Source organism: Rana temporaria, chromosome 10 (assembly GCF_905171775.1).
Source record: "Rana temporaria chromosome 10, aRanTem1.1, whole genome shotgun sequence".
NCBI classification, from domain to species: domain Eukaryota; kingdom Metazoa; phylum Chordata; class Amphibia; order Anura; family Ranidae; genus Rana; species Rana temporaria.
In genome coordinates, this window is record NC_053498.1 from 118338077 (window position 1) to 118410165 (window position 72089).

Genomic DNA, 72089 nt, shown 5'->3' on the forward strand with positions numbered 1-72089 from the left:
AGTAGGGCAGCGCCACTACCCCATCCCACTTTCCATTTTTCTTCCACTTTTTATAATCTTCCACTTTTTATAATTGTATATATTTATAATTTAATGGCCCTGACTGAATTAATCATTTGTCCAAAAAAGATACGACTTAGAACGGCCTTTTTTAACCAGGGTGCCCAGGTTTCTTTGTGGGTGCCTTGGCGAAATGCCTAAAAATTGCCCCAAAATTTTATACAAGCTGGTGGGTAGGTGAAACCAGCCTTTTAGTTACACAAAACCACAGGTTTTCATTGTACACCATTACAACCTTCTAGCTGCCAAACACCTAGCGACCAATGGCATCATCAGTTAATATGGAGGATGTCAGATGCCTACATATCATCCTTGTTTGACCCTCTCTTCATCAGCTTTGGGGTCTCATTAGTTAAGAGATGGAGAAACGATGGAACATTGGAATATTAGTCAGTACTTGCATTTGCTTTGGAAGAATAAATCACCTCTAATGTTGGGTGTATTGATGTTGCTGCATTATGTAAAAGTATTAGGCCCCGTACACACGGCCGAGGAACTCGACGTGCCAAACACATCGAGTTCCTCGGCCAGTTCAGTCCTGGAGCCGCCGAGGACCTCGGCGGGCCGAGTTCTCCCATAGAACAACGAGGAAATAGAGAACATGTTCTCTATTTCCTCGCCGAGGTCCTCGTCGGCTTCCTCGGCCGAAAGTGTACACACGGCCGGGTTTCTCGGCAGAATTCAGCCAGAAACTCGGTCGGAAGCTGAATTCTGCCGAGGAAACTGGTCGTGTGTACGGGGCCTCAGAATAGTTTTTACATTTTACAATGGGGCACCTCTTAAAGCGGGGTCTGCGGGATATCATTTTTTTTTTTTTTTGCATTAATCTTCAGGGCTTACCTGTACTACCGCACTACCAGGGTGTCCCACTCCTTTAGCCGGCGTAATCGCTGTAATGCAGCAAAGGATATTTTATATTATCAGCCGATGGACGTTTCCATTTTACCTGTGGGCACTGTGAAGCCGACAGGGTCTTCTTCCGGGATACGGTGAATGCTGGCCTCCCAGCATTCACCGCTCGATTCCCGCGCATGTGCAGTGTTGACGGCGAGCGTCGCAGTCAACACTACACGGTTGCCATAACAACGGCCGGCGTAACAAGCTCACGCCCCGTTTGGGCAGACTCCTTTGCTATCAGCTATCTCGCGCGATTAGAGCACAGCGCGTCTCCTGGGGAGTGTCAGGACTGGATTGACAGGACGGGGGAGCATGTACTTACACGCCCATTCCCCGCGGGGGATTATGATTGACATCGTAAAAACGGCTGCTGAAAAGGGGTAAGGAGCAATAAATAAAATAAAAATGGTTTGGTTACTGTCTATGCCTTGCAGTTGCATTGACAGAAAGTGTAAAATTAGGGTGAACCACCGCTTTAAACAGAATACTTAGAAGCTATTCATGCAGGAACCTGTTTTTTTTTTTTTTTTTTTTTTTCCATGTTGTGTCTAATATGCATTTGGAAAGCTGGGAATGCAGTATGTCAGAGGATGAGGTTATAGAATTATTGTTCCTACGCCCACAAGAGGGTGGTGCAGCCCCAGTCTATCCTATATAAACCACTCAGCCTGTTTACTCCACAGTCGTAACTTCCACCTAAGGAGTTAAGGAATTATCGTATATTCTTATGTAATTCTTCTTTTCTAGCTCAGTCACTGAAATACATCATGTCGTGCAATTCTTGTGGGGAATCTGACATGTCTGGTGAGTTTTCGCGTTATTTAAATGTTACGTTTGTAGTGATACTGAATATAGACGAAGCTGCTCATAGTATTATGTTTCATTGTTGACGTTGTACGTCCCTTGCAAAGAAGATTACTTGTTCTTGCTTTACCGTGACCACATTGCACGCAAGGACGTGATTGGAGCCAACTGTAAGAAAACTATAGTTGTGTATCCTCTGATGGGTTCCAGAGCATTCAACCGTTTGTCTTCTTTTTTTTTTCTAACATTTTTCGATTTGGATTTTAACCACTTAACCCCTGGACCATATTGCTGGTCAAAGACCAGAGCACTTTTTGCGATTCGGCACTGCATTGCTTTAACTGACAATTACGCGGTCGTGGCTCCCAAACAAAATTGGTGTCCTTTTTCCCCCACAAATAGAGCTTTCATTTGGTGGTATTTGATCACCTCTGCGATTTTTAGTTTTTGCGCTATTAACTAAAATATAGCAACAATTTTGAAAAAAATTATTATTTTTTACTTTTTGCTATAATAAATATCCCCCAAAAATATAAAAAAAAAAATGTTTTTCCTCAGTTTAGGCCGATACGTATTCTTCTACCTATTTTTTGTAAAAAAAAATTGCAATAAGCGTTTATTGATTGGTTTGTGCAAAAGTTATAGCGTTTACAAAATAGGGGGTATTTTTATATATATATATTTTTACTAGTAATAGCGGCGATCAGCGATTTTTTTCGGTACTGCGACATTATGGTGGACACTTTTGACACATTTTTGGGAACATTGGCATTTTTATAGCGATCAGTGCTATAAAAATGCATTGGATTACTATAAAAATGCCACTGGCAGTGAAGGGGTTAACACTAGGGGGCAGGGAAGGGGTTAAGTATGTTCCCTGGGTGTGTTTTAACTGTAGGGGGGGTGACCTCACTAGGGGAAATGACTGATCTTCTGTTCATACATTGTATGAACCGAAGATCAGCATTTCCCCTGCTGACAGGACCGGGAGCTGTGTGTTTACACACACAGCTTCCGGTCCCCGCTCTGTAACAAGCGATCGCGTGTGCCCGGCGATCGTAACTGCCGGGCACGCGCACGGGAGTCGGGGGCGAGAGCGCACGCGCCCCTAGTGGCCTGCGCGAGAACAGACGTATAGCTACGGGCTCTCGCGCAGGGGAGCCGACCTGCCGCCGTAAAATTACGGTGGCTGGTCGGCAAGTAGTTAAAGCCGGACTGCACAAATTATTTATTTTTTGCATATTCCAGCTTGACTCGAAAAATAATGCGTATTGAGCGAGCCACTTGTGGGGTTGAAAAATCACTATAGTAGTCTGTGCTACATACAGTGAGAGCCATGATCTTGTGGGTTCTGTGCCAGCGGCTACCCCACTGCACACTGACCACTGGTGGTCACTTGATCGGTATCTTAGCTATTCATAGAATGTCTTATATTTTTAAAAATTGAATACAGGTTTTATTAGACGAGAAGGGGCGTGATATTATAATTTTTATCTCATTAAACCGGAGAATGCCCTGTATTCATTGGAAAAAAATCCAAGATGTTCTATGAATGGCAGAGAGACATAACCTCACGTGTTTGGTATGCAGAGGGGAAACCCCTGGCACAGAACCCAACTCAACGACTCTGTGACTTTCCACTTACCAATAATACTCCACTTAACCCTTTATTACACACCTCCTTACAGATTGCATTTGCACTGGGTGACAAAAAATTAGATTTGCCTTAACTCCATGCACGTGCACGTGTGTTAACACACTGCAAAAATATAAAGGCGCCCTAAAAAATTCCCAGTGATACTGCCATGAAAGTAGTTTGTTCAGCCACTTCCTGTTATAAGGTATACCTCCCAACTTTATGAGATGGGAACGAGGGACACCTATTAATAAAGGTATGTAGGCATAGGACACACTCCCTGCTACACCCCCTTAAAGTAAGGTGACCAGATTTTTTAAATAAAATCCGGGGACATATTTTTATTTCTTTACTAGTAATGAAGGCAATCAGTGACTCTTTGCCCATGGCCGCCACCACCCGCCTCACAGCCTGTCAAATGTCACTCTCCGGGCCCCAGAGAGTGACACCGTCGGTCGGATGAAGCCTATTTTCAGGCGTATCTCAGTTTATGGGCACGGCGCATAGATACGACGGCGCATACTTACACTTACACGGCGTATCTTGAGATACGTCGGCGTAAGTGCTTTGTGAATCCGGGCCATTACGGCCATTAAGCGTGCAGGCATAGGACACACCCCTTGCCACGCCCCCTTAAAGGAGAATTGTACACAAAAACAGGATTGGTTAAACCCACAAGTGCTTTTTTTTAACCACTATTCCTTCATATTGGATTTTTGAATTTACAAATGCAGACGTTTAGACATTACATGAAAGGTTTAGCGCTGGAAAACACTTTTTGATAAATAAAAAGTGCATTTTCTATACATCTATATGGATCAGACCAAAATGAGGGACAAATTGGAGGAATGAGGGACAGAGGGACATTGCTACAAAACGGGGACAGTCCCTCGAAATCAGGGACAGTTGGGAGCTATGGTTCAACTGTTGCCACTATCAGTATATTGGTCCATGAACCACATTTCATTTTACTATTATGGCCCATTGACGTTATATCTTACATTTAGCAACGAATGAAAAAGAAAAAATGCATCTGCTTCTTTTTTGCAATTCAGCGCACGATACGAGCCGTTGCTTCAGTGCACATGTGCCGATGACCTCACTGATACAGGGGATATCTCCTATGCAGGATTAGGAGATATCCTCGGTAGCTACAGGCAAGTGTTATTATAGGTTTACTTGTAGTAAAACCTAGATTGCAAGGGTTTACAACCACTTTAAAGCCTTATGCCACGTACACACGACCGTTTTTCATGTCATGGAAAAAAACAACGTTTTTATCGACGTGATTCCTCTCAAGCCTGCCTTGCTTGCATACACACGATCGTGATAAAAAATGCTCTAGCAAAGCGCGGTGACGTACAACACGTACGACAGCACTATAAAGGGGAAGTTCCATTTGAATGGCGCCACCCTTTGGGCTGAGCATGCGTGTTTTTATTACCCGTCGTTAAAGCCTACACACTACCGTTTTTCACGACGTGAAAAACGATGAAAAAAAATAGAGCAGGTTCTAAGTTTTTAATGCCCATTTTTCTCGTCGAGAATAATGCTCTGGAGCCCACACACGATCGTTTTTAACGACCAGTTAAAAAAATTGCATTTTTCTCGTCATGAAAAACTGTTGTGTGTACGCGGCATAACTCTAGGCTTATTGGGCCGGATTCAGAAAGCACCTACGCCGACGTATTTCCTGATACGCCGCGTAAGTGCACGGATGCGCGGTCGTATCTCTGCGCCTGATTCTTGAAATAAGATACGCCTGAATTTTGGCTACATCCGACCGACGTAAGTCTCCTACGCCGTCGTATCTTGGGCGCATATTTACGCTGGCCGCAAGGGGCGCTTTCATTGATTTACGCGTTAAATATGCAAATGACCGACGCTGTAATCTACGCCGTTTACGTAAGGCGTACGTCCGGCGTAAAGTTATTCCACCATATAGGAGGCGCACGCCATGCAAAGGTATGGCGGATGGAACAGCCGTCGTATTTTACGTCGTTTACATAAGTCGTACGTGAATGGGGCTGGGCGTAGGTTACGTTCACATCCTAGGCATTGAGCCGTCGTATCTTAGGGAGTATATGCAACGTGATTCTGAGCATGCGCCGTTTGTTCGGCCTTTCATTTGCATGGGGTCACGCTTCATTTTAATAGATCACGCCCACTTACTTCCTACTTTGAATTAGGCGGGCTTACGCCGGCCAATTTACGTTACGCCGGCGCAAAAAAATGGAGCAAGTGCTTTGTGAATACTGTTCTTGCCTCTCTATGTTACGTCGGCGTAGCGCATATGAGATGCGCTACTCTGCTCTAAATATGCACCGATCTAGGTGAATCTAGCCCTAAGGCCCCGTACACACGAGAGGATCCATCCGCTGAAAAATCTCAGCGGATCGGTTTCAGCGGATAGATCCCCTGGTGTGTACGTTCCAGCGGATATTTATCCGCGGATATTTCCGATTTCCAGCAGATAAAAATTTGTAAGCATGCTAACAAATCTATCCAGCGGATCGATCCGGTGGTCTGTACAGACTCACCGGATCGATCCGTCCGAACCCGTCCCTCGCATGCGTCGTAATGATTCGACGCATGCGTGGAATTGCTTATATGACAGCGTCGCGCACACGTCACCGCGATGTAAATTCGGCGCGGATTACGATCCGATGGTGAGTACACTCCATCGGATCAAAATCCTCCAGACCGTTTCCGCGGATAAATCCTATCGTGTGTACTAAGTCTAAGTCTCTTCAACTAGTTTGTTTGGACCAAGCTGGCCCAAACAAACTATTTGCTACACTAACAGGTGTGCCCGCTAGGTGCGCTGTAATAGCTGTATGTGTCATCGGCATGTCCTTTCACATGAGCGTTACGTTTTTTTCATCAGTTCAGTCACGTTTTTTTAAAGAAAAAACAGGGCAGTTTACATCAGTATTTCATCAGTTTTTTATCAGTTGTACACCAGTTTTTTTTACATCCACTACCAATGAAAAAACAAATGCAAAACCGACTGTTTGTCTGTTTACATACGTTTTTCTTCTGTTCCATTTTTTTAACTGAAGAAAAATAGGGCTTTGATCTGTTCCAAAAAACGGATGTAAGCGGATGGAAATAGACGGTCATCCGTTTACATCTGTTTTTACATAGAGAGGAAGATGTGTCTTTATTCATAGGATACAAAGCTCTCTATAAATGGCTGAGCAGCCCTCAGCCCAACTCAGTTTTGTTCTGGGAGTTGGATGGGAGGTTCTCATCCCCCTGCCGGAACACATCGGTAAATTCTGTATGTAACTGATGCTACATGCAGTTTGTACAGCGCACCCAGTAGGCATAATTGTAGTGTACTGTAGAAAATAGTTTGTTTGGGCCAAACAATCTTGGCAATAATATAGGGAAACACGATCAATGACGTCACACGTCCAGCCCCCCTACAGTTAGAAACACAGATGAGGTCACATTTCAGCGCCCCCTAGTGGTTAACTCCCAAACTGCAATTGTCATTTTAACAGTAAACAATGCATTTTTAATGCATTTTTTTGCTGTGAAAATGACAATGGTCCCAAAAATGTGTAAAAATTGTCCGATGTGTCCGCCATAATGTCGCAGTCACGAAAAAAATCACCGCCATTAGTATTTAAAACAAAAAAATTAATAAAAATGAAATAAAACTATCCCCTATTTTTTAAACGCTATAAATTTTGTGCAAACCAATCGATAAATGCTTATTGCAATCTTTTTTTTACCAAAAATAGGTAGAATAATACGTATCGGCCTAAACTGAGGAAAAAAAATTAAAATTTATATATTTTTGGGGGATATTTATTATAGCAAAATGTAAAAAATATTGAATTTTTTTCAAAATTGTCGCTCTATTTTTGTTTATAGCGCAAAAAATACGCAGAGGTGATCAAATACCACCAAAAACAAGCTCTATTTGTGGGAAAAAAAGGATGCCAATTTTGTTTGGGAGCCACGTCGCACGACCGCGCAAATGTCAGTTAAAGCGACGCAGTGCCGAATCGCAAAAACTGGCCGGGTCCTTTACCTGCCTAAAGGTCTGGGTCTTAAGTGGTTAATAACAGTTTTCTATTCTATTCCATCCCAGAGCAGGAGGTTGCGGGCCACATCAGAGGGCTCCGCGGGTCACTGGATGGGCACCCCTGTTGTAGGAATACCCCTGGTATGGGGAATCAGCCCAAGTACCCAGCAATTTACAGAGACCAATTGATGTGTCTTTTCACGCACTACAAATAAAACATTGTGAGGTGACATGATGCAATATCGAGATGTGAGTCAGAGATTATGCAATCCAGTCTGTCCTCATCACTTCTGCTATTTCCGGTATGTGGGTGAACGGGTATCTCATTGTACTTGGAATGTTTACACGCGAATACAATAGTTCCTTCCTTCCGTATCGCCTAACTACCGGTACATAGTATAAATACACACTTGAGCACTGCAAAGTTATAGTTCTTGACTAAGAAATGCTCCTATGTTATGGGACAGCTTCTTTTAATTACCTAGCAAAAAAAATAAAAAAGGGATTTGGAAGCTAATACTCTGCAGAAGTTTAGGAATGCAGCTTGGCCACAAAGAATAGAAGATGGTTTCTATTAACCACTTGCTTACTGGGCACCTAAACCCGCTTCGTTCCCAGGCGAAATTTCAGCTTCCGGCACTGCGTCGCTTTAACTGACATTTGCGCGGTCGTGCGACGTGGCTCCAAAACAAAATTGACGTCCTTTTTTCCCCACAAATAGAGCTTTATTTTGGTGGAATTTGATCACCTCTGCGGTTTTAATTTTTTGCGCTATAAACAAAAAAAGAGCGACAATTTAAAAAATATATATATATTTTTTACTTGTTGCTATAATAAATATCCCATTTAAAAAAAAAAAAAAATTCTCAGTTAAGGCCGATACGTATTTTTCTACGTATTTTTGTAAAAAAAAAAAAATCGCAATAAGCGACTGGTTTGCGCAAAAGTTATAGCGCCTACAAAATAGGGGACGGAATTATTATGTTTTTTTATTATTTTTTTTTTACTAGTAATGGCGGCGATCTGCGATTTTTATTTTGGACTGCGATATTGCGGCGGACATATCGGACACTTTTGACACAAATTTGGGACCATTCACATTTATACAGCGATCAGTGCTATGAAAATGCACTAATTACTGTATAAATGTGACAGGCAGGGAAGGGGTTAACACTAGGGGGTGAGGAAGGGGTTAAATGTGTAGCCTGGGTGTGTTCTAACTGTGTGGGGGGAGGGGGGTGACTGGGGTAGGTGACCGATGCTGTGTCCCTATGTACAAGGGACACAGATCGGTCTCCTCTCCTCTGACAGCACGTGGAGCTCTGTGTTTACACACAGATCTCCACGTCCCTGCTGTCACCTGCTGTGTCACCGCCGATCGCGTGTACCCGGCGGACTTCGCGGCCGCCAGGTACACGCATCGGCTCTTCAGCGATGCGCCGGGACAGTGTTTACCCGCTGCGCGCCACCCAGTGACGCGTGCGGGTAATGCTTTAAAAAAGACGTCCAAAGACGTCCACCCGGCACTTGAGAGCCGCGCTGTTGACGTCTTTTGTCAATAGCGCGGATCTGAAGTGGTTAATTACCTAGCAAAAAAAAATAAAAAAGGGATTTGGAAGCTAATACTCTGCAGAAGTTTAGGAATGCAGCCTGGCCACAAAGAATAGAAGAGGGTTTCTATTAAGAGTAGCAACCCACTGGGAGAACATTATCAACCTTGCTGCACAGCAAGACAGCTTGAGTCGTAAATTCCTCTACTGCAGCTCAAAAATAGCACTGCGCCAATATAGAACAAGCCGTGACTGCTTCTAACGCCGCGTACATGCGATCGGAATATCCGATGGAAAAAGTCCGACTGACTTTTTCCATTGGTCATTCCTATCGCATGTAGCCCCATCAGAGTTTTTTCATCGGAAATTCTGATGAATTCCATCGGAGTTTAGATATAGAACGTGTTTTATTTTTCTCCGATGTGATTTGGCTGAGCAAAAGCCTGATCGTGTGTACGCGGCATAAGTTGCTTGTGTATTTTAAAGTCCAACTTTATCTAGCCCCTCCATTCAAAGCACCCCCCCCCCCAATTTTTTTTCCCCAGCCTATAAAAGTGAGGGGTGAGGCATAAAGTGTCCCCACCCCAACCACTTATGGGATCGTAACAGACGATTAAAAATGAATAAAGATTACATAAAAAAATATATATATTAATACTTACCTCATTGGAGAAAGGAGCTGGCATACATCCAATAAACGGTCCTCAGGTACGAGCTGGCAAGTACCGTATTTATCGGCGTATACCGCGCACTTTTTTGCCCTAAAAATCTGGGAAAATCGTGGGTGCGAGATATACGCCGATACCCGCTTTCCTGCACCGAGTTTGAATACTGCGCCGGCATATACCGAGCGCAGTACACTCGTGTATAGTCGGGCAGGCTCGGCTCCTCTCGCGCTCACGTCCTGGACGTACAGAAGGACGCCGGACCCAACGAAGAGGACACCCGAAGCCGCAGACGGACGCCGGACGAGGCCGCCGATGGACGCCGAGCAAGACACCAAAACTGTAAGTACTAAAATCTTTTTTTACAGGAATGTCGGGTCCACTTTAGGGGTGCGCGCTATACGCCGGAGCGCGCAATACCCCGATAAATACGGTATATAAACAAAAGGATGCGTCGCCAGTCAGCCGGGCAGAAGAATACAGGGAAGAAAGCTCGTCGCTAAAAATAGCGCATAAATAACGCCTGAAATAATCCTGCCCCAGCATTCTCAATGTGAAAGCCAGAGGGCTTTCGCACTGAGGCGATGCGCTGGCGGAAGGAAAAAAAATCTCCTGCAAGCAGCATCTTTGGAGCGGTGAGAGGAGCGGTGTGTATACCGCTCCTTCATCGCTCCTTCCCATTGAAAACAATGGGACACCGGGGTAATACCGCCGGCAATGCGCCTCTGCGGAGGCGGAAGGCTCTCAGATACCCGGAAGTAACCTCCGGGAGAAATGTCTGCGGCCGGAGGGGGAGACGAGGGCGGCTTCGGGGGGCTTTGATCTAAGGTAAGTAATGCATAATGAGCTAGTATGCTAGTCATACTAGCTCATTATGCCTTTGTTTTGCAGGTTTTTATTTTAATTATAAATTTTGGGTTTACAACCGCTTTAAGTAGTCAGCATAGCTTACCTGTGTAACCTAATTTTTCTTTTCAGTATATATTATGATTGTGATATTTTTTTTTATTACAGAAATACTCTGTGGTCATTATAACCTAGAAGATGGCTTAATTTGTTTTAGATGTAAGTATTACCCCTGTCACACTGTGGATACTGTGCTTTAATGGGCTAGATTCAGAGATAATTTACGCTGGCGTATCTATAGATACGCCGCGTAAATTCAAATCTGCGCCGGCGTATCTTCTTTCTGTATTCAGAAAGAAAGATACGCCGACATTAGCCTAAGATACGACTGGCATAAGTCTCTTACGCCGTCGTATCTTAGGGTGCATTCTCACGCTGGCCGCTAGGTGGCGCTCCCATCGTTTTCAGTGTAGAGTATGCAAATTACCTAGTTACGCCGATCCTCAAACGTACGTGCGCCCGGCCCTAGTTTTTTTTTACGTCGTTTGCGTAAAGCTTTTTCAGGGTAACGTTGCTCCTGCTATTAGGAGGCGCAGCCAATGTTAAGTATGAACGTTGTTCACGCTTCGAAATTTGAATTTATTACATCGTTTGTGTAAGTCGTTCGCGAATAAGGCTGGACGTAATTTACATGGAAAAAAAGGGGAGTCGCGCTAAATAATGAAAAAAATGTGAATACCAATGTGGTGTGAACAACAATAAATTGATAAATGAAAACCTGTATGGCATGAACTGAGATCCTTATACCAGTTCAATACATCAAAATAGTTCACAAAGTGATTAATGAAAAAAGAAATGAGCTGAAAAAATGAACACAGTCCCAGGTAAAGTGATGAAGAAGCAGTGAGTCCCAAAGGTGCTGGGTAAATCCACAACGTAGTGATTGATAACGGACAGGAGACCTCCACCAACGGCTAACACTGACTCTTACCACAAATATACTTTAAAACAGCAAAATAGATATCCACTCTCCACTACGGGAACAGGTTCAATCATCCATCCAGTAGTAACACCACAACACCGAGTAATCCTCTCTATTGACAGCCCGATGCAATGCTCCAGTGTATATGAAAAGACCAAGGAGAACTCATAGCATAATACTGTATGGTGGTTTATTAGGTAAAAGAAGATAATGCACTTACATCAATCCAGATAAAATGAGCATAAAAAAACAGCCGGCCGGCCTGTTTAGGAGCGTGTGCCCGGGATTTCCGGGTCCTCTCACATGTAACGCGGTGACGTCGAAGCGCCGCCTCCCGACGTTTCGTCTCAACAGGGACTTGTTCACTGTTGAGACTGTTGAGACGAAACGTTGGGAGGCGGCGCTTAGACGTCACCGCGTTACTTGTGTGAGGACCCGGAAATCCCGGGCACACGCTCCTAAACAGGCCGGCCGGCTGTTTTTTTATGCTCATTTTATCTGGATTGATGTAAGTGCATTATCTTCTTTTACCTAATAAACCACCATACAGTATTATGCTATGAGTTCTCCTTGGTCTTTTCATATACACTGGAGCATTGCATCGGGCTGTCAATAGAGAGGATTACTCGGTGTTGTGGTGTTACTACTGGATGGATGATTGAACCTGTTCCCGTAGTGGAGAGTGGATATCTATTTTGCTGTTTTAAAGTATATTTGTGGTAAGAGTCAGTGTTAGCCGTTGGTGGAGGTCTCCTGTCCGTTATCAATCACTACGTTGTGGATTTACCCAGCACCTTTGGGACTCACTGCTTCTTCATCACTTTACCTGGGACTGTGTTCATTTTTTCAGCTCATTTCTTTTTTCATTAATCACTTTGTGGACTATTTTGGTGTATTGAACTGGTATAAGGATCTCAGTTCATGCCATACAGGTTTTCATTTATAAATTTATTGTTGTTCACACCACATTGGTATTCACATTTTTTTCATTATTTAGCGCGACTCCCCTTTTTTTCCATGTTTGTTTGATGTTGTATGACATTTTGAGACGCAGCTGCTACACATTTGTTTATTTTGGTATGCGCAATATTTTTTCTGTTTTTGGACGTAATTTACGTTCACGTCGAAACCAATACGTCGTTGCAGCGTTTTTTAGAGCAATGCACACTGGGATATGTACACGGACGGCGCATGCGCCGTTCGTAAAACACGTCAATCACGTCAGGTCATCACACATTAGCATAAAACACGCCCCCCTTCCACATTTGAATTACGCGGGCTTACGCCGGCCCCATTTACGCTACGCCGCCGCAACTTATGGAGCAAGTGCTTTGTGAATACTGCACTTGCTCCTGTAAGTTGCGTCGGCGTAGCGTAAAAAAAATACGCTGCGCCGCCGTAACTAGGCGCGCAGGTACCTGAATCTGCCCCAGTGTGTTTTAATTACTTATTTGAAGAAGACAGCTAGAGAATGAGATGATTTAAGAAAATATTTTATGTAACATTTACAAGGAAGATGAATTCTGCATTTATAATAATAATAATAATAAGAATAAAAAACATATAGGGAGGTGGTTCTTACTCGTATAACTCATTGGTTTTTCAAAAAGATTGTGTATCGTCCCCCTAACATATCTCCCCTGAATCAGGCAATCAAATCGCCCACCTGGGCACCAAACTCTCTAAAAGCTATATGGGACTCGGTAGTGCAGAAACTTGGCTTCTCCTCAGTACCAGGCCCACTAACACTGATCATGGACAACTCCGAACCTCCCGCCCGAGACTTTAATTCCCAGCTTCCTTCGATGGTCGTCTATAGCTCTCTCACCGATCCGGGAGGCTATTAATTACACAGGCTTTAAACCCCTGAGCTACTTGACTCCTTAAAGTGGATGTTTTTTTTTTATGTCACAATGTAGAGAATAAGATTTCCTATCATCTGTGCCCAGTCTTGCCACACAGAGTTAATCCGGCTCTGAGCAATCCTCTTTTTATTGTTCAGTGAAATAAAACAGACTTCCAGATAAAGACCAAAGTCCTTGCTTGAGTGACAGGTTATTTACATATCTCGTGCACTAGCTTGCAGACATGCACAGCTTCTGTAAAGTGCACAATTCACATCCCCCTCCCCTCTCCTCCTCTCCCGTCCAGCTCTCCCAGGATTGGCTGTCTTTCCTTTGTTTTGATTAAATGTTTTCAAAATATGGGGTGATCCACAGTTCAGTGTAAACAGCCATCAGAATATACATAGACAAGAAGCTGTGCATGTCTGCAAACTAGTGCACGAGATATGTAAATAACCTGTCACTCAAGCAAGGACTTTGGTCTTTATCTGGAAGTCTGTTTTATTTCACTGAACAATAAAAAGAGGATTGCTCAGCGCTGGATTAACTCTGTGTGGCAAGACTGGGCACAGATGATAGGAAATCTTATTCTCTACATTGTGACATCAAAAAAAAAAATCTACTTTACATCCACTTTAAGATTCCATACACCCAGGTAGGTGGCTTCACTACTTTCATTTCCAATAATTCTACACATAACTATCTGGGTGTCGACTGTTACATAGAGATCTTTGAATCTATTTGTCTTCACCAATCCGGCGGTCCCTACACAATTTTAAAAAGTGTTTGCATGCGTTCCCCAGTAATCCATACTTCATCATGGGATAAGAGAGAGTGTGCTAGACTGTGCATTCCCCATACCAGGACCAGGAAAAATCGACTGAACATTCAAATCAAGCCTCCCCATCCAAATGCAGTAGAGAAATTACAAAGTACTGTATTTATTGGCGTATAACACTCACTTTTTTACCCTGAAAATAGAGGGTAAACTGTGCCTGCGTGTTATATGCAGGGGGCTGTGGAAAGTTTTTTTCCCAAAACTTCCCTCTTAAAGTTAGGGTGCGTGTTATACGCCGATAAATACGGTAATATCTAGGTGGTGTAGATGCCATGCCGGGCTACACAGGATGCTGCCATCGCTCCCCGACCAAGGTTGGTGCTGTGGGTGTAACAAAGGACTTGTCCCAGACTTAAGCCATTTTGGGAAGCTATTTTTCAATTGCGCTCTCACATTACAAGTAGGACCTACCAGGAACTACCTAAGTGGCTTTTAGGATTGCCCCGATACCAATACTAGTATCGGTACCGATACCAAGCATTTCCCTGAGTACTTGTACTTGGGGGAAAATGCTCTGATGCTTCACCCGATACTTGGGCAGTCAGGGATGATCGGTGCGGCGGGGGGAATTACAAGCACCGATCTCCCTGTATAGATTTCAATACAGCCTGACAGCTTCTCCTTGGACCCCCCCATTTCAGCTGTTTTAGTGAAATCTATACAGCGGTGATCAGTGCTTGTAACTCCCCCCAAAGCAGCACCAATTACCGCTGACTGTCCCTGTATCCTCCTCCAGTTCCTCTATCTGTGTTGCTCTCCCCCTCCGCGCTCCGTGTCCCCCCTCCATGCTGCTGCTGTCCTCCGTTATTCTGCTCTCCCCCTACATGCTCCATGTCCCCCTCCTCGCTCAGTGTCACCCTCCATGTCCCACTCTGTGCTCCGTGTCATCCTCCATATCCTCATCTGCCCCCTCTTTCAGGATGGAGAGCGGAGGTAGGAGTCACTAAACCCGGCTCCTACCTTTTCCGAAAGAACCGAGTCAGTGATCACTGTGTTTATGATGCTTCAGTTAATGAATTAATTTTCAGTGCAGCTGAGAAAGGGACTGGGGAATCTGTGTCCTTAGTCCCTTTCTCTGTGTTAAAGTGGAGATGTTGGAGGTCTGTTACGACCACTGATATCTCACCGAAGCCCCCCAACAGGGCTAAAAAAAAAAAAATTTGCAATAAATAATGAAAAAAAATTATTATAAAAAATAATAAAAATTTAAATAAAAAAACACACTGACACCGTCCACTCCCCCAGTAAGAAAGCATTGTAAAAAAACATAACAAAAAATAGTAAAAAAAAAAAATACTGACACAATGCCTCCTATAGTAAAATGCTGGGCCTTGTAGTCCACCAATGCCTCCTATAGTAAAATGATGTAGTCCTTGTAGTCCACCAGGACTCCCTTTACCTTATATCGGTCCCCCCCCTTGATTAGATCAGGGAACCCACCCATCAGTGTCCCCTTCCCCACGAAAGACCCCCATTAGACTGCCTTACCGAGAGTCGCTTTGAGCCAGGAAGTGTGGGAGCTGGAATTTGGGGGGTGGAGAGCCTTGGGGAGAAGTGTGTCGGTAAGACACAGGATTCAGGACACATCCAAACTGGTACACTCACTCACAGGGCTGCTGTTAGCAATTATTGGGGCCCCATACAGCCATCCTCATGGGGCCCCCACCCCCTGAGGATGGAAAGAGGCGGGGGAAGGGAGGTGAGAAGGGGGAAAGAGAGAGAGAGAGAGAGATTAGAAAAAAAGTGGTGGGTGGGAGAGAGGAGGAGGTGAGGGGGGTGAGAGAGGGAGGGGAGAGAGAGAGAGAGAGAGGGGTGGGGTGAGTTGGTGTGGGTGGGGTGAGTTGGTGGGGGTGAGGATGAGCGAGAGAGGGGGGATTAAAGAGTGGTGGGTGGGAGAGAGGAGGAGGTAAGGGGGGGGTGAGAGAGAGGGGGAGAAAAAGGGGGTTGGGTGAGTTGGTGGGGGGTGTGGATGAGAGAGAGAGGGGGGATTAGAGAAAGAGTGGTGGGTGGGAGAGAGGAGGTGAGCGAGGGGCTAAGTGAGAGAATAAGGAAGGGGGGGTAAGCTGACACAGAGGAGGGGGGTAAGCTTACACAGAGGAGGGGGGTGAGACAGAGGAGGGTAGGTGACACAGAGGAGGGAGAGGTGACAGATGAGGGGGGGTGACGCAGAAGAGAGGGAGGTGACGCAGAAGAGAGGGGGGGTGATGCAGAAGAGAGGGGGGGTGATGCAGAGGAGAGGGGGGGGTGACGCAGAGGAGAGGGGGGGTGACGCAGAGGAGAGGGGGGTGACGCAGAGGAGAGGGGGGGTGACGCAGAGGAGAGGGGGGTGACACAGAAGAGAGGGGGGTGACACAGAAGAGAGGGGGGTGACACAGAAGAGAGGGGGGGTGACACAGAAGAGAGGGGGGTGACACAGAAGAGAGGGGGGTGACACAGAGGAGGAGGTGACACAGAGGAGAGGGGGTGACACAGAGGAGAGGGGGGTGACACAGAGGAGAGGGGGGTGACACAGAGGAGAGGGGGGTGACACAGAGGAGAGGGGGGTGACACAGAGGAGGGGGGGTGACACAGAGGAGAGGGGGGGTGACACAGAGGAGAGGGGGGTGACACAGAGGAGAGGGGGGTGACACAGAGGAGAGGGGGGTGACACAGAGGAGGGAGGTAAGCTGACAGAGCAGATGAGCCCTCAGGAGACACACAACGTGAGGCAGGACTCCGGGAGCAAACAGGCACAATGATCGTATCCACAGTGCAGCCCCGCCCACGCCTCCACACATGACCAGCACAGCCATTCACAGACCCCATATCTGCTTCCCGGCCTGCCCCGCCCCACACATCGCACATGGCCCATTTGGCCAATCACAGGGCACCCACTGGCTCAGAGCGCAGCACAGTGTACGGGATCATGCGCGCCGCCCGTCTAGATGTATCGGCCGGGGACAGAGATCCGGCTGCTACAAGGACGGTGGAATGTGTACCTGGGCACATGTGTCAAAACAGGTGGCAAGTGGCAACCCTATGCCCGGCGCCCCTGTTCCCATGTCGCCCTGTGCGGGCGCACAGCCCGCACACCCCAAATACCGGCCCTGCTTATACTCCTCTCCATAGGTGTGCGCAGCCTATGGCATTAGGGTGTGCACACCAAAGCTCAAACACACATGCATGTGTAATATACCGTATATGGCAGTGGGCAAGTCAGTGGGGCTTTGTCAGCAGGGCAGAGATTGGTGTCAGTGTCTTTATTTGTATTATCATTATTATTATTATTATTATTATTTTTTTTTTTACAATTTTATTAAAAAAAAATAATATATATATATATATATATATATATATATATATATATATATATATATATATATATATATATATATATATATATATATAATATATTTAGGAGCCCTGTTGGGGGGCTTTGGTGAAACATCAGTGGTCTAAACAGACCCCTGATGTCTAACTTTTGAGACAGAGAAAGGGACTGAGGACAGAGATTCCCCAGTCCCTTTCTCTGCAGCCAGGCAGCAGGGGGAATCTGCACAGTACAGGGTGATTAGGGTGTGCCCAGGCACACCTTACACCCTATGTGTGCACGCCTATGCTCCTCTCTGTGTTCATACGATTAGTCAAATAATGTCTTCTATCTGTTTTCTAGATGGTGAAGTGGACGCCTGGAAAAAAGCAAAAGACCCTATCGTTTGCATTATTACGGACTACTTTAATGAATACTTGACAGCTGAATACAGAGGCCCTAATGATGTAAATGTGGAGTTTCTAGAAACAAAAAATTCTCTTAAAGAAAACACAGGTAGAACCTTTTTGATTATTGCAACACAAACCAAGTAGAAGAATTGTTTCTCACTTAGGCCCCTTTCACATTGGGACGTTTTTCATGCGGTACAGCGCTAAAAATAGCGCTGCTATACCGCATGAAAAATCATGCCCTGTACTCTTCAATGTGAAAGCCCGATGTAATACCGCGGTAATACCGCCGCAACGCGGGCGGTATTAACCCTTTTTCGGCCGCTAGCGAGGGTTAAAACCTCACCGCTAGCGCCCGAATATCGCGGTAAACACGATGGTATAGCCGCGCTACAAATAGCGCGGCTATACCGTCACCGCGGCTGACGCTTCAGTGTGAAAGCCAGCCTTAGAGAAAGCACACATTAAATGATTTGCTAAACAGACAAGTGCTTTTTTTTCTCTTTTATCACTACTCCTTTATTCTGTCTTTTAGAATTTACAAATGCAGAAAATTCCTTAAAAAAAAAAATTGTGCCCGTGAAATGCCATCAAACTTCAGTACCCTGTATTTTCTATAGGTGCCGCTTCAAACGCACCTTATAGGTATCAGTTTAGTGTTACAGAGGAGGTCTGGTGCTAGAATTATTGCCCTTACTCCTATATGTAACGTGTATTGCAATCAACGTTTTCAGTTGTATGCGCTTACGTTCATGCATGTGTTTGTGGGGCCACAAAAATGAATTTGGGGGGGATTTTATGTACTTGGGTGTAAGTTTATTTTTTTTTTAAAAATCATGTGTTGGCGTTATACAAGTCCTGAATAATAAGAATAATAATAATAATAATAATCACATGGGGACAAACAGTCCCCTAAGTGATGATTTTTTGATAACAGGCTCTCTTAAAGCGGTTGTATACCCGCAATATATATATATTTTTTTTTACACCTGAAAGGCAAAAGGCATAATGAGCTAATATGCACCGCATACTAGCTCATTATGAAATACTTACCTTGGAACGAGGTGTAAAGAACTTACCTGGGCCACGCCGAGCGAGATGTCATCTTTCCTTGGCGTGTCTTCCGGGTATCGCCGCTCCAGCGCCGTGATTGGCTGGAGCGGCGATGAGACTTCATGCGCGCGGGAGACTTCATTCCGGCAAGGTCCGGCGGCTGCGGAGCCTTTAGCCGAGGATCCCCGCTGCGCCGCTGCAATCAGCGGCGCATTGCGAGGGGAATATCTCCTAAACCGTACAGGTTTAGGAGATATTCTTTATACCTACAGGTAAGCCTTATTATAGGCTTACCTGTAGGTAAAAGTGGTAGTAAAGAGTTTACTACCACTTTAAGGCCTCATGCACACTGGACGTTAAAATGACATTATAAAAATGCCAATAGCTTTGCAGTGAGTTTTTCAACTTTTTTCAAAAAAAATTTAATAGCCTTTTTTAGCGTTTATTAGCGTTTTTCAGCGTTAGCATTTTTTAGCGTTTTTTTTTTCCAATGCATCAAAAACGTTAAACTCTGAGTGACGTTTTTGATCATTTATCAGCGTTTATCGACGCTTATCAGCGTTAGAGCGTTTTTACAGCTGAAAATGTCTCTCAGAACCCACTCGTTTTTTGTTTTTTTTTACTGCTCAAAAACGCCACTGCCCAGAATTGCTAATAACAGCCTATGTGTGCATGGACACATAGGATAACATGATGGAGAGATTATTAACCGTAGAAAAATTGTCTACTGCCAAAAACAGCTGCTGTAAAAACGTCCAAAAACGTCCAGCGTGCATGAGGCCTTATTGAGATATGCAGGGTCTAAAATAACCTGCATGTTTTCCCTGTATTCCACTGAATGTTTTGCAATGCAGATTGCATTGCAAAACATCCTACACTGGCAAAGCGAGTCAGGGGCACCAAGAATGTGACCCAGAAGTGACGTCAAAGACGTCGCTTTCCGGGTCACTGCAAGAAGGGGAGGAGAGTGGACGTGTATCCGCTCTTCTCCTTCCCCTCCACCCGCCATGACTGTCCCGGGCCCGCCGATGGGCAAGCGGGAGCACGCACGCAGGGGGGGCGTCGGTACCAGGGGTGTGTGAGAGCGATAGGGCGGAAGCGGCACCGCACGAACGCTCTCACCTGACAGGCAGGATGCTGCCTCTCAGTTTCACACACAATCACGGTGGCTGTAGCCACTGGATTGTGTGCAATACCCCCGCCGTTAGGTCCGTACGATGTACGTAACTGGTGGCAAAAGGGTTTTAAAGACAGAAGTTGTCAAACAAACCTGATTTATTTTAATGAGGAGGTAAGTAAAACCTTAAAGCGGTGGTTCACCCTTATTGACAACTTTCCATCATAAAATGAGGCATAGTAGCGCGAGCTACAGTATGCCTGTATTTATTTTTTTAGTCCGGTACTCACAGTGCAATCCTAGCGAGACGATTCCGACTCCTGGGCGTTCCTATCCAGAGGGAGCATGATTGACGGCCAGCTATGGCACGTCACGCTCCCCGAAGATAGCCGGAGTAGGTCTCGGCTCTTCACGGCGCCTGCGCACAGACTATGCGCAGGCGTCGTGAAGCGCCAAGTCCTATTTCGGCTATTTCCGGAGAAGCGTGACGCGCCATAGCCGGCCGTCAATCATGCTGCCTCTGGATAGGAACGCCCAGGAGTCGGAATCGTCTCGCTAGGATTGCACTGTGAGTACCGGACTAAAAAAATAAATACAGGCATACTGTAGATCGCGCTACTATGCCTCATTGTATGCTAGAGGAATTTTTTTTTTTTTTTATTAATAGGGTGAACCCCCGCTTTAAACAGAGCAGAGGGGTGGTGGTGGATGTGGTAAACTTGGATTTTGCAAAAGTGTTTGATACAGTTCCACACACACGGCTCATGTGTAAGGTAAAGTCTACAGGATTGGAAATATCAGTCTGTAAATGGATAGAAATCTAAAAGATAGAATTCAGAGAGTCGTGGTTAATGATTCTTACTCTGAATGGTCTAAGGTTATCAGTGGTATCCAAGGTTCAGTGTTGGGACCCTGATGCCACGTACACACAATCGGAATTTCCGATGGAATTTTCCGTCGGAATTCCGATGAAGCTGACTTCCATCAGTCTTGCATACACACTGGGCCAGATTCACGTAGATCCGCGTATCTTTGCCCGGGCGTAACGTATCCGATTTACGTTACGCCTCTGCAACTTAGACGGGCAAGTGCTGTATTCTCAAAGCACTTGCTCTGTAAGTTGTGGGGGCGTAGCGTAAATCCTCCGGCTTAAGCCCGCCTAATTCAAATGCGGGACAGGGGGCATGTTTTATGTTAATGTTCTGTGACTCAACGTGATTCACGTTTTTCATGAACGGCGCATGCGCCGTCCGTGGAAATCTCCCAGTGTGCTCCTAATACGCCGCAAGGACGTATTGGTTTTGACGTGAATGTAAATTACGTCCAGCCCCATTCACGGACGAGTTATGCAAACGACGTAAAAGATTCAAAATTCAATGCGGGAACGACGGCCATACTTAACATTGGTAAGCCGCACTTACGCCACCATATAGCAGGGGTAACTTTACGCCGGGAAAAGCCTAACGTAAACGGCGTATCTGTACTGCGCCGGCCGGGCGTACGTTTGTGAATTTGCGTATCTAGCTGATTTACATATTTCTAAGCGTAAATCAGCGTACACGCCCCTAGCGGCAAGCGTAAATATGCAGTTACGATCCGACGGTGTAAGAGACTTACGCCAGTCGGATCTAATGGAAATCTATGCGTAACTGATTCTATGAATCAGGCGCATAGATACGACCGGCCGGACTCAGAGATACAACAAAAACACGGTGACGTAAAGCACTACAACAAGCCGAGAAAAATTAAGTTCAATGCGTCTACTTGATTCTTAGCATGCGTGGGTTTTTTCCCTGTCGGAGTTGCACACAGACGATAGGAATTTTCTAAACACCGATGGAAAAAAGTCAGATGGGGCCCACAGACAATCGGAATTTCCGATGAAAAAAGTCCATCTGACTTTTTTCATCGAAAATTCCGATCATGTGTACGCGGCATTACTTTCTAATATCTTTATAAATCATATTGGGTCTGGGATCAAAAGTAACATTTCTGTCTTTGCAGATGACACCAAGCTATGCACTGAAATAACATCCTTACAGGATGTCTCCAATTTACAAGCCGACCTCAATGCTCTGTCTAATTGGGCGACTAAGTGGCAGATGAGGTTTCATGTTGATAAATGTAAAGTTATGCACTTAGGGACTAAGAATATGCATCATACATACTAGGGGGAGTACAACTGGGGGAATCAATGGGGGAGAAGGATCTGGGGGTTTTGGTCCTTTCTTGTATAAGAGAGGTATGGACTCCAGAGAGAGAGATATCATTTTGCCCCCCTGTACAAATCATTGGTAAGACCTCATCTGGAATATGCAGTTTAGTTTTGGGCTCCAGTTCTCAAAAAGGATATCAGGGAACTGGAGAAAGTGCAGAGAAGGGCAACCAAACTGATAAGAGGCATGGAGGAGCTCAGCTATGAGGAAAGATTAGAGGAACTGAATTTATTCTCTCTTGAGAAGAGGAGAATAAGGGGGGATATGATCAACATGTACAAATATATAAGGGGTCCATATAGTGAACTTGGTGTTGAGTTATTCACTTTACAGTCAACACTGAGGACAAGGGGGCACTCTTTACGTCTAGAGGAAAAGAGATTTCATCTCCAAATACGGAAAGGTTTCTTCACAGTAAGAGCTGTGAAAATGTGGAACAGACTCCCTCCAGAGGTGGTTCTGGCCAGTTTAGTAGATTGCTTTAAAAAAGGCCTGGATACTTTCCTGAATGTACAGAATATACAGTAACTGGATACTAACAAGTACAGGTAAAATTGATCCAGGTTAAATCCGATTGCCTCTCAGGGATCAGGGAGGGATGTTTTCCCCTGCTGGAGAAAATTGGATCATGCTTTGCTGCGGTTTTTCACCTTCCTCTGTATCAACTGTGGGTATAGAATTATGTATATGGGATTGTGTGTATATATATATATAATTTTTCTTTTTTTTTATTGATTGAACTAGATGCACTTGTGTCTTTTTTCAACCTAACTATGTAACTATGCTTTATGTTAACTGATTTTTTATTTTTTTTTGTTGCCAGAACAAAAAATCTTTATGCTTGAAAAGTACAAAACAACAGTTTCACTTCCAGGGCTTTCCGTGGTATTCACTGTCTCCTTTCAAGAGAAAAAATTCCACTTGTATTGCACATTAGAAAAGGAGATTACTTTTAAGGTAAAACAAAACCATATGTTTGAATGTGTGCAAGGCCTGATATAAAGCCAGTTTTAACCACCGACGCAATTATTATTTTTTTTAAACATGGTAAAACCTGATTAAAATGTACAAATAATTATATATTTTCTAAAAGCAGAGACCCATGGGAATCTTAAAAAATGTTGCATGATATTTTCACAGCTGTTTATCAAACATATTTTCAGGACACAATTAAAAAGAAAAATTAATCGTGCACACAAACACAATATACCGTATTTATCGGGGTATTGCGCGCTCCGGCGTATAGCGCGCACCCCTAAAGTGGACCCGACATTCCTGTAAAAAAAAAGATTTTAGTACTTACAGTTTTGGTGTCTTGTGCGGCGTCCATCGGCGGCCTCGTCGGGTCCAGCGTCCGTCTGCGGCTTCGGGTGTCCTCTTCGTCGGGTCCGGCGTCCTTCTGCGGCGTCCTCCCGGCTCGATCCCCGCGCCGAGTTTGAATACTGCGCCGGCATATACCGAGCGCTGTACACTCGTGTATAGTCGGGCAGGCTCAGCTCCTCTCGCGCTCACGTCCTGTACGTCCAGGACGTGAGCACGAGAGGAGCCGAGCCTGCCCGACTATACACGAGTGTACTGCGCTCGGTATATGCCGGCGCAGTATTCAAACTCGGCGCGGGAAAGCGGGTATCGGCGTATATCGCGCACCCACGATTTTGCCCTGATTTTCAGGGCAAAAAAGTGCGCATATACGCAGATAAATACGGTAATACCCATTTTTTTGTAAAATATACAAGATGTCGTTTTATCAAGTAGATAGATACCAAACATGTCAAACCCTAAAGGAGTTTTATGTGCACTGCTAGTGTATTTTTTACTGAAAATATGGGTTTGCTTAACGTAAGCTAAATGTGATCTAAAATATTGCAAATATCACCATTTTATTCTCCAGGGTCTCTACTTTCAGAAAGTGTATATATACGCCGTATCTCACAAAAGTGAGTACACCCCTCACATCTTTGTAAATATTTTATTATATCTTTTCATGGGACAACACTTGAAGAAATTATACTTTGCTACAATGTAAAGTAGTGAGTGTACAGCTTGTATAACAGTGTAAATGTGCTGTCCCCTCAAAATTACACACAACCATTAATATCTAAACCGCTGGCAACAAAAGTGAGTACACCCCTAAGTAAAAATGTCCAAATTGGACCCAATTAGGCATTTTCCCTCCTCAGTGTCATGTGACTCGTTAGTTACAAGGTCTCAGGTGTGAATGGGGAGCAGGTGTGTTAAATTTGGTGTTATCGCTCTCACTCTCTCATACTTGTACTTGCGCGGTCTCGGAGCTTCGGACCATGTGGCGTGCACGTGTCGGCGGCGCGCAACCCCACGGCTGGGCTTAAAGGGCCACGTACAGGTACGTGGATGTGCCCAGCCATGCCATTCTGCCAACGTATATCGGCATGAAGGGGTCCTTAAGTGGTTAAGGATACAAACATTGGGGGTGATCCTATTACCATAAAAACATTTTTTATTTATTATTATGCAGGATTTATACAGCACCAACAGTTTACGCAGCGCTTTACAATATAAAAGGGAGACAATACAGTTATAAAACAATAAAATACAACAGGATTAAGAGGGCCCTGCTCAGAAGAGCTTACAATCTAATAGGGTGGGTCAGGTGGTACAAAAGGTTGCAACTGTGGAGAATGAGCTAATGGAAGTGGTAAAAGATTAGCTGGATGCGTGATAGGCTTTCCTGAAGGGATGAGTTTTCAGGGATTGCCTAATGCCGCGTACACGCGGTAGTTTTTTGTGATGAAAAAAAAAGACGTTTTTAAAAACGTCATTTAAAATGACCGTATGTGGGGAAAACTTTGTTTGTCTTCTGAAAAACGTAAAAAAAAAAATTCGAGCATGCTTTAATTTTTAATGTCGTTTTTCAAAACGTCGTTTTTTGTGTCACAAAAAATGATAGTGTGTGGGTAAAACGACGTTTAAAACGACGTTTTTAAACTCGCGCATGCTCAGAAGCAAGTTATGACGGGAGCTTGAATGGAACAGAGTGCCGTCGTACGTGCTGAACGTAACCGTGCTTTGCTAGATCATTTTGAAAAAACGATGGTGTGTAGGCAACGTAATTTTTTAAAATGAAGTTTCAAAAACGTCGTTTTTTTCATCACATAAAACGTTGTTTCTTTTTCATCACAAAAAACGACCGTCTGCACGCGGCATAAAGGTAGCAAGAGTACGGGATAGCCAGACAGGTTAAGGTTACGAGTTCCAGAGGATGGGAGAGGCTCTGGAGAAATCCTGGAGATGAGCACAGGAGGAGGAGACGAGGGAGCTTGACACTATGAGGTCTTGGGAGGAGCAGAGAGGACGGTTTGGGTGATATTTGGAGAAAAGATTGGTGATGTGGCTCGAGGCAGAATTGTGAATGGCTTTGTATGTTGTTGTTAGTATTTTAAATTTAATTCGCTGGGCGATTGGGAGCCAGTGTAGCGATTGGAGGAGAGGGTTGGTGAACGCTGAACTGTGGGTAAGGTGGATAAGCCTGGGAGCAGCATTTATGATAGACTGAAGAGGGGAAAGCCTATGGAGAGGCAGGCCAGTGAGAAGAGAGTTGCAATAGTCAAGGCGAGAGAGAACAAGGGATTTATTTATTAGTTATTTAGTAGAGAGGTGATTTTGTATCCAAAAACTGGCTGTCAGGAACGTTACTTACCGAGGCCGAGATGCCAAGGGCGGCTCACCTTTGCGACTCGATGCGATCCACCCGCTGGGGTTTGAGACAGAAGGAAGGACGCACCAAGAGGCACCGGGTCCAGTGGCAGGAGGGAATCCAAGGTGAACCGGGAACTGGATAGCCGAAGCTCACTGGAGGCTGTTCAGAAGCACACAGGAGATAGTCCAAACAGAAGGTGCTCAAACAGGAACAAGACTGAAGAGTAATCCAGAGAACAAGCCGAGGTCAGGGGTTGGCGCAGGTAGGGTATCCGAAGTTCAAAGCCAAGGTCAGGGGTAGAGAAGTCAGACAGTCCAAATTTCAAGCCGGGGTCACAGGGTTGGGGAGAGCAGCAATCCAGAGAGCAAGCCAAGGTCAGGTAAACAGGATATCCACAGACAAGGTTTCCAGTAGCAAACACTGACAACGAACCAGCAATTTGCAAGGAGGAAGGGGCTGGCTTAAATAGGCCGCTCAGGCCACTGATTGGTCCAAAGTAGCACAGGTTCAGAACCAGGCTCCAACAGACAGCAAGACGAATAACACTGAGCAGTGGCTCAGAGGCAAAGACCTGGACCAGCAATGGAGAGGTCCTGGGTTCGATTCCACCCAGAGCCAACTGGGGAATGTGACCGTGAAAGGTTAGTGCCCTGACACTGGCATTGCGCAAACTCTAAAGTATTTAAGTGCATCAGCAAACCATAATCATTTCATATCTTGTGATGTATATCATCAAAAAAATGGACAACACATAAAGTGCATGAGTAGAGAGGCGATTGCGAGAAATATTACCATTATAGTAACGTGTAAGGGGGCGCAATGAGATGAGAGCAATCAGACTTGTAACTGTAAACAAACATTTTACATAAAGGAAAATTAATTTTAATGAAGGAATTAATTCTTTTTTTTTTTTAGCCTGGACAAGGACCAATTCGAATAGAAGGAAACAAGAGTGATGTTATTTTTGTTGCAAGAATGTTCAGTGAGGGTCACAACGATGCCTACAAGTTTGAGTCATCACTACACAAGGACCACTTTTTGGCTGCCAAAGAAGAAAATGGTAAACGGGTACTTTACCTCAAACTCTGCCCTACTGATGTAGTAGATGAATCTGTAAGGTTACATGTGCATTTACAAAACTGAACCACCTGAATCCAGCAGCATGCATGTGCACCACCAATGTGGTGTAATCAACAGACTTCTGCCATTCCATGTATTTCTGTAATTAAGTCAATCTTCAGACCAGTAGTGTACTTAGGTTTTGTGCAGGGCTCAAGTCCTGCGGGAACGCGTGGGAACGGCGTCCCTGCACTTTTTTCACAGCAGGAACGCGGTTCCCTTTGCAGGACTAGAGCAGCCGGGAGCAGCCGAGCCGCCCGAGCCAATCCTTTACTAAGCGGCGGTGCCTAGCTCGAGTCACTGTCAGGGGCAGGCGAACCTTAGTAATCCTTTATGTTACTGGCCGCTTCCTGTATATGGATTCATCGATTCATCGGGTAGTGTGCGGGTATTCCGTCACTTCCTCGATGCCGCAATGTCTCCTGGGAGCTTTTGTCATTGTTCCCAGGAGACATTGCGGAGGTCTGTGACATTCATCGTGTAGTGACGGAATACCTGCACACTACCCGATGAATCCATATACAGGAAGCGGCCACTAACATAAAGGATTACTAAGGTACAGTGGATCAAAAACAAACAAACATGCAGTTTAGTAATTATGCATATGAGCGTATCATTTTTTTTTTTTTGGTGGGGGAGTGGATCTTGGGTGGGAGTTCTCACACTTTTTTCCCCAGGACTTGACCCCTGGTTTTGTGCTGCCCTTGGCCTGACTAAACACATGCACCCCCTAATTTAAATATGACCCACCCCTTCCTGCCAAGGCCACACCCCTTTCTGTTTAAGACCCACCCTGAAAATTCCAAGTGGGGACACTAGTTCTGAGGGCTGGGGGGGGGGGGGCAATGGATTCCCTTAATTTGCATAGATTTCCTCTCACTTCCTGTTTGGCTATGAGGCAGGAAGTGAAGGGAAATCTCTGCAATAGTACAAAATAAACTGACAGGGGTTATATTGCTCCCTCACTCTATCCACAATGAAAAAAAAAAGTGTTGCTTATAGTTCTACTTTAAGCACAAATTTCTGATAATTTTATAGAGAGGGCTAAGAAGATATAACCATGCCAATCGTGCAGCAAAAAACATACAGCACAGTGAGGAAGGTTTGTGGTCCAGGATGATAGGACAGTCAAATTTAGAAGCGGTGTCCCCCCCACAGTTGCCAGCCTCCCGCATACCGGAAGTAGTGTGGCCGATTTATGGGGGGGCGCTAGACTAATTTGCCTTTCATCCCAGTCCGCCCCATAAGACTGCCGCAACACTAACAGTGTAGCGCAAGCCGGCGGGGACTCTTTCCGTGCTGCCCCCCTGCAAAGTGCTTCCCTAGGCCTGGGCCTTGTTGGCCTAGGCCAGGATACAGCGTTGCTTCAGACATATACATTCCTTTGGCACCCGTCAGGCACGTTCAATTAAGAGGAGCAAATATTGTAAAGCCAAAACTTTTTAGTTTAGGATAAAGCTGGGAAAGGTTCAGGTGACACTAAACAGAGCCCTCTTTTTTCCCAAATAATCCATACAGATCAACTGCTTAAAGTAGAACTATTGGCAACATTTTTTAAAATTTTGGATAGAACAAGGGAAGGTTATAATCTATGCTAACTAGAGTTCAGCTTGAACAGCAAAGTGAATTCTAATTGGTCGCAATCTGTTGCTGCAGTTTTTTGTTTTCACCGTATTACCAAGGTTCATATGTACTCCTCAGTCCTTTCATCTGCAGCAGTTTAATCATTTATAAAACTATCTGTAATTTTTCTTCAACTATTATCTTTGCCTGTTATATCAGGCCATATTGTTGTCAACGATTTAGGTTATTGTATAGTTAATAGTTTCTACATAAGTATATTTGTTTTGTATGTACTATATGTATATTGTATATCTTTTTTTACTAATAAATATTTATCACATGAGAACGGATTCACAGAGCACTATGAATTATTACACCGCCTTCCAGTCCAGGTAGTTTTTCAGTTTTCAGCACTGTCATACTTTGAATGATAATGACTCAGTCATGCAACGCTGTATACAAATTATATTTTATATTTATATTTTTTACTATATAAAGAAAAAATGTTTGAAAATTCTGAAAAAAAAACATGTTTTTCTTAGTTTCTGTTATAAAATTTTGCAAATAAATTATCTTTCTTCATAAATGTAGGCCAAAATGTGTTCTACTACATTTCCTTGGTAAAAAATAACCCAAAGCAGTGTACTGTATATTATTTAGTCTGTATGAAAGTGGTAGGCCCTGTACACACGAGCGGATATCCGATGAAAACGGTCCGCCGGACCGTTTCCAGCGGATATTTCTGCTCCGGATTTTGATCTGGTGGGCTGTACACACCATCAGATCAAAATCCCAGCGGAAAACATACGCGGTGACGTGGCCGCGACGATGACGCAACGACGTGCGCGACCCTGGAAGGTAAATACTTCCACGCATGCGTCGAATCACTTCGACGCATGCGAGGGATGGGGATCGGTCGGACTTATCCGGTGAGTCTGTACAGACGACCGGATCAGTCCGACGGACAGGTTTCCAGCGGATAGATTTCTTAGCATGCTAAGAAATTGAAAACCGGTCGGCTGGACAAATGTCCGCCGAAAAATGTCCGCTAGGCCGTACACACGACCGGATTTGTCTGCTGGAACTGATCCGTGGATAAATCGCAACGGACAGATCCGGTCGTGTGTAGAGTCTACAACCTATTGCAGGGGTAGGCAAACCGGGGCCCTCCAGCTGTTGTGGAACTACATTTTCCATGAGACATTGCAAAGCTGGCAGTTACAATAACTCCCAGAGGCATGATGGGACTTGTAGTTCTGCAACAGCTGGAGGGGCCCAGGTTGCCTACCCCGACCTATGGTATATATTTGTCTTCAAAAAGTTATTCCACTTTTATATTTTGATATGGTGAGGGCAGGAGGAGTAGTAATTGGTTGTGTCTGAGAGTGTCATGTGACTAGTCTGTCTGACAAGCCTGTGTTCCGTCAGATATGGCGACCCATCAGAATTGGTAACGGAAGGGACGTTCCGTCGCCGCCATCTTGCTACACCCGGTACTCGTCCATAGTAAGGATACACTGAGAAGGGGGTAAGCGGACATTCTGTCAAAATAGACAATTAATCACGATCTCCAATTACGTCACTTCCGCTTACTGTAAACCATCATTAATTGGAGGTTTTGATGACTTGCTGTTTTGACACACCACCGGTGTGAAATGACACTTTGCTACAATGAAAAGTAGTGAGTGTACAGCTTGTATAACAGTGTAAATCTGCTGTCCCCTAAAAATAGCACACAGCCATTAATGTCTAAACCACTGGCCACAAAAGTCAGTACACCCCTTAGAAAAAAATTCCAAATTGGGCCCAATTAGCCATTTTCTCTCCCTGGTGTCAAGTGACTCGTCTGTTTTACAAGGTCTCAGGTGTGAATGGGGAGCAGGTGTGTTAAATGTGGTGTTATCGCTCTCACTCTCTCATACTGGTCATAGAAAGTTCAACATGGCACCTCATGGCAAAGAACTCTCTGAGGATCTGAAAAAAATTGTTGCTCTACATAAAGATGGCATAGGGCTATAAGAAGATTACCAAGACCCTGAAACTGAGCTGCAGCACGGAGACCATACAGTGGTTTAACAGGACAAGTTCCTTTTAGAATAGGCCTCACCATGGTCAACCAAAAAAATTGAGTGCACGTGCTCAGCGTCATATCCAGAGGTTGTCTTTGGGAAATAGACGTATGAGTGCTGCCAGCATTGCAGCAGACGTTGAAGGGGTGGGGGGTCAGCCTGTCAGTGCTTAGACCACATGCCGCACACTGCATCAAATTGAAGACAAGCAGACTAAGGACATGGATTACTGGAACCATGTCCTGTAGTCTGATGAGACCAAGCCCCCAGCCCTGTCAGTGTCCTGGAATGTTCTCCCCCCCCCCCCCCCATTGCTGAACTCTCAACACCTGACAAACTTGACTTCTTGCAGGTCAGATATTCTTCTCCCAGATGGCTCCTGTTAGTACTCCCTGCTGGGCCCCGCTATCAGTGAGGACACATCAGCAGGGATTGACTTGACTAGCTATGATTAAGCACTGGGCTACAGTGTGAAACGTGTCAGCTTCTGTTCTATTTTTTGCTGTGGCATGTATTTCTTGTGACCAGTTTTAATAAAAGGAACGTTTTTTGGAGTGCGGCTTTCCAAGTTTTCCTCTATATTTTTGCAGGGATTGACTTGGAGTGAAAAAGGTGAGGGGAGGACACAAAAGCCAGAAGGGGGTGGGGCCAGCTCACAGAGGGGCAGGGATAGGGAAGACATGGGGCTGGGAGGCAGCAGGATGAGACATTCTGTGCTAGAGAATGGCCCCTCGGCAGATGACCCACCTCCTCCACTCAGCGGCTCTGTCCCACCTGGTATCTGTGTGCAAGGGAGGGGAGTGGTCTCCGGTCATATACCTGCCCCTCATCTGACTCCGCTGCCCACACAGGCACAGTGATATAAAAGTTAATGTCAGAGGGAGGCTGCACGGACCCACCTGAAGCAGGGGCCGGGTTGCAATTACAACCTCTGATGCTACACCCATGACTGCAGTACACTGGGGTGCCGTGACGTGGCTGCTGAAGCTTACGCATGTACTTGCAAATGTGTGTAAACAAAACCCCTTGGTTTAGACAGGGTCAATTTGGTTTGAACGCTGACTGGTAAGTGAGCTGGGAATTTTTGTTTGTTGTTATTTACACTTAGTCTAGCTGTGGGAGAGCTGTACAAAAGTCGGAGCCACTAAATAAATTTGGGTCTGATTCCAAAAGCTGACAGTACTTTCCATAGGTATTCCTATTTTACAATATCAAAAGCTTTTTGAGAATCTAAAGAACGGATCGCTCTCTGTCCTGTGTTATCCATTGCAATTGAAAAAGAAATGGTCCATAGTTGCATTTGACGACTATTGTAAGACTATCGGGGCTTCAGGAAAAAACGTAAGACTCATCTCTTCTGAAGGATCAGGACGACACTGGATGGAAATAAGCACCTTGAGGCGATTCAGTTTGCATTTGTAGCGCTATACAATTTATTCACTCACTCACTATGAGCTCCTTCCTACTACCTAGTAAGTGAATAGCCTGGAAACAAGTATGCAGACTTTTTATACTCATTGGCAACATTTTCTCCTGGGCCAGTGACATATTAGCTCTTGAAGGCATAAGGAGCATCATAGCACTGAAATCTTCACTTTTTCAATCAAAAAAGACAATAGGGGCTCCTATTTTGCTATCTTCTAGGCCTGGGTCTTTTAAAACATCCTCAGTGATTTAATGTGAAGTTATTTATTCTCAAAGATCACAAATCTAGTGCACAAAGACCGCTTCTACATGTGTATCAGTGGTACAGTGCCTAGTTCCATCCAGTGCATTTCATTGCTACTGATGACATTCAGTGTGACAAAACATGTTTATGATGGGCCTAGGTACTCTAATGCTGGCACACACGTGGAAGGAGTTGGCATGCACTGGATTTGTAATGAAGGAGTTAATGAGACATTTACTACAGGCCGTTTATCCTGGGTGCTAGATTAAGCACCCAGGATTTAATTTATAATTAATTTATAATAGATGGCCATACACTATGCAATCTAATTATGTATTTAGTGAGAAGGGTGATCACTGATTGATTGCATTTCATTTAAAAAATGTGCACCTGGGAATGGGTGGGTGGATGATGTAGGGTGTGTGCTAATGAGGTCAGCTGGTCAACTCCTTCCTGTGTCATGACATAAAGTCTAATCAGGAAGAAAGTCATTACTAATGGAAACGTCTGGAAACATGGATTAGGACAAGAAAATTAAATGACTGTAGATTGACTGTAGATTTAATGGAAAGCTTTGATATTTTTGTCCCTCATTTTGATCTGATCTATATAGATGTATATAAAATGCACTTTGTATCTATCAAAAAGTGTTTCCCAGTGCTAAAACTTTCATCCAAATTCTAAATTGCTGCATTTGTGAATTTTAAAAGCCAATATAAAGGAATAGTAGTAGTAGTAAAAAAAGCAGTTGTGGATTTAATTAACATTTGTTTTTGTTAATTCTCCTTTAAGGGGGTGTGGCAGGGGCGTGCCCTATGCCTACATACATTTGTTAGTAGGTGTCCCTCATTCCCCTTTCAAAATGTTGGGAGGTATGCACACGATCGGAAATTCCGACAGCAAAAGTCTGATGTGAGCTTTTGAACGGAAATTCTGACCGTGTGTATGCTGCATCGGACTTTTGCTGTCAGAATTTCCGCCAACAAAAGATTGAGAGCTGGTTCATCAGCCGAAAAAAAATCCTATCGGAAAATCCGATTGTTTGTAGCAATTCCGACGCACAAAATTCCGACGCATGCTCGGAAACAATTCGATGCATGCTCGGAAGCATTGAACTTAATTTTCTCGGCTCGTCGTGTTGTTGTACGTCACCGCATTCTTAACGGACGAAAGTTCCGAGAACTTTTGTGTGACCGTGTGCATGCAAGCCAAGCTTGAGCGGAATTCCGTCGAAAAAACCATCCCATTGTGTAAACACAATAGGATGGAGAAACAAATGATTAAATGAATGAGTCAAGACTTTAATTATGAATATATAACCTTTAATGTTTCTTTGAATTGCTAATATCACAGCTGAAAGAACATAAACATATTATATATATATATATATATATATATATATATATATATATATATATATATAATAACCATGTGTTTCATTTAGCATTTCATTTATAGGAAGTAATTTAAAGGAATTCTATGGTCACAGCATACACTTTTATTTTATAACATTAGTACTAACAATACAAACAATTGTTATTATTGACAATCCAATATAATCTTTCTTGAAAAAAACTTCTTTCATGTTGTAATTGCTGCCTGTCTGCTGGCCAACAATTTCCACAACGTCCAGGTTTCCCTGCAGCTTCTCCTCTGCTGTTCCTCCTTTCGATTTATGAAGGCTACATACACCATGGTCAGGGATGGATTTACAATCTCAGGAGCCTATAAGCAGAGACTTATAAAGTGCCCCTCCAAAAAAAAAAGACTGATAAATTACCGCAAAATTTCAGTAAAAAAACACACTAATTTTAGGGCAAGCAAACACAATAAACAATCCAATTTTTTGGCAAAATATAAAAGATTAGGTTGCACCAAGTAAATAGACACCCAACATGTTAGATCTTAAATTTGTGTGCGCCTGTAAAATGACGACATACTTCAGTACCATATAGTTTCATGTTACAGAAGAGGTCTTGTGCTAGAGTTACTGCTCTCACTCTGGTGTGCGTGGCGATATGTAACATGTGTATCGCAATCAACATTTTTACGTGTAGGTGCCCCCAACACGTGCGTATATTTGGGGGTGGAGGGGCTTAAAAAAAATTTGAGGGAGATTTTATGCGCTTGGGTATAACTTTATTTATTTTGCTTAACTTTTTCTTTTTTTCCCGTCACATAGGGGACAAATCACCTTTGTGATGTTTTTTAGGTGATAGGTTCTCTTCAATGAGACATGCAGGGTCTAAAAGACCCTGCATGTTTCCTCTGGGCCCCACTGAATGTATTGCAATGCACATTGCATTGCAATACATCCCTCCCCAGCTCTGTTAGCTGGGAAAAGTGACAGGGTGACCCGGAAGTGATGTCTAAGGCCCCGTACACACGACCAAACATGTATGCTGAAACTGGTCCGCGGACCAGTTTCAGCATACATGTTCGGTCGTGTGTAGGCGCGAGCGGGCCGAATTCCAGCAAACATTTGCCCGCCGGGCCTTTTCCCAGCAGACAAATATTCCTGGACGTGTTTTAAAACCGTCCGCTGGAATCCTGCCTGCTCGGACATGTACGGTCGTCAGTACAGACCTACCGTACATGTCCAAACGCCCGCCGTCCCTCGCATGCGTCGAATGACTTTGACGCATGCGTGGAAGCCTTTAAATGTCATCGCCACGTCATTGTCGCGGCGACGACGCGGACACGCCCCGCGTATTGTTTACAGGCGGACTTCTGTACGATGGTTAGTACAGCCATCGTACAGAAGCCCTCTGGCAGACATGTACGGTGAAAACGGTCCGACGGACCGGTTTCATCGTACATGTTTGCTCGTTAGTACCCGGCCATACACATGTTTTCCGGACACATGTAGGCACCTGTAGGCAGGGCCAATCCGCCCCATAGGCTCACTATGCAAGCCGCTTAGGGCCCCGCAAATTACTAGAGGCCCAGTCTGGTGAGAAGTCATTTTTGCCCCCTCACCCCGCTTCTCAACTCGCTGGCTGCATGGGAGAAGAGGTAAGAAGTCAGTACCCTCTGCTTCCTCAATTTAATGTAAGATGTCATTTCCGACAGCAGAACACCCCCTACCCCCGTTTCTCAACTTTCTTTAATGTGACATGTCACTGTCGTCAGCGCCCCCCGCTTCTCATTTTTAATGTGCCATGTCATTTTGCTTAGGGCCCCAGGGAGGTCAGGATCGGGACTGCCGGTGGGCACATGCCTGAAAAATCTGGCACTGTCCATAGTACCTTGCTGCCTGCAAGCGGTGATTCCTGTACTGACTCCGCCTCCTGAAACTCCTCCTCTCATCCCCTCTGTAGTTCAGAAGGCAGGCTCTTTGAAATGTGTGACACAGCCAGGCATAGTGACTACACACAGAATTTAGAGAAGTAAATGTGTGCGGATCTTTACAAGTATGTTCACAAACACAAAGATTAGGGGCCCGTTCATACCAGTGCCCCTGTGGTGTTGCCCAATGCAAGGTTAAAAAAAAAACAGTCCCACTATCATAAATAAAACCCACCAATATAAATCTGCTGCTGCTTGTAATCTGCTAATGAATGTTAATAAAACAACTACAACTAATAAAAACTAAAGATCTGGCTTGGTCTACCATAAAGTTGATTTAAAAAGGACATTGACGTTACTCCTGCCACTTTTTCTATTTTCCCTCTATGTCTATGGCTTCAATGTTTGCGGGCTAGAAGACAGAAAACTACTTTACAATCAAACAGCTCTTCTGGATAATTGAAGTCAGTAAACGTTGTAAACTCCTGAATCTCACATCCGCTCTCAGCCACCGCCTCTCGCACCATATTTTCATCAAGTGACAGAATTGGCAACTTTGTCTCGCCGATCGTGTAATATGTGGTCCTTAAGTAATCAGTAATAATTAGATGACCCCCGGGTCTGAGCAGAGACAAAACATTCTGTACGACAGTTTTAAAATCTTCAACATTCTTGCAAACACAGCTGAGGCATGAGGCGACAATCACACAGTCTGCCAGGGGAAGGGAATTTGGCTCTAAGGGATTGGCTTTGGTGGCATCACACTTCATGAGTGAGACTTTCCTGCGGATCTTTTCAGCCTTCTCCTCCTCTGTGGACCTAGAATTGAGAATATCACACTCATTGCAGGTATTTTTTTTTAAATGTCCATGCTAAAAAAATTATTTTATCAAAGTAAGTAGATACAATTGAAATTCAGTTTTTTAAAGACAGATTTGTGCACCAAATCCAACACCGATAATGGCAAAGCATTGTGAATTATAGTAACACCATAGGTTCATAAATGTCACTCCAGAAATATCCCACTGACCACCACTGGGCCTGTTAATGGCTGTGAACCAAACCGTCATTGGACAGCTCAGTTCACAGACACAGGGCCAGATCCACAAAGAAGTTACGACGGCGTATCTATTGATACGCCGCGTAACTTCTAGTTTGCTCCGGCGTATCTTTGTTTTGTATCCACAAAACAAGATACACCTGAAGCTGGGCTAGATCTAAGGTGCATATTTACGCTGGCCGCTAGGTGGCGCTTCCGTAGATTTCCGCGTCGAGTATGCAAATTAGCTAGATACGCCAATCCACAAACGTACGTCCGGCCGCCGCATTTTTTTACGTCGTTTCCGTAAGGCTTTTTCCGGCGTAAAGTTACCCCTGCTATATGAGGTGTACTCAATGTTAAGTATGGACGTCGTTCCCGCCTCGAAATTTGAAAATTATACGTCGTTTGCGTAAGTCGTTCGCGCATAGGGCTTTGCGTAGAATGACGTTCCTGTCGAAAGCATTGGCTTGTTGCGGGTTAATTTGGAGCATGCGCACTGGGATACCCCCACAGACGGCGCATGCGCCGTTAAAAAAAAACGTCAATTACGTCGGGTCAAGACGTATTAACATAAAACACGCCCCCATCTCATCCATTTGAATTGCGCGCCCTTACGCCGACACAGTTACACTACGCCGCCGTAACTTACGGCGCAAATTCTTTCAGGATACGGAAAATACGCTGAAAGTTACAGCGGCGTAGTGTATCTGAGATACGCTACGCCGGACGGAACAATGCGCGGAGGTACGTGGATCTGGCCCACAATGTGCAGAGCTGATCTGAGTGGCTCTGTATCATAATCAATCACATGGTATAGAGCTGCTTGGATCTGATCTGTACATGGTCTGTGAACCAGGGCTAGAGTCCTGCAGGAACGCATGAGAACGGCGTTCCTGTATATTTTCCACAGCAGGAATGCCGTTTTTGGGGGAGTGTCCACACTTTTTTTCCCCAGGAATTGACCCCTGCTGTGAACCACATATGTAAACCGCATTAGGCCCCTTGGACATTACTGAGACTTCAAAGTCGGGCGATTTTACTGTGATTTTGCAGCGATTTCAAGGAATGCCTGTGTAAGTGGCATCAAAATCGTACCAAAGTAGTGCAGGGACTACTTGGACGCCTTGAAGTCGTACTAATATGAATGTCATTGGAAATCATGGGAAACGACTTGTCATGCTACTTTGCCATCACAAATCGTGGGACAAGTCGTACAGGTGTGAAAGGGGCCTTACTGGTTTATATCTAAGGGCCCACCCATTAGAAAAAGAATGGATGGTATTAAACCACATGCACAATTTCTGAGCCAAGTTGAACAATGAACCCTGGCAATTCCTGGGGCTGCAAATCAAGTGCAGATTTCCACCACCCATTGTTCTCAGAAAAACGATATATACTATGAATACGATATACGTCGGCAGAATGGCAGCGGTGGGCAAATGGACGTACCTGTAATTCCCCTTTAAGAAGCCGCGTGGCGTGCGCACGCGCCTCAGAACTCTCCGTGACCATCCCCAAGGCCCTGTGATGTTCGCGGTCGGCCCACAATCGTGTCACATAGAGGCATATGGGGAGATGCCTATGTAAAGAAGGCATTTCCCTGTTCTGCCTAGTGACAGGACAATGATCTACTGCTCCCTGTCATAGGACACACTTAACCCCTTCCTCGCCCCCTAGTGTTTAACTCCTTCCCTGCCAGTGTCATTTACACAGTAATCAGTGTATTTGTATAGCACTGTTCGCTGTATAAATGACAATGGTCCCAAAATAGCGTCAAAAGTGTCCGATGTGTCCGCCATAATGTCGCAGTCACGATAAAAAAATTAAATAAAAAAATCGCAGATCGCCGCCATTACTAGTAAAAAAATAATAATAAAAGTGCCATAAAACTATCCCCTATTTTGTAGACGCTATAACTTTTACGCAAACCAATCAATATACACTTATTGCGATTTTTTACCAAAAATATGTAGAAGAATACGCATCGGCCTAAACTCAGGAAAAAAATTTTTTTTTTATATATTTTTGGGGATATTTATTATAGCAAAAAGTAAAAAAAAATGTTTTGCTTTTTTTTCCAAAATTGTTGCTCTTCTTTTGTTTATAGCGCAAAAAAAATTCATCGCAGAGGTGAGTTAATTGTCAGTTAAAGCGACACAGTTCCCGAATCGCAAAACGTGCTCTGGTCAGGAAGGGGGTAAATTCTTACGGGGCTGAAGTGGTTAAATACCAACAAGAATGAAAGAGAGGAGACATGTTATGTATATTACTATGCCTCAAAATGTAACCATCACCAGAGTTAGAAATTTCTAAATTTATAAAAAAAAACAAATGGATTTTGGTGCACTGAAAGGAAAAGCACCTCCTAATTTTTTTATTTTTTTGTTAAGTTTTTGAAACTTTATTATATATAAACCAAAAATACAATTCATATGTAAGCTATCTTTAAGAACAGCGTCCAAATTACAGCATACAGATGTTGAGCCAAAACATATTTGTAACATGTTTTGACGTCAGATCCACTTTCTCAGGAGACGGCAAATATATAGTTCAGGAAAATATTTTAAATAATCTGGAAACTGCATACATATACAAGTAAAAATAGAAAAAGGAAAAGTGACGTCAGAAAAAAGACCAATTGGTGCTTCAAGTCTGGCTCATTTTTTATTTTTTTATTTAATCTGATGAATGCTGCTCCTGATGACGATATCACTTTGAAACACGTAGAGCGGAGCTACATTGAGTGACATCACCCACACAAGCCCGTCCACTCGTAGCCATTGTTCGCAGCTGGAGCCGGAAATGCTAACAAACAAATGCATTGTAATTTCTAGAAGTGCATTTGTTAGGTCAGGCACTGATGTGGACGAGAAGGCCTGGCTCACAGTCTCCGCTCTAATTCATTCCAAAGGTGTTCTATTGGGAGGGGGATTATAGTTATTTCATCCACCAAATGATTTGGACCAGTGCACTAACAAGGTCCATTAACTGGCCTGCACAGATTTCTGACCTGAACCCGATAGAACATCTTTGGGATGAATTAGAGCAGACCTTCTTTTCTGCATTTATCAGAAATTAGCAACTCAAGTGAACTCTTCCATATTCAATGCACAATAATGGATGTTTTGTACATACCTGTGGTTTTCAATGTTACAGATATATTTTATATATCGGGACCAGTCATAGGCCTCACTATCACCTTTTAGCCATTTTCCTACTTCCCGCAGGTTGTCTTCAGAATAATCTGTAAGGTATATCTGCTTGAAATTTTCACAGGCCGACAGTATATTATAGATGGAGGGACCAGAACCAATATCTATAAGACTATTGCCTTCCACACGACCTAAAAAAAAAAAAAAAAAAATGTAATATGTTCACAGTTTTAAAGGGCAACTAAAAGTCAACAATGATCTTATTTGATCAATTTTGGTCTGCTAAATGTACCAATAAAGGCTAAGTTCACCTTTCTGAAGATGTTAAGATGTAACATATAACATGTTTAGCAACCCCCCCCAATGTGACAGTGGACGGGGGATCCTCTCCCCACAGCTTCTGTCACAATTTGAAAACAGTACAGCAATATGGTGTCATTCATTCAAAGAGTTCTGTGAATGACTGAACGACAAGTACTGTCTTCCATTTCAGCAGCAGGTAGCTTGTAGTTCCCAATGAACTGCAAGGGTTCTGATGAGCACTCTTGTAGGTAATTGTTCTTCTTACTCTCCAGTAATGCCCTGTACACATGACCGGTTTTAAACTCTCAAGCTGAAGCTGTCTTGCATCCACACGGTCACACCAAATTCTGACCATCAAGAACGCGGTGACGTACAACTCTACGCCGAACTGAGAAAAATGAAGTTCAATGCTTCCGAGCATGCGTCGACTTGATTCTGAGCATGCATAGTTTTTAGTCCGTTGGAATTGGATCCAGGCAAATGGAATTTCCGACGGAAATAGTCAGATGGGGCATACACACGGATGGAATATCCAATGAAAAGCTTCCGTCTGACCTTTTCGTGTGTACAAGGCATAACTGTCTGCCCAAATGGAAGGTATGGTGTTAGATTTTAAATTTATTAATATTTATTATGTGATAAATGTTTCTGAATCATTGGATTAAACATGGTAGTTTGAGGACAAGGTCAGTTACAGGACGACACTACATCTGTCGTAGGCTTCATGTATTTTAGGAGACCTAAGTCAAGACAGTGGGTGGAGATGTTACTTAAAAATACACAAGTGGGTGTTACATTTATCACCAACCTTTTTTGGAGCTAATCTAATTATGCTTAGCTTGGCTTTTAAACCAGTATAAGAACACATGTGGGTTGCGTAGTTAGCTAGGAAGCCTTAGGGTTACGACCCTACAGAGAAGATGGAGGTTGGAACCCAACCTGCTGTAAGGAAACTTTCCCAGCAGACAGACGTACCATCATAACATCTATTTCCTCCGTCTGTTAACTTTCTGAAGTACCATCCTGCAATGATGTTTTATCAGCTGCTAATATGTAAGCATTAATTGTTTGCTGTTCTGTCTGTGGAAGAATAAACATCGTATAATGAAAGGAAACCTGAGTCTGTATATTGGGAACGAAGCGCCTGGAGAAGGAGAGTTTTGACATATCGCATGACACGTGTTAGAAAATGTCCCCTCTTTCTCTCTCCCCCCGCACATTTAACATATGGGCAGACAGTTTTACTTAGAATCTGCTGGAGCTTGGCATTACACCCACGATCTGCTGATTGCAGGTGCCATGCTCTGCAGGATCCTAAGAAAAAAATAATAATAAATGCACAATATGTAGCAAGGTCCCAGGTCTCCTTTGGTCTGATGAGCACCTCTAGAGCCAGAGATAGTTGACATCCTTCTGTATGTGGTGGGTCGTGAGGCATAGTGGGTGTAAGATAATTAAAGTTATTGGGCGCCAGACACTTCTTGGATGCAAAAGAGGTTTTATTTCTCCTAACAGTCCTTTTTGAATTTTTGGGGAGAGAGGAATAGGGCCAGGATACCCTTAGGTAGTTGTAAGATTAATTGTCAGACTCCGAGACTTGAATAGGTGGACAGCCATGCAGGAAAAGGCATCCAGCAAGAGGCCAAATCTGCATGTGTAGGAATGCTGTCTCCTATGGCAACAGTTTTTAACAGTTACAAACACAAAAGACTTAACAGTTCCTTCGCCTCCACTACAATCGCTCCTTGTAGTTCTCCAATACACTGAGCTCCTGGTCTCTCACTAGATCCACTGATTCGCCATCACTGAATCCCTTGAGCTCCTCCAATCTTCACGGTGGTATCTTCCTCAAGCTTCACCCTAGTGGGTCCCTAGTTTGGCACTCAAGCTTCACCCCACTGGTCTGCTCAGTCCCTGGCTTGACACACAAGGCTGCTCAAAGCATCACCTCCGCTGGCTTGATTTAAACTGAAGTTTCCTGATTCTTCTACGTCCCCGGTTGGTGAGAATTCTGCTCTGGTACTTGCTTCAGTTACTCACTGTGGTCCCTGGTAATAAGGCGGATAGTCCCTTCCTGGCGACACCTTCCCCTTTACCTCCGACCACGACAGGTTCTCCAGCTGGCAGAACCATCACTTCTGGTTGGACTGCAGGCCACCAGAACTCCTGCCCATTGGCTGAGATACCCCATATACCCATAACCTTCTTGTTTCTAGTGCCCGGCCAACTAGTGGTAGTGTCACAGTGAACAGTGGGTGTGGCCAAATTGCTTTTGCTGACATCATCACCCTGCCCTCCAGTGATTCCGAACCTGTCCCCAGACAGCCACCTAGTGGTAGTGTCACAGCGGGTGTGGCCAAATTGCAAATTGCTCCTGGATGGCAATAGATTTGTGTGTGATTATCTTGGTTACTTGGGAAGCCCAGTCTGAATAATGTGTCTGGGTTTCAGTCTGCCTGAAACCCGAAGACCTGATTCAAAAACCTGGACTGTCCGGGTGGATCCCAAACAGATGGCAACCCTAGTTTGTTTCACCACAATAACAAATGAATGTACCAGTTATATTGATGATATGAGTAATGTGGCCATGAAGTAAATTACGTTTTCGGTTGACGATTTTATCCTTGGCTAATGCCGTGTCTTTTGCTGTCTCCATGGTATATCAATGTTTTGTAAAATGTAAAAACTCAACAATTTGTTGAAACAGAAAAGGTAAGATAAAGTTAAATAATTATTTTTAGGACATTTCAAACTAAAATAATGCTTTCATTCCAACCCAGACCTGAATAGACCTAGAATAGATGGGAGAATATACTGGCATCAACAGTATTACATACCTGATGAAAACACATTTTTCATAAATGTGAGCAGGAAACTTGACTCTTTGGTCATCTCCTCGTCTTCATCTATTGCATAAAACTTATCCAGGTACTTTCTTGCGTCAAAATTATTGTAAATTGCATGATTTTCTGCCACTGATGAAATCTCCATGGTGTCCGCCAACCACCCTGTGTGTACAAAAGTGAAAATGAGTCAATGTGTACCATGTATGGTTCTCTATTGTTGTTTGTGGGTCAGTTTTTTTTGCAGATGAATACCTTCCAGTGCCAAAATTTGTAGTAACCAGTAGTATTCAGCCTAGGGGTATCAGTACTACAAAATATGAAAAATAAAGCATGGCTAGATTGATTCACATAAAAACACTATTTAATGCAGTTATGTTTTCATTATATATTATAAAATGTACTTTAAAATGCAACCAACATTATGACATGGCAAATATAAGTAGTGATCTGAAAAGGGTGATGCTGTTCCTTTACTGTCCAATCAAAGGTGCAGTGGGGAGAGGGCCAAGCTCTATTTCCTAATTTCAGGAGAGAAAATTTAGAGGACTTGGACCTGGTTGGGTGGTGTAACTCTTATGCCGCGTACACACGATCATTTTTCGGCATGTAAAAAACGACTTTTTAAAAAATGTCATTTAAAATGATCGTGTGTGGGCTTCACATAATTTTTCGGGTTCTGAAAAACAACAAAAAAAAAATTCGAACATGCTGCATTTTTTAACGATGTCGTTTTTCGGGTTGTAAAAAATGATCGTGTGGGCTTAAACGACGTGAAAAACCTGCGCATGCTCAGAAGCAAGTTATGAGACGGGAGCGCTCGTTCTGGTAAAACTACCGTTCGTAATGGAGCAAGCACATTCATCACGCTGTAACAGACAGAAAAGCGCGAATCGTCTTCTACTAACACGAAATCAGCTAAAGCAGCCCCAAGGGTGGAGCTATCCGAATGGAACTTCCCCTTTATAGTGCCGTCGTACGTGTTGTACGTCACCGCGCTTTGCTAGAGCATTTCTTTTTAACGATCTGTGTGGGCAACGTCGTTTTAATGATGAAGTTGGAAAAAAAAACGTTTTATTTACAAGCCGAGAAATTATCGTGTGTACGCGGCATTAGGGCTGACTTGCCAAAATTACAACTGTGAAGCTGTTTGCCTATTTACCCTAACCCCTATACCAGTGATGGCGAACCGTTTTGAGCCCAAGTGCCCAAACCGCGACACAAAACCAACATATTTATTTCAAAGTGCCAACACTGTAATTTTAACCTGAATACTGAGGTTTTAGTTTAAAAAACGGTTTTGTAATCATCTTTGACTATGCTGTGCGTGTTTGACAGTGGGAGGCATGTGTATGGTGCCTGGGCCCTTGAATGTGTTATTTTTTTAGGGTGACAACATTGTCTATCCATTTTTTATGATGTTTGGAGGATTGTCATAATACATAGCAGTAATCAGATCACTGCTCCTCATCATGACACAGCCCAATGATTTCTAATGTGTCCAATATTCACCCCCAGACATCACAGCACACTCTCATCAAGTTCTGTTTATTTCTGTATATACTCACTAGGAGTCCAGCAGAAGTTTGGCAGTCTATTTGGGGCTGACACTCTGCTGTCAGATAAAGTTGATCTGGTGCCCAGCTTCAGCACATAATTCTCCTTCACCTGCTTCTTTATAGCCGCCTTCTTGGCTTTGCTATTCTTGGGCTCCTGCGGCTGGTTTTGGCACGTCCAGCTTCCCCTATGCCCTCACGTGCCACTCCCTGGGTGCCTGCTTCCCCAGAGATTTATTAGCCTTTACCATCTTGGCTCTGGGTTGTTGTCCTTTCCCCCCCCTTCCCACCACCAGGACAATAGGAAGCCTTGGCGGAGTCCTGGTCTGTCTTCACTCAGAGATCGGAGGCTGCCAGGGGAGGATCAGGCATTTGTTTGGCCTTCTCTCGCTTTGCTGAGCTCTCCCAGTCAGAGGAGGGGGGGGTCTGTGCTGATAATCAGATGTGCCCATCAGCAGCTAAAAAGTGCCCATAAGCGGTAAGGCAGTGCCCCATAAAAAAAAGTCTGATAGTGCCCATCAAAGTGACAATCAGTGACCATATCAGTGCTAATGAGTGCCCACCACAGTGCCAGTCAGTGCCCATCATAGTGCCAATCAGTGCCCAGCAGTCAAACCTGTCAGTAACTCATCATCAGTTCTGCCCATCAGTGCCAATCATTACCGCCTATCAGTGCCGTCTGTCAGTGCCCATCACAGCCGCCTGTCAGCGCCCATTACAGCTGCTGTCAGTGCCCATCAGTGCCACCTATCAGTGCTGCCTAATGGTGCCCATCAGTGCTGCATATCGGTGCCGCCTATCAGTGCCCATCAATTCTACATATCAGTGCATCCTCCTTAGTGTCCATCAGTGCCACCTTATCAGTGCCAACTCATCAGTGCCGCCTGATCAGTGCCCATCAGTGAAGGAGAAAACAAAATGTTGTAACTGAAACAAAGAAAAACATATTTTTTTTCCAAATTTTTGTTATTTTTTAGTTTGTTTAGCAAAAAATGTAATCCACAGATATGATCAAATACCACCAAAAGAAAGCTCTATTTGTGGGAACAAAATTATAAAAAAATTTGTTTGGGTACAGTGTAGCATGACCGCAATTGTCATTCAAAGTGCGACAGAGCCGAAAGCTGAAAATTGGCCTGTGAAGGAAAGGCGAAAGTGGCTGGTAGTGAAGTAGTTAAACATGTTTTTCTTTTTCTATTTTGTAGTATCATACAGGATCTCTATCTTATACACATCATATACATGCAAACAAAGCTCCTGAAGAAGCGGAGTACTGTCCGCGAAACATGTCGAGCATGCTGGTATGATTGCTACAGGGTGAACTGGTATCACTATTTCTCTCACTTGTATCCCCTTTTTTCAGATTTGACAGAGTTTTAAAATTGTATGTTTCAAATATGTTGTAAAACGCAATAGAAAATTATTTTGTTTTATCAATATGTGTGTATCCCAAGTAGGGATGAGCTTCGAGCGTTGCCTGTTCACTGAACAGCGAACAATTTGGGGTGTTCGCGGCAAATTCGAAAAGACGCGGAACACCCTGTAAAAGTCTATGGGAGAAATTTAAAGTGCTAATTTTAAAGGTTTATATGCAAGTTATTGTCATAAAAAGTGTTTGGGGACCTGGGTCCTGCCCCACGGGACATGTATCAATGCAAAAAAAAAGTTTTTAAAACGGACGTTTTTCGGGAGCAGAGATTTTAATAATGCTTAAAGTGAAACAATAAAAGTTAAATATTCCTTTAAATTTCGTACCTAGGGGGGTGTATAGTATGCCTATAAAGCAGCACTTGTTTCCCGTGCTTAGAACTGTCCCTGCACAAAGTGTCATTTCTGAAGGATAAAAAGTCATTTAAAACCACCGGCTATAATGAATTGTCGGCTCCCAGCAATACAGAGAAAAGTCATTGATAAAATAAAAAAAAATGCATGGGGGTCCCCCAAATTCAATTACCAGGCTCTTCAGGTCTGGTATGGATATTAAGGAGAACCCTGCGTCAAATAAAAAAAATGATGTGGGGTTCCCCCCAAATATCCATACCAGACCCTTCAGGTCTGGTATGTATTTTAAGGGGAACTCCACCCCAAATAAAAAAAAATTGGCGTGGAGTTCCCCCCAAAAATCCATACCAGACCCTTAATCCGAGCAGACAACCTGGCAAGCCGCAGGAAAAGAGAGGGGGATGAGAGAGCGCCCCCCCCACTCCTGAACCGTGCCAGGCCACATGCCCTCAACATTGGGAGGATGCTTTGGGGGATTCCCCTTAATATCCAAACCAGACTTGAAGGGCCTGGTAATAGAATTTGGGGGGACCCCCACGCATTTTTTTTTTTTTTTATCAATGACTCTTCTCTGTATTGCTGGGAGGCGACAATTCATTATATCCGCAAGTGATTTTAAATGACATATTTCCTTCGGAAATGACACTTTGTGCAGGGACAGTTCTAAGCACGGGAAACAAGCGCTACTTCACAGGCATACTATACCCCCCCCCTCCCCCCCAGGTACGAAAGGAAGATTTCACTTTTATTGTCTGACTTTAAACAGTATTAAAATCGCTGCTCCCGAAAAGACAGTAGTTTTTAAAACTTTTTTTTGCATTGATACATGTCCCCTGGGGCAGGACTGGGTTCCCAAAAACTTTTTAGGGCAATAACTTGCACATTAGCCTTTAAAATTGGCACTTTAGATTTCAAACATTCGAGTCCCATAGACTTTAATGGGGTTCTAAAGTTCACACAAACTTTTGGTCTGTTCGCAAGTTCTGGTGCGAACCGAACGGGGGGTGTTCGGCTCATCCCTAATCCCAAGTATTATGGTACCAATAAAGTCCACTCTAGCCTCACAACTATTTGCTTCTATATTGATATAGGGTGAAGGTACCCCCCCTTTTTTTATTTTATTATTTAACCAGTTCCCGACCCCCGCATGTACATGTACGTCCACAATATGGCACGTACAGGCACATGGGCGTACACGTACGTCCTCGCCTATTAGCGGGTGGGGGGTCCGATCGGGACCCCCCCCGCTACATGCGGAGGTCGGGTCCGCTCGGGGAGCGATCCGGGACCACGGCGCGGCTATTTGTTTATAGCCGCTCCGTCGCGATCGCTCCCCGGAGCTGAAGAACGGGGTGAGCCGTGTGTAAACACGGCTTCCCCGTCCTTCACTATGGCGGCGCATCGATCGCGTCATTCCCTTTATAGGGAAGACACGATCGATGACGTCATTCCTACAGCCACACCCCCAAACAGTTGTAAACACATACTAGGTGCACCCTAACTCCTACAGCGCCACCTGTGGTTAACTCCCAAACTGCAACTGTCATTTTCACAATAAAGAATGCAATTTAAATGCATTTTTTGCTGTGAAAATGACAATGGTCCCAAAAATGTGTCAAAATTGTCCGAAGTGTCCGCCATAATGTCGCAGTCACGAAAAAAATTGCTGATCGCCGCCATTAGTAGTAAAAAAATAAAAATAAAAATGCAATAAAACTATCCCCTATTTTGTAAACACTATAAATTTTGCGCAAACCAATCGATAAACGCTTATTGCGATTTTTTTTTACTAAAAATAGGTAGAAGAATACGTATCGGCCTAAACTGAGGAAAAAAAATGTTTTTATATATGTTTTTGGGGGATATTTATTACAGCAAAAAGTAAAAAATATTGCATTTTTTTCAAAATTGTCGCTCTATTTTTGTTTATAGCGCAAAAACTAAAAACCGCAGATGTGATCAAATACCACCAAAAGAAAGCTCTATTTGTGGGGAAAAAAGGACGCCAATTTTGTTTGGGAGCCACGTCGCACGACCGCGCAATTGTCTGTTAAAGCGACGCAGTCCCGAACTGTAAAAACACCTTGGGTCTTTAGGCTGCATATTGGTCCGGGGCTTAAGTGGTTAATATTTGGCATTCCATTTAACAATATCTGAATGATGCCTGCAGTTACAAACATCATTCAGATATCTTTTTTTTTATTTTTCAGCCAGTGATACACCATAAGAATGATCATAGCTCGCTAAATCGTTCTTACGGGTGGGAGAGGGAACGTCCGTGCACCCTCCGTGCTTCTCCAGGCTCGCCGCTGCCATTGGCGAACAGAAGAAGAGATCTGCCGGCCCCGGATGCTGACTATAGAGATTTTCCGGCAGACCGGATGGTTTCTATGATCGTTCGGAGGCCAGGCGCGATGTTATGACATCAGGCCCGGCCTCTACATTTGAAATATTGGTGCTGCCTCGGCTAGGAAGCTGAGATTGTGTGTGGTTGTTTTTTTTATTTATTTTTTATTTCAGTCTTCCCAGCCTAGAGGTGAGATATGGGCACTTATTGACCCCATATCTCACTGTAAAGAGGACCCGTTATGCTTATTCCTATTACAAGGGACGTTTACATTCCTTGTAATAGGAATAAAAGTATTTAAAAAAAAAAAGTATCAAACTAGAAAAATAAAAGTAAAATTGATAATAACAAAAAAGTTTCAAAGTGCCCCTGTCCCTGTGTGCTCGCACGCAGAATCTAACACATACGTAAGTCGTGCCCACATATGTAAACAGTGCTAAAATCACACGTGCGGTATCACCACAAACATTATAGCGAGAGCAAGAATTCTAGCCCTAGACCTCCTCTGTAACTCAAAACATGCAACCAGTAAAAAAAATCAGGCGTCGCCTAGTTTGGCGCCATTCCATGAGCATGTGCAATTTTGAAGCGTATGCTATTTACTCGGCGTAACATCATCTTTCACATTGCGCAAAAAAATTTAGCTAACTTTACTGTTTTTTTTTTTAAGCATGAAACTGTTTTATCTTCAAAGAAAACACGTTTGAAAAATTGCTGCGCAAATACTGTGCGAGATAAAAAGTTGCAACGACTGCAATTTTATTTTCTAGGTCTCTGGTAAAAAAAAACATATATAATGTTTGGGGGTTTATGTAATTTTCTGGAAAAAAAATTATGATTTTTACATCTAGGAGAGAAATATCAGAATTGGCTTGGTAGGCAAAAGTCTGCATTGATAATAATAATAAAAAAAATCACAATCTATCACTACAGATGCATCAGTTACCACTTAATAAGGTAAATGTTGCAAAACTGTAACCAGTAAAACAAATGAAATTTCCGTGTGGACTTATGCATTTTAGATACTGATAGGAATCTAAACAATTTCCTTCGGTGTTGGCTCCACAATGGCTTCCTTACCTCAATTTGGTGCTCACTGCTTGGCTGAAGGCGTCCTACTTGTGAATTACTGCGGAGGTTCTAAGTGAATTTAAAGTGAAACCCGATGCTGACACCCTCCCTCACTACAATAGTGTAATGAGAAGCCTTGCCTATTTGTCGTAGCTGTTATTTACACTTTACATTCCGGAGACTCCTTACTATTCATCACATCCCATGGTAAGAGAGGGAAAGTCTGCCAACTCAGATGAAACCTGACAAATGTAGATTGTTTTGGGAGTGAATCACAGAAAATGATCAACACTTTAAAGGGCAACAGCATTTAGCTTTAACCACTTAAGGACTGGAGAGATTTGCCCCCTTCCTCACCAGAGCACTTTTTACAATTTGCGGTCATGCAATGCTGTACCCAAACAAAATTTGCGTTCTTTTTTTCCCCACAAATAGCTTTCTTTTGGTGGTATGTGATCACTAGGGGTGGCCTGGCGGTTCGCCCGGCGGTCGTTGAGAGGAACTTTGACCCATGACACATCCATCAGGTGGTACAAGACAGCCAATTGAGACATTTCAGCACATGGACATACCCCCTACCTTATAACTAGACCTGATCTGGTGGCCATTTTACATTCTGCTTCTTGTCAGTGTAGGGAGAGGTTGCTGTGCTCTGTGGAGCAGGGACAGGCTGTGTTCAATCCAATAGCTATCTAAAAGGTCCACAAAAGTCCTTTTTGAAGTGGAGGTTCACCCGGAAATGACAATTTTTAAGATTAGATTCCTGCTCATTTTGTCTAGGGGAATGGGCTAGTTTTTTTTTTAAATTGAAGCCGTACTTACCGTTCTAGAGATACATCTTCTCCGCCGCTTCCGGGTATGGGCTGCGGGACTGGGCGTTCCTTCTTGATTGACAGTCTTCCGACAGGCTTCCGACGGTCGCATCTATCGCTCACAACAGTGTTGACTACCTCACATTTCTCAAAATGAATGAGGCATGGATCTCGGAGGAAATCAACACATGTGACCAGTAGACCGTGTTTGATTCAAATTCAGGTGAATGCCTGTGGGTTAATTTTTGGGGCCTTTACTGGCCGGCACTTACTTCTGTATCCGGTGAATGCCTAATGTACCACCAGCCACAGAATACAAAGCCGGCACTTACTTCTGTATCCGGTGAATAGCTTAACCTCTTGCCGACCACCCACCGTAGTTTTACGGCGGCAGGTCGGCTCGGCTGCACAAAATCACGTAAAATAACGTGATTTTGCATTTCAGCCACTAGGGGCGCGCCCCCCCCTGCTCGCCCTGGTGCCGATAGGCGTGCCCGGCGGGCACAATCAACGTTGGGCACCTGCGATCGCTCGTTACAGAGCGAGAACTGGGAGCTGTGTGTGTAAAGCTGAAGTGGTTAATGTACCTCCAGCCACAGAATACAAAGTTGTTTGCTGTCAGGTGAACGCCTATGGGCTAATTTTTCGCTTAATACTTCTGGTAGGTCAGTGTCCATGTTGTGGGACTATTTGTGCACAGCTAGTAAGTATTTTGTGTAGGGTTGTCCCGATACCGATTCCGAGTATTTGCGGGAGTACTCGTACTCCCGCAAATACCCCCGATACTCAAATAGAATACTTTCCCCCCCCTTCTCCCACCCCCCCACAGGCGCCGCCGTCGCCGTGACGCCGCATCCCGCCGCCGTTTGCCGCATCCCCGCTACCGCCAACTGTGTAATACGCCGGGAACATTACAGCTTTGAATAGCTGTAATGATTCGCACCGCGCATAGACACTCCCCCTCGCTCGGATGAACTGTCCAATCCCGAGCGAGGGGGAGTGTCTATACGCAGCGCGGCGCCAATCATTACAGCGATTCAAAGTTGTAATGTTCCCGGCGTATTACACAGTCGGCGGCAGCGGGGATGCAGGTAAGCGTGACATGGCTGCATGGGGGGAGACGCTGGATGGGGGGAGACAATGGCTGGATGGGGGGAGACAATGGCTGGATGGGGGGAGACGCTGGATGGGGGGAGACAATGGCTGGATAGGGGGAGACGCTGGATGGGGGGAGACAATGGCTGGATGGGGGGAGACAATGGCTGGATGGGGGGAGACAATGGCTGGATGGGGGGGAGACGCTGGATGGGGGGAGATAATGGCTGGATGGGGGGAGACAATGGCTGGATGGGGGGAGACAATGGCTGGATGGGGGGATACATGGCTGCATGGGGGGAGACAATGGCTGCATGGGGGGAGACAATGGCTGCATGGGGGGATACATGGCTGCATGGGGGGAGACAATGGCTGGATGGGGGGGGAGAGAATGGCGGGACGGGGGGATGCATGGCTGCATGGGGGTGACAATGGCTGGATGGGGGGATACATTGCTGCATGGGGGGAGACAATGGCTGGATGGGGGGATACATGGCTGCATGGGGGGAGACAATGGCTGGATGGGGGGAGACAATGGCTGGATGGGGGGAGACAATGGCTGCATGGGGGGAGACAATGGCTGCATGGGGGGAGACAATGGCTGGATGGGGGGATACATGGCTGCATGGGGGGAGACAATGGCTGGATGGGGGGATACATGGCTGCATGGGGGGAGACAATGGCTGGATGGGGGGATACATGGCTGCATGGGGGGTGACAATGGCTGCATGGGGGGTGACATGGCTGCATGGGGGGATACATGGCTGCATGGGGGGAGACAATGGCTGGATGGGGGGATACATGGCTGCATGGGGGGAGACAATGGCTGGATGGGGGGATACCTGGCTACATGGGGGGAGACATGGCTGGATGGGGGGGAGACATGGCTGCATCTGTGGGGGGACATGGCTGCATTTGGGGACACATTTAAAAAAAAGTATCGGTATTCGGTATCGGCGACTACTTGAAAAAAAGTATCGGTACTTGTACTCAGTCCTAAAAAAGTGGTATCGGGACAACCCTAATTTTGTGGCTGCAAATATGAACTGCAGGTTTTTAATGTTCGCCTGCCATTAAAGTCAATGGGGCCCGCCGCGAACGTGCGGTTCGCGAACATTTGAGAAAGTTTGCGCTTAGCGTTCACGAACCGCCCCATCAGATGTTCGTCCATCACTAGTGATCACCTCTGGGGAATTTTTTTTTTCTTTCTACTTTTTGTTATAAAAAATATCCAAAAAACGAAATTTTAGTCATACATTTAGGCAAAAATGTATTCACAAGATTCAATAAGCGTATATTTATTGATTTGCGCAAAAGTTATAGCGTCTACAAACTATGGTAAGTGAGTGAGTGAGTGAAAAATGTATATAGCGCTACACATGCGAACTGAATCGCCTCTGGGCGCTTGCACATGTGTCCGACATGGTACATTTACTGTAATTTACACAGCTTTTAGTTTATGACTGCCTATCTCATTTCTTGAGGTGCTAAAATGGCAGGGCAGTGTACAACCCCCCCCCCCCCCAAATGACCTCATGGGCTGAAAAAAAAAAAAGAACCGAACAGATTACTCCATTCACATCGATCGATGTGGATGAAGAAATCTCTGTCAAGAAAAGTAAATAAAAATATATGCCAGGCAATCGGCCCCTAATGTTAGGGGCAATCGGTCCCTAAAGTCCACCCCTGCCCCTATACTTCGGCATATATGCTCTTTTTTTTAACTGTGGTGGTGAAACACAAGTTTTCTGAACTTTCGACAGTCTAGTGCTATAAAACTGACTGATTACTGTGTAAATGTGACTGGCAGGGAAGGGGTTAACACTAGGGGGCGCTGAAGGGGTTAATATGTTCCCTGGGAGTGATTTCTAACTGTAGGGGGGAGGGGACTCACAAGGGGAGGAAACCGATCTGTGTTCCTCTGTTCCGGGAACACACATCTGTCTCCTCACCTCTGACAGGATCCACACTCCTGCCGTGTTTGCCGGCAATCGCGGATGCCCGGCGGACATCGCGACCACCGGGCACGCACACTGGGTCACAAGCTTTGCCGTGGGTGGCGCCGGGGGCACGCGCGCGCCCCCTACCGGCCGAGATTCACAGGACGTCATATGACGTCCAGTCTGAAAGACACACAGTTCCTGCCAACGTCATATTATTATGGCTCGGTAGAGAACTGGTTAAAGCACTTTCTCAAATAAAGCTTAGAAGTGTACAATATCTGGACCATTCATGTGTTTTTTTTTTGTTTGTTTTTTTAAGGTTTGTCTGTTATTGCCAGTATATTGTGCTGCTGCTGGGGACAAGTGGCTAACGTCCCCATGGGACTTGTCACCAGTCACCACCTACAACTAATGTCCCATACACACGATCAGATTTTCCGTCGGAAAAACCTTGAATGGTTTTTCCGACGGAATTCTGCTCAAGCTTCGCTTGCATACACACAAGTTTACTGAACTTTCAACAGTCAAGGACGCAGTGAAGTTACATACAACACTACGACAAGCCGAGAAAATGAAGTTTAATGCTTCTGAGCATGTGTCAAATTATTTCCGAGCAAGCTTCGGAATTTTGTACGTCAGAATTGCTACAGGCGATAGGATTTTTCGATAGGAATTTTTTTCGTCTGAAAATGAAAAAAAAACAGCTCTCAACCTTTTGTTGGCAGAAATTCCGCCACAAAAGTCCGATGGAGCATACACATGGTTGGAATTTTTGTCCAAAAGCTCATATCGGACTTTTCTTGTCGGAATTTCCGATCGTGTGTACAGGGCATAACCCCTCCTTTCCTTCCTGTATGGTCCTCCTTGGTCAACAGCTTTAACTGAATTAGTACAATAAAAGGTGCAGACTTGTTCTACTGGCTTTCTCTGTTTATCTGCTCCTTCCCCCCACTTCACATCCTGGTCACTGATAAGAAGGCACAGAAAACATCTATTAGATCCTCACTGCTTTGATCCTGGACAGTTAAGAAAATGCCTAGAAGCAAGATTTGAATGTAAATAAGGCAACATATGGGGGTGGAATGTTTTCCCTTATAGGTTCTAACATCTATGGTCTGGTACAACAGTCTGAAACTTCAATCAACCTGTAATCTCCCCTCCCGGCTCTAACTTTATTTGGGTAATGATGCCCCACAGGTGTGGGTGAACAGTGTTTATGGTGGTACCTGCTGGTTGGTACGGTTACTTGGTTCTTGAGTCCTGAAAGTCTGAGCAGGTGGTTTGGTTAAAGTTTTAACAGTGGTATCGGTCTGTGTGTTTAATACAAAAAGGTATGGTACAACCATTACTGCCATCATTTTACACACTTTCATTTCCTGGCTTTCCCTTATTATCATGATTAATCGGACAGTTATGGTGTGGGTGGAACTGGGATGGTTGTTAGTGGGGATGTAAAATCCTATGGAATATCTGTGCCCAGCTTGGCCATGCCAAATAGAAAAAGCACCGGTCCCTCAAAAGCCAAGTTAAAAATGTAGCTCATGCAGAAATAGCAGTGCTATTAATAGATTATTATTATTATTATTATTATAGATAATGTGAAGATTTCGCTGCAACCAGAATGTGATGTACTGCAAACTCCATCTCAGCCTGCACAGGAATTTTCCACCTCTGAGACAACAATCTAAGCTCCAGCAAACTAAAGCCCATACACACGGGCAAAATCTTGGGCGACATTTGCCGGTTTAAAATTACAAACGGCCAACATTCTACCTGCGTGTATGTCAGTCTGTCCGACAAAAGCCAGCCAAACAGCAATGGCAGAGAGTGCTGATCGGCCCATCCCACTGTCAGAACACAACAGCTCAGTGGGGGAGATCACTGACAGCTAACAGTTTTTTTTGCGAAAAAATAAATAAAACTGTAGTATGTACCCGGCTTAAAGCGGGAGTTCACCCAAATTTTTTTTTTTAACATTAGATTCATGCTCATTTTGTCAAGGGGAATCGGGTAGTTATTTTAAAAACGAAGCAGTACTTACCGTTTTAGAGAGCGATCTTCTCCGCCGCTTCCAGGTATGGTCTTTGGGACTGGGCGTTCTTATTTGATTGACAGTCTTCCGACAGGCTTCCGACGGTCGCATACATTTCGTCACGAGTAGCCGAAAGAAGCCGACCGTCGGTGCGGCTCTATACGACACCTGCGCACCGACGTTCGCCTACTTTCGGAAAATCGTGACGCGATAGATGCGACCGTCGGAAGCCTGTCGGAAGACTGTCAATCAAATAGGAACGCCCAGTCCCGAAGACCATACCCGGAAGCGGCGGAGAAGATCGCTCTCTAAAACGGTAAGTACTGCTTCGTTTTAAAAAAAAATACCCGATTCCCCTTGACAAAATGAGCCTCAATCTAATGTTAAAAATTTAATTGGCAGGTGAACCTCCACTTTAAGAGTAATTATACTGGGGCAGGTTGAACATGCAGTTAACACTTTACACGTGCATGTATTTAATCTGAAACACGTGCCAATCACAGTGTCTTCTGTTGCAAGTCTGACTTTAAAATTATTTATTTAATAAACAAACATGTTATACTTACCTGTTCTGTGCAAAACCAGATGATATATCTTATTAGTTGAAACGCGTCAAATCAAGGCCCATATCGTTGTGTTCCATACTACATCTACAACCAAGCTTACTGAACTATTTGATGAAATGCCTGTTTTTTTCCTATTGGATGTAAGTGTTTCATTTCTTTTAATAAATGTATATGAATGGTTTTACACTATGTGGAGATGTTCTTTGTTTTTATGATGGCTGAACCTCTGGATTGAGAGAGAAGTTCTATCCTGAATGATGTGGAATCAAATTGGTTGACCCATTATAGTTTGGGAGAGCTTACTTGACTGATGCCTGCGAGACTCGGCACTAACACAGCCACCGCCACCACCTGCTGTCCTTACCTTGGATGTGGGCGGCGAGAGCGTGGCAGGCTCGGGGAAAGTTGCTCCGGTAACCGGTGTCCTTTCCTGGAGCAGCTTCCATGGTGTCTCCCCTCTCCTCCTGGTGCTAGGCATCCAATAGAATCGCCTGACATTTTGAACAATCGGGAAACAGGTTTCCTACCTGCCCTGCTTCCCCATTGGCCAGGAGGAGGATCAGTGTTGCAACAGCAAATTTTCATTCACTGTTGCAACACACCTGGGTGGGCTTCAGACACAATGTTCTGTGTCCCGAGTCCACCCTATTTTGAAGCCTCTTAGAGCATATGCCTCTAATCAGGTTCTTAAAAAAAAAAACTGTCTGCTCTAATTCATATGCCTGCTGACCTGAAAGGGGCCAGACACATGAATAGGGGGAGGCCATGGATAGATTCATGCTATGCTATGCATGAATCTATCCACTGCATATAGGGGGTGGAGATGATAGTGGGGGCGGCGCCTGGGCACCCATACTGGACGGGCTGCCCCTGCCGGGAACTCAGCCTGGTCTCCTCCAATGATCAGACTTTTCCTGACACACCCCCTCTGCACAGCCATTCACTGGGAAGCTCAGAGTGCTATTGCTTCTCTCCCCCCCCCCCCCAGCTCTGGGCAGCTGAGAACAGAGGGAATGTGATTACTTATAAAAAAGGGGAAACAAAGTATTAATGTTTATTTTTTATTTTTATTACTATACACAAATGCTTTGCCTTTCGCTTCCATTTTTAAACTGTATGGGTTGTTTTACAAGGTGATCATTCACAATCACTTTAATTAACGTTTGCCTGGCCTTTGGTTTCAATTCACTTGCAAATTTAGTCCAATATGATGTATTTGTATTTTTTATGTCAAAAAACAAAAACGAGGGCTGCAGCTGCCAATTGCAGACATTTTTTGGTCCCTGAAGAGGGCAATTAAAGAATTAACACAACTTATCAAAGGGTATGGGAGTGTGCTAATGGAAGTGATTTATTATATTTCAGCAGACACACCTTCACTGCCAACTATTCAGGGCACAGCTGTATTTCAATCTGAAAGGGTTTTACCATCTGACAACCACCATATTATGGCACAGAATTAAAGTATTATTTGTTAGAGACCACAACGGATATGAATCAGATGCATGTATCACCTAGGGCAGGGGTGTCAAACTCAAATTCATCAGGGGCCGCATCAGCAGTATGGTTGCCCTCAAAGGTACCGAGGAGGAGAACAAGCGGGAGATGTTCCCTTGAAGATCGGCTGGCCGCGAATGCGCTCACACAAAGCAGGCGCTGCTCCTGTGACGGAGGATGTTTAATCTTGTTGCCTGGGAGATAAAAGAGGTGGCGGCCGCCGGCCGTTGCGCGGGGCACACAGGAAGGCCTGGCGGGCCTTGTGTTTGCCATCTGTGACATAGGGGGTCCAATGTATTCCATTAGCCTTCTGGACCTTGTAATATAAGCGTGTTTTGGGTCTAACTGATTGGTATATTATACATTAATATACATAAATACTTTTTATGAAAGTATCTCCATTATCAATGAAGTTATGCAATGTAGTAAAGTTTAGATTTGAGATGTATGATAGCATACCTCCCAACTTTTGAGATGGTCAAATAAAACCTGCAGGATGAACCAAAGAAATCTGATTCTTCCATCTATGCTAACACTGCAAATAGATGAATCCCCTGTGCCGAGCTACTGTAGCTGGAATTGGCGGAAATGTGAGCAGTGTGTGTGGCCAGCGTTACAGATGTGTATTGCTTTTGGACTGTTTTACATTGTAATTACTTATGACAGGGTGAAGAATGTGGAAAAAGGGACATTTTTGACACGTGTCATGTGTTATGTCAATAGTCTCTTCTTCCAGGCGTTTCGTTCCCAATATTCAAGACTCAGGCTTCCTTCAAAAGTACAAAGTTTATTCTTCAAGATAGACAAGCAAAAAGTCAATGCTTACATAATGACAGCTGTTAACACATGGCAAGATGGTAATTCAGAAGGTTTCAAAAGGAGGAATGATATGATGGTACATCATCTTTCTGCTGGGTGGGGTCCCTTCCAGCAGGGTCGGGTGACCCCCATTTCCCCCAGGGTCGGGAGACCCTCAAGTTCCTACCTAGCTACTTAAACCACATGGATTCTTATACTGTTCTTAAAGCCAAGCTAAGCATAATTTACTTTTAGAATAGCTCCAAGTAATATAGGGTTATAAAGGTGTGACAGTCACCCACATCCATTGCAGCTGGAGTGCTAGCTTACATACTTAACAACATGGTATCAGTAATGGCTATCATACTAATACCACAGGCTGGGAGCTGCAAGTATTGTCAGTTAGTGTACTGTGTCCTTTGCACAGTGTGAACCTAAAGCTAACTGAATACAATTGCTGGTGTTCTCATACTAATACCACCGGCAGGGAGCTGGAAGTATTTTCAGTTAGTGTACTGTGTTCTCTGCACAGTGTGCAACTAAAGCTACCTGTATACAATTGCTGGTGTTCTCATACTAATACCACAGGCAGGGAGCTGCAAGTATTGTCAGTTAGTGTACTGTGTCCTTTGCACAGTGTGCACCTAAAGCTACCTGTATACAATTGCTGGTGTTCTCATATTAATACCACAGGCAGGGAGCTGCAGTATTTTCAGTTAGTGTGCTGTGTCCTCTGCACAGTGTGCACCTAAAGCTACCTGAATACAATTGCTGGTGTTCTCATACTAATACCACAGGCAGGGAGCTGCAAGTATTTTCAGTTAGTGTACTGTGTCCTCTGCAAAGTGTGCACCTAAAGTTACCTGAATACAATTGCTGGTGTTCTCATCCTAATACCACAGGCAGGGAGCTGCAAGTATTTTCAGTTAGTGTACTGTGTCCTCTGCACAGTGTGCACCTAAAGCTACCTGAATACAATTGCTGGTGTTCTCATACTAATACCACAGTCAGGGAGCTGCAAGTATTTTCAGTTAGTGTACTGTGTCCTTTGCACAGTGTGTAACTAAAGCTACCTGAAGACAATTGCTGGTGTTCTCTTACTAATAATACTACAGGCAGGCAGTTGATCCTGCTAGCTGCAGTATAATCAGTATATATATATATATATATATCCCAGCTTTGTGCAGCTACATCTTCCTGCAGGCCATTAGTATGTCTGGGAGGACAACAAGGAGAGGCAGACAGTCATGAGCCGATAAAAGAGGGCAAGCAGGCTCTGCATCTAGAGGCAACAGTGCTGGTCGTGGACATGGTGCATCCTCATCAGCACGTGGCCGTGGGACACGCTTGTCCTTTTTTCGGCAGCTGGCTGTGTTGAGCCGCAACATGCCGAAGACTTGGTAGAGTGGATGACCAAGCCGTCCTCATCCTCCTCATCCTCTCTCACCCAGGCTCAGGGTACTTTGTCTGGCAAAGCAGATGCCAACGCGACCTCTTCCCTCAGCTCAATGACATTAGTCACTCCTTCCCTGGCCCCACCATGTCCTCCTGAGGAGTCCCCCGAACTGTTTGACCACTGTGTTGGATATAGGCTACAGGAGGATGTGCAGCGTTTTGAAGGCTCCAATGATGGTACCCAGCTAGAGAAAGGCAGTAACGTGAGCCCAGAGAGAGGGGGTGCCCAAGAAGGACAGCAATCTGGCAGTCATGTTCCCCCAGCTGCATCATACTGCCTGGTTTGCTCCAGTGATGAGGAGGGAGGGGATGATGAGGTCACTGACTCCACATGGGTGCCTGATAGGAGGGAGGAGGAGGCACATCTCCAAAAAGGCAGGATGCCCTCCAGGGGCCAGCTCAAGGGCAGCACATCGACTACATCACACCGCAGAGCTCGGCATGTGCAGGGCGCTGCTGTCTCTCCGCGTTATTCCAAAAGTTCTTTGGTGTGGGCCTTTTTTGAGATGAGTGCATCAGATCGCACATCTGCTATTTGCAACATATGTCTCAAGCGTATCTCGTGTGGCCAAAACATCACCCGCTTGGGCACCACATGCTTGACCAGACATATGTCGACCTGCCATGTAGTTCGTTGGCAAGAGTACCTAAAAGACCCACTCCAAAGAACAAAGAGGACCTCTCCTTGCTCCTCATCAGCTGGGATCTCCAACCCCACTATACCTTCAGTCCTCTCTGAAACCTGCACTAAGAGGAATGAAGGTGTAGAATTAGGACTCTGCCCCCTTCCGTGAGTTTGTAGAATGTGCGGTACCTCAGTGGCAGGTTCCCAAACACCACTTTTTCTCACAGAAGGCGATTCCGGCTCTCTACCGGCATGCAAAGGCAATGTCCATACCTCGCTGGATAGGGTGGTCAGCGGTAAGGTGCATATTACCGCTGATTCATGGTCCAGCAGGCATGGACAAGGACGTTACCTATCTTTCACGGCGCATTGGGTGATTTTTCTGGCAGATGGGAAGGATGCAGGACAAGGTACAGTAGTGTTGGAGGTTGTTCCACCACCATGCCTCAAAAATGCTACTACTGGTGATTCTGACACACCTCTCTGATTCACCCCCTCCTCTTCTTCTTCCTCCATGGCCTCTTCCTGTGCTTTGTCCTGGGAGCCAGCGGTGCTCCGTAGGCGTTCAAGGGGCTACGCAAGTACGCAGGCAAAAAGATGCTATGCGGTGCTTGAGCTGGTGTGCTTGGGGGACAGGAGCCACACTGGGGCAGAGGTTCTGCCAGCTCTGCAGGGGCAGGCTCAGAGGTGATTGACGCCATACCAGGTTAAGCCAGGAATGGTGGTTTGTGACAATGGCACCAACCTCCTCTCCGCCCTCCGACAGGGACAAATGACCCATGTGCCCTGTTTAGCTCACATCCTTAACTTGGTGGTGCAGCGGTTCTTGGGCAGGTACCCGGGCTTACAGGATGTCCTGAAGCAGGCCAGGAAACTCTGTGTGCATATCCGCCGGTCATATAATGCCAGTGCTCGGCTGGCTGACCTCCAAAAGGAATACAACCTGCCCAAGAACCGCCTAATCTGTGACATGCCCACCAGGTGGAACTCTACGTTGGCCATGCTGCAGCAGCTACACATGCAGCAGAGGGCCATCAATGAGTATCTGTGCCAATATGGCACCAGAACAGGGTCAGGGGAGCTTGTTTTTTTCCCCACGCCAGTGGGCCATGATCAGGGATGCATGCACTGTCCTGTCACCATTTGAGGAGGCCAAGAGGATGGTGAGCAGTGACAGTGCATGCATCAGTGACACTGTCCCTCTTATCCACCTGTTGGAGCACACGCTGTGTGGAATAATGGACAGGGCACTTGAGGCAGAACAGAAGGGGGAAGAGGAGGACTTCCTTACCTCTCAAGGCCCCCTTTATCCAGATAGTGTTCCTGCTGGCCCGCCTATCACACAGGAAGAGGACGAGGAGGAGGATTGTGTCAGCATGGAGGTGGAGCCTAGCACTCAGCATCAGCAGCAGTCTTCAAGGGATCAATTACAGTCCCAAGAAACCCATGGACTTGTATGTGGCTGGGAGGAGGTGGCTGCGGATCATGTCATTTTGAGTGACCCAGAGGACTCCGGACCGAATGCCTCAGCAAACCTACACTGCATGGCCTCCCTGATCCTGCAAAGCCTGCGGAAGGATCCTCATATTTGTGGTATCAAGGAGAGGGATCATTGCTGGCTTGCAACCCTCCTTGATCCACGTTACAAGGGTAAGGTTGCGGACCTTATCTTGCCGTCGTAGAGGGAGCAGAGGATAAAACATCTTCGGGAGGCCTTGCAGAAAGGTCTGTGCAATGCATTCCCAGAGACTGTGAAGTTACAAAATTCGGTCAGTCAAAGAAGGAGCGGTGGAGAAGGTGGCCGTCTGACCGATGCATTCAGACAATTTTTTAGTCCGCAGCCCCAAGGTATGATCGGTTCTAGCAACCATTGCCAGCGTCTGTTTTACATGGTGCAGGAATACCTAGGGGCAAGATCAGACTTGGACACCTTTCCCACCGAAAATCCTCTTGGTTACTGGGTCTTGAGGATGGATCACTGGCCAGAGCTTGCACAGTATGCAATTGAGCTACCTTGAGGCCTGTCCTGCATCCAGCGTTCTTTCGGAACACACATTTAGTGCTGCTGGAGGCTTTGTAACTGAGCACAGGGTGCGCCTCTCCACCGACTCGGTCGTTCGACTGACCTTCATAAAAATGAATCAGTCTTGGATCACCACCAGCTACCAAGCACCTGATGCTGATGTATCCGAATATTTTTTTTTTAAATGTCAGATCCCTTCAAGACTGCCTATGCTGAGTGACTATCCTGTTATGCTGAGTGACTATCCTCTTCCTCCTCACTGATCATGCTTATGGGCACCGCCACCAGTGGCTAATGCCATAAAAACAATCGTGTTTGGGCTCCAGAGCATTTTTCACGATGTAAAAAATGGCCATTAAAAATTTCGAGCATGCTGTAATTTTTCACGTCGTTTTTATCGTTGTCGTTTTTAACATTGTAAAAAATGGTGGTGTGTGGGCTTTAATGATGTGAAAAAACGCGCATTCGCAGAAGCAAGTTATGAGACGGGAGCGCTCGTTCTGGTAAAACTAGCGTTCGTAATGGAGTAAGCACATTCATCACGCTGTAACAGACTGAAAAGCGCAAATCGTCTTTAACACAAAATCGGCAAAAGCAGCCCCAAGGGTGGTGCAATCCGAATGGGACTTCTCCTTTATAGTGCCGTCGTACGTGTTGTACGTCACCGCGCTTTGCTAGAGCATTTTTTTTTCACGATCGTGTGTAGGCAAGGCCAATTTAATGATCGGGTTGAAAAAAACATTGTTTTTTCTAGACCGTTAAAAACGTCATTTTTTACAACCCGAAAAACGGTTGTGTGTACGCGGCATAAGGCCCAATTTTTGTGCCCCTGTTTAACAGGGACGTGTAATTACAATTTTTGATGCAATACTTTGCAGCGGGCTCATTGCTGTGCTCCAACTAGAGTATCTGTGAGGGGTTGCAGTGTTGTGGCACCAGTGCCTAAGGCCTAATTTATCTGCCCCCAAAAAGCTTAAAAATTGATTTTTTGGCTGGAGCTACGTTTTAAATTGTAACAGTTCAAAATTAAAAACAGATTCTGCTTAACAACAAACCTACAGTCACTGTCTTGTTTGCACCGCCTGTATACTGCTGTTCAAAGTATATAGGGCCTGGTGGTCACTTTTTGTGACACCCTTTCTTCAGCTCTCAGAAAACTGGTCCTACCATGAAAGGATTAGATGGCTGTGTTTGCCCTCCAGGCTAAAATTTCCTCTGTTATTATAGATTAGTGTATTTTGGTCTTTGCTATTGTGAATAAGCCTGTCTGTCTACATTTTGTACTTTGCGTCCCCACACCTCTCTCACCTCTGTCACATTGCTATTAAAAGAAAATGGACAAATGTGTGCCTTGGGACTTACGATTGGCACAAAAATAATAGTTTACCTCCCCTTTTATCTTTTCTTGCACACATTACTGTACAATGGCTCATTTAATATTGCAGTGCAAAATTTGCCAAATGACTGGCTTATTTCATAAATCAAGATTAAATTGTGTTTGGCTGTATAACTACCGTATAATTTCCACAAGTTTGAAGCACAATGTGTGTATTGAGATCGCAACTGTCTATTCTGTGTAATATATTCTGTTTATAGCAGTGGCGGCTGGTGCTCAATTTTTTTTTGGGGAAGGGGGGGCTGCAAACTTACTGAAAAACATTGTAAAATACTTAAAAAAAAAACATCAATTGCAGCCTCACTGTGCGCAGGTGTAAACGAGCCCTAAAATAGTTTAAATAACGTATTGACACCGGTGCAACTTGTCATGAGAGTCTGGTAATGGGGTGCGACTTGTTATGCGACTAGGAACGGCCAAATAACATAACAAGTCGCACCCCATTTCTGCCAACTTGCATAGACTTCTGTTAAATGAAGTTGCAAAATAAAATTAAATCAGCAGTTCAAATCACACTGAGGAGTCTTTGAAATCATTCTAAAGTAGACAGTCGGAGGCATGGCAAGTTGAAGTTGTAATTTTTTTGTCATAATTGTTTGGAAAATAAAGAAATGTAAGAAAAAAAATTGACAAACTTTTTATTTTTAACATACTGTCCCCGATGCAATACAGCGCTATCATATGACTGGTCTGGCGGTGATTAGGGACACTGACTGGTGACAGTATTTAAAAAAAATAATAATAATCATAATAATTGAAAAAAGGAATCTAGGGAAATTATCAGTTTTTTTTTGTTTTTGTTTTTTTACACATTATGATTGCATATACCAATGAATTTCAATTTTGTGGTTAACTGTGATTTGTCAAAGCTAATCACATGGCACAGATGGGCTGTGATTGGACTGTCTGTACCATGTGTTTACTGTGACCAATCACAGCTAGCAGCACAATTGTATACAATGGATGGCATAAAAGGAAGCCATTCATTGTGTACAACTGTCATGTGATCTGCTGTAATTGGTCAACGCGATCACATGACACTGCCAATCACCCCCCCCCCCCCCCCCCCCGGCTGCACGGCAATAGTGAACCCCCCTCACCGATATCTGTTGGTCGATCCTTACCCCATCTAGGTGGCAAGGTGTGGGCAGGGGCTCTGGTGTCCCCTCCAGCACGGTGGACAGGCCCCATCTAGGTGGGAGCAGTGGCTCCGGTGTATGCTCCTCCGTGCGTCTCCACTCTTCTCCTGCTAAGCGCTAGACGTCCAATAAGATTGCCTGATGTTTTGGCCAATCGGGAAAAACACATCTCACGACCCGCTTCCTCCTCAAAGCCCACCCTTTTTTAAAGCCTATTAGAGGGTCTGGCTCTAATCACGTCCTTAAAAAAACTCCCCCCCACCCTCACTGGAATCCATGGTCCGGCACCCTGTATGTAGATCAGGGGGTCTGACTCATGGATGGGGGGGACGGTACCTAATGAATGGGCTGATACTGCATGTAACACTGACACAGAGACGTAGGGGGCCTGTTGTGCTGTGATCATTATAACAAGGATGATCATTAGCAGGAGATGCTAGTTTACACTTGTGTTGGGGGACAGTAAAGATGTAGCCAAGCTGTTTTTTTATTGACACTCCACTCATGGATCCCCTGCTTAGCAGAGTGGCTCAGTATGAAAGAGCCCTTTATGATGCAAAGGCAGTGGAGGATGCATGCCACAAACACTATGCTTTCTGTGCAGCAAATAATTATCCCCACTGTTACCAACCACCATTTTGCCTGCTGAGCACAATCAGGGTTTTAAGTGTTTATACCAAGTGATGCAACACCTTACTACCTGCCAAATGTTCTCTGCAGAGCAATCCAGGTGCAGATCGCTCTTCAGAGAACGATAGCATGAACCAGCCCATAAAGACTGGGTAGAGGGTAGCAGACTGGGGGTGTTGATGTGTAGGTGGGGATTTGGAGACAGGGCCCTATCAGGAGGACTCTAAGGGGTCCTGTGATTTCTAACAGCGGCCCTGCTGGTGGCAGATCGGGCATCTGCGCTGCCCTGCAGATATTCGAAAGGAGTGTAGCAGAATCTCTAACCTTTTCCAGTCTAATGAGAACCTTTAAGGCCACAGACCGCTGACATCCTTCAATATGTAGTGAGTTGTGAGGCATAGTGGGTGTAAAGATGGTGAAAGTCATTGGGCGCCAGGCACTTCTTGGATGCAAGATAGGTTATCTTTCTTTTAACAGTCCTTTCATATTTTACAAGGGAAAGAGGGTAAGTGGTTGTAATTTCAATAGGCAGACAGCCGTACAGGAAAAGGCCCCAGCAAGGTTCCACTTCTGCATGTGCAGGTTTGCTGTCTCCTATGGCAACAGTATCTAACAGTTCCTAACACAAAGTTAGACAGTTCTCTCAGCTTCAGTACAATGTCCACTTGTAGCTTTTCAAAAATCCATACCAAACCCTTATCTGTGCACTCAGCCCGGATGGTCAGGAAAGGGGGTACCAGTGAACCGTACCAATCCGTGTGCCCTCAACAAGGGGGAGGTGGGTGCTTTGGGGCACCCCAAATCACCTTGTTGCCATGCTGACGAGGGCAAGGGCCTCTTCCTGACAACCCTGGCTGTTGGGTGTTGGGGGGCTTATCGGAATCTGAAAGGCCCCTTTAATAAGGGGGCTCCCACCCTATGTGAATGAGTATGGGGTACATTGTACCGCTACCCATTCACCTGGAAAAAAAAGTGTCAAAAATAAAACACAATACACAGGTTTTTGAAGTAAATTTAGAAGGCAGCTCTGGGGGTCTCTTCCGATTTCTTCTCCCCTCTCCGGTTCTTCTCCCCTCTCCGGTTCTTCTCCCGGTTCTCCTCCGCTTTCTTCTGCTTTTTTGCCCACTCTTTTGCTCGCTCTTGCTCGGTCTTCTCCGTTGTCTTCTTCCCTCTGCTCTTCTTCCGATGTTGACACAACGTTCTCTATCGCTCTAATGCGCGGTGTGCCACTACTTATATTGGCATTGGGCAGGGTCGCGGTGTGACGTAATCCGGAGGCCCCCCTTTTGACATCACCGCCCGGGGCATGATGGGTGGTGACATCTTAAGGGGCAGGCCTCCGGTGACCACGCCCCATGCGGGAGAGAGTGGGAGAGAGAGGTATGTCAACATCGGGGAAAGAAAAGAGCAGAGGGAAGAAGACAACTAGGTAAAAGATAAGTAGAGGACAATTCATCTCAAAATGAACACACTGTCAAATCACATATGTAAGCATATATACTCACCGACCACTTTATTAGGTACACCTTGTTGGTACCAGGTTGGACCCCCTATTGTCTTCAGAACTGCCTTAATTCTTCGTGACATAGATCCATAGCTCCCAACTGTCCCTGATTTGAAGGGACTGTCCCTGATTTGGAGCAATGTGCCTCTGTCCCTCATCCCTCCTCATTTGTCCCTCTTTTCGGTCTGATCTATATAGTTCACTTTTTATCTATCAAAACGTTTTCCCCAGTGCTAAATCTTTCATGCAATTTCTAAATTGCTGCATTTGTAAATTCCAAAAGCCAATATAAAGGAATAGTAGTGGTAAAAAAGCACTTTTGGGTCTTAACCAATCTTGTTTTTTTTGTACAATTCTCCTTTAAGGGGGCGTGACAAGGGGTGTGTCCTATGCCTGCATACTTTTACTGATAGGTGTCCCTCATTCCCATCTCAAAGGGTTGGACATGGTCATTAAAAATACTCAGGTAGTTTGTGGCATTTTTTTGAAATACTCAGACCAGTCTGTCTGGCGCCAACAACTAAGCTACAATTAAAGTCACTTAAATTCCCTTTCTCACTAGAAGGGCTTAACATGCACTGGGGATGGAATGTCCGCGGAATAGACACTTTAGACTCAGCGCCACTCCCCTCCATGTGAAAGATTCATGGTACCTGGCTGTTTGTCCAGCACTCTGCCATAAATACCAATAATAGAGAATGCTCTACAACTGGAGATTCCTGCTGATACTGTGTGCAGCTACAGCATTTAGCAAAATACTTAAAGGCATGCAAAGTCTAATTTATGGTAACCATCAAGTGTTTGGCTAACAAAGGAAGAAACCAAGGTGACCAGAACTTCTTGAAATGCTACCATTTTTTAAGAAAGAGGTAGAGTAATGCCCTGTACACACGATCGGTTCATCTGATGAAAACGGACCGATGGATTTTTTCATCAGATATCCGATGAAGCTGACTTTCATCAGTCTTGCCTACACACCATCGGTTAAAAATCCAATCGTGTCCAACGCGGTGACATAAAACACTACGACGTGCAGAGAAAAATTAAGTTCAATGCTTCCGAGCATGCGTCGACTTGATTCTGAGCATGCGTGGGTTTTTGACCCATGGATTTCCCCACAGACGATCGTTTTTTTCTATCGTTTTTTTAACCATAAGAAAAATTTAAAACAGGTTCTATTTTTTTCACCGATGGGGAAAAAAAACGATGGGGCTCACACACGATCGGTTCGTCCGATGAAAACGGTCCGTTTTCATCAGACGAACCGATCATGTGTACAGGGCATAATCCTAAACTGGATCCTATATATTCGCTACATAGGAAATTTTTTGGGGATAATACAATATGTGTTTACAAAAGTAATACAATTGCTAAGCTTTTAATTTTTCTTAAGTAAAGATCAAACTGTATTTGTCGATGCAACGACTGCACATTTTTCACGAGGCTAAAACATAATGGGGGGAGTTTTACTAAAAATGGTGCACACAGAATCTGGTGCAGCTGTGCATAGTAACCAATCAGCTTCTACGTTTTATTGTCAAAGCTTAAGGGCAAGTTCACACTGGTCTGACAGGTCGCATGACACATCAAAATCAATGGTTTCCTATGAGAGCTGTCTTAACTTCTCCGACTTTTCAAAAGGTTTCTGCATCATGCAGCATCTTATGCCGCGTACACACGATCGTTTTTCGGCATGAAAAATAACGACGTTTTTAAAAACGTAATTTAAAATGATCGTGTGTGGGCTTCACACCGTTTTTCGGCTTCTGAAAAACGACAAACAAAAAATTCAAACATGCTGCATTTTTTCACGTCGTTTTTTAAAATGTCGTTTTTCGTGTTGTTAAAAATGATCGTGTGTGAGCAAAAATGACGTTTTAAACCCACGCATGCCCAGAAGTAAGTTATGAGACGGGAGCGCTCGTTCTGGTAAAACTACCATTCATAATGGAGTAAGCACATTCATCACGCTGTAACAGAAAAAAAAGCGCGAATCGTCTTTTACTAACACGGAATCAGCTAAAAGCAGCCCACAGGCAAATGGAACTTCCCCTTTAGAGTGCCGTCATACGTGTTGTACGTCACCGCGCTTTGTTCATCATTTTTCAAAAACGATGGTGTGTGGGCAACGCCGTTTTTAATGATGAAGTTGGAAAAACTTAATTTTTTTGACATGCTGAAAAATTACGTTTTTTTTCATGCCGAAAAATGATGGTGTGTACGCGGCATTATGATCCGACTTGTGCTCAGAGAAATGTTAGCAATGAAAAATGTATTGAAAAAAAAAACACCAAAAAAATAAATGAACAGCGTGGGTTTCCCCACAAAATCCTTAACAGACCCTTATCCGAGCATCCAGCCTGGTTGGCCAGGAAAGAAGGAGGAATGAGCGCCCCCCCCCCCCCCATGTAAATACAAAATGACTGTTGATCCAATGTCAATCATGATGTCTTCTGCCGCTGGCCCATACTCATTCACACAAGGGGGAGCCGGGATTCTGATAAGACCCCCACAACTACAGTCCAGGGTTGTGGTGAAGAGGCCCTTGTCATCAACCCCCCCCCCATGTTGAGGGCATATGGCCTGGTATGGTTCATGATGGAGGGGCACCCGCTTGTCCCCCCCCCTTTTCTGACCTGCCAGGCTGCATGCTCAGATAAGGGTCTGGTATAGGTGCTGTTTTTTTTTCTGGCGTGGGGTTTTCCCTCAAAATTCATACCATCCCCTTCATGATCTATACCAGACTCATGGTCTTGTGGGGGGGCCCCATGCTGTTTGTTTGGGCGTTTTTTGGCTTGGGCTTTCACATCAGTTAAGAGACTTATGTTCAAATCATTGTGCTGAAATCTTGCCCAAGTCGGACCAAAGTAGTGCAGAAACCTTTTTCAAAGTGGGACCCACACAAGTTGGACCAGTTAAGACGGCTCTCATAGGGAACCATTGATTTTGACATGTAATGCGACTTGTGCTCTGTCGGACCAGTGTGAACCGTCCCTTATTCTCAAAGCCTTATTCAGCAAGCTAAAGTTGGAAGCTTATTGGTTACTTTGCACAGCTGCACTAGATTCTGTGTGGTCCAGTTTTAGTACATCTCCCCCAAAGGGTGCATAGTGATTGCAACTGTCTGTTTTATGTAATATGTATCCTAACAAAGTTCCTAAAATATAACATTGATAGCATTTTGTTATATCTGTTCCCAACGGGTACTTAAATCTGTCGTCCGAACCGACATTTGTCATGCAGAAGAGCGACAGACTTTTAAAGAGTGTCTTTGACCCTCCTCATAATTTCCAATGGTAGCTGATGCAGTACAACTGGAGATTCCCGCTGATCCTGCATGCAGGCATTGTTGAAGCTACAGACTAGGGATGAGCTCCGGCGTGTTTGCACACTCCACGTGCAGAGCCTGCCAGGAAGTCTGCACGTGGCTGCGCTAACCACAGGCAGGGAGACATTTCCTGATCTCTGCAGCCGAGCATCTGGAATATGTCTCCCTGCCTGTGATTAGCGCATCGCCGTGCAGAGCCCACCAGGAAGTCTATACAGCGCTGGAGTGTGCGAACACACCGGAGCTCATCCCTACTACAGACAACTAAAGTTATGCAAGTAATATAATATATGGTTACCTTCAGGTAATTGTCTAGCATAGTGTTGTGCAACCTCCCTGGAAGAGCTGCAGGCTATAATGTCTCTGTATAATTAGAGATGACACACCTGGCTCACCCATCCCTTACCAACACACCTTGGGCAGTTTAACAATTCATTTAGACAGCAACAACCTGGGAAAAGACAATTACGTATATAAAGTAGCACACAAACAACATATTTTTTATGGCGGGAATAGCCTTTTTTTTTTTTTTAGCTTCTTTTAGCTTATGAAAAACACTAGTGTGCATGGCGCCTTAAGCCTCATACACACGATCCGATGGCTGGCCAACCGAGCGTCTGATTTTTGTCCAAAGACAAACTCCCAACTGTCCCTGATTTTGAGGGACTGTCCCTGATTTGGAATAATGTCCCTCTGCCCCTCATTCCTCCTCATGTGTCCCTCATGTTGGTCTGATCTATATAGATGTATATAAAATGCACTTTTTATCTATCAAAAAGTGTTTCCCAGTGCTAAACCTTTCATCTGATTTGTAAATTGCTGCATTTGTAAATTCTAAAAGCCAATATAAAGGAATAGTAGTGGTAAAAAAAGCACTTGTGGGTTTAACCAATCTTGTTTTTTTTGTACAATTCTCCTTTAAGGGGCGTGTCAAGGGGTGTGTCCTGTGCCGGCATACATTTGCTGATAGGTGTACCTCATTCTCATTTAAAAAAAATTTGGGAGGTATGCAAAGGGCATGTGCCAGGATCTTGTCTTGCACACTAAAGGACCGTACACACGTTCAGAAAATATGAAGTAAAATTTTGTCCAATGAACGATCTGCCGATTTTTTGATGGTTAATATGCTGCTTTTGACAGCCGATTACGACTTTTCATCAGACAAAAACTGGATATGCACGCTCCAAAATTTTTGTCTGATGTGACCACAACGTTCCGATTTTCTTCTCATTAGTAAGGTTTTCTGCCCCAAAAAAATCTGAAGAACAAGACTAGGCATGCTCAGAAATAAAAGAACATATACAAAATAATTCAACCCATTACGTCACTTTTGACGTTCAATTCTGTAGTATGAAAATTTTCTGATGGTGAGTACCCTCTTCAATTTCGATTTGAGACTAGTATCCAACAAAAAACTGACAAAAATGTGTCCAATAATCTGATCGCATGTACAAGGCTTAACGGTACACAATTGTCGGCCAACAAACACGAACGTAGTGACGTACCACAAGGAATTTCAG

At 44.6% G+C, this 72089-nt stretch overlaps 2 protein-coding genes across 2 annotated transcripts; one reads left to right on the forward strand and one right to left on the reverse strand.

Annotated features, from left to right (window-relative positions):
• The first annotated feature begins 1615 nt into the window (after positions 1-1615).
• Positions 1616-27262, forward strand: LOC120915500 (interleukin-18-like). Its single transcript, XM_040326062.1, has 5 exons — positions 1616-1761; positions 10666-10716; positions 17814-17966; positions 23070-23203; positions 26838-27262. The coding sequence occupies exons 1-5, from the start codon at positions 1725-1727 to the stop codon at positions 27063-27065; spliced, it is 603 nt and encodes a 200-aa protein (XP_040181996.1). The 5' UTR covers positions 1616-1724; the 3' UTR covers positions 27066-27262.
• An 8228-nt stretch (positions 27263-35490) lies between these two features.
• Positions 35491-49931, reverse strand: LOC120915498 (nicotinamide N-methyltransferase-like). Its single transcript, XM_040326060.1, has 4 exons — positions 49736-49931; positions 42965-43135; positions 39808-40015; positions 35491-36449 (listed from the first exon to the last, which is right to left on the reverse strand). Exons 2-4 carry the CDS (start codon positions 43116-43118, stop codon positions 36029-36031), a joined length of 783 nt encoding a protein of 260 aa, XP_040181994.1. The 5' UTR covers positions 43119-43135; positions 49736-49931; the 3' UTR covers positions 35491-36028.
• Positions 49932-72089: the final 22158 nt, after the last annotated feature.

Bases quoted from the DNA above. Each gene is read 5' to 3' on its own strand.
- LOC120915500 (XM_040326062.1), top strand. From the start codon at position 1,725: ATGTCGTGCAATTCTTGTGGGGAATCTGACATGTCTG. The intron at 10,717-17,813 runs GTAAGTATTACC...TCTGTTTTCTAG, and splicing joins TGGCTTAATTTGTTTTAGAT to ATGGTGAAGTGGACGCCTGG. The intron at 23,204-26,837 runs GTAAAACAAAAC...TTTTTTTTTTAG, and splicing joins AAAAGGAGATTACTTTTAAG to CCTGGACAAGGACCAATTCG.
- LOC120915498 (XM_040326060.1), bottom strand. From the start codon at position 43,118: ATGGAGATTTCATCAGTGGCAGAAAATCATGCAATTTACAATAATTTT. The intron at 40,016-42,964 runs GTATGTAATACT...TTTTTTTTTTAG, and splicing joins GAAAAATGTGTTTTCATCAG to GTCGTGTGGAAGGCAATAGT. The intron at 36,450-39,807 runs GTATGTACAAAA...TCTCAATTCTAG, and splicing joins TGTAACATTGAAAACCACAG to GTCCACAGAGGAGGAGAAGG.